General features: G+C 44.7%; 1 protein-coding gene and 2 pseudogenes across 1 annotated transcript; 1 reads left to right on the forward strand and 2 right to left on the reverse strand.

Annotated features, from left to right (window-relative positions):
• The first annotated feature begins 23,698 nt into the window (after positions 1-23,698).
• On the forward strand, positions 23,699-42,175 carry LOC125512997 (NHL domain-containing protein). Its single transcript, XM_048678044.2, has 7 exons — positions 23,699-23,877; positions 24,010-24,099; positions 24,996-25,172; positions 30,953-31,123; positions 31,200-31,409; positions 40,671-40,756; positions 40,957-42,175. Exons 1-7 carry the CDS (start codon positions 23,778-23,780, stop codon positions 41,602-41,604), a joined length of 1,482 nt encoding a protein of 493 aa, XP_048534001.2. The 5' UTR covers positions 23,699-23,777; the 3' UTR covers positions 41,605-42,175.
• Positions 42,176-48,462: 6,287 nt separating this feature from the next.
• LOC147964966 (uncharacterized) lies at positions 48,463-50,803 on the reverse strand (annotated as a pseudogene).
• Positions 50,804-68,922: 18,119 nt separating this feature from the next.
• Positions 68,923-70,240, reverse strand: LOC147964967 (uncharacterized; annotated as a pseudogene).
• Positions 70,241-72,089: the final 1,849 nt, after the last annotated feature.

Genomic DNA, 72,089 nt, shown 5'->3' on the forward strand with positions numbered 1-72,089 from the left:
AACTAGAACTAGATACTAAATAAAACACACCCTTCCAAGTGCTAGATACAACCCGGTGATCACCCTCTCACAGGGCGACGAGGGGAGGATTGTCGGGTAGGATTATGCTATACGATGATACTTGGTGAACTTACCAGCTACTCTCTTCTATATGCTTCAAGATGGAGGCTGCCAGAAGCGTAGTCTTCGATAGGACTAGCTATCCCCCTCTTATTCTGGCATTATGTAGTTCAGTCCACAGATACTACCCATTGATGTTGCTTGAAGCTACGTCGGTATTTTCCCAAAGAGGAAGGGATGATGCAGCATAGCAGTGATAGGTATTTACCTCAGATATGAAACCAAGGTTATCGAGCTAGTAGGAGAACCAAGCAACACAACGTAAACAAGCCATGCACACAGATAACAAATCCTCGCAACCCGACGTGTTAAAGGGGTTGTCAATCCCTTTCGGGTAACGGTGCCAGAAATTGGTGCGTGATGGGAGAAAGTTGTAATAGATTGAATAAATAGATCGCAAATAAAATAAAGTGCAGCAAAGTATTTTGGGGTTTTTGGTTTAGTAGATCTGAAAATAAACACAAAGGAAAATAGATCGCAAAGGCAAATAATATGAGAAAGAGAACCAGGGGCCGTAGGTTTCACTAGTGGCTTCTCTCGAGAAAAATAGCAAATGGTGGGTGAACAAATTACTATTGGGAAATTGATAGAACTTCAAATACTCATGACGATATCCAGGCAATGACCATTACATAGGCATCACGTCCAAGATTAGTAGACCGACTCCTACCTGCATCTACTACTATTACTCCACACATCGACCGCTATCCAGCATGCATCTAGTGTATTAAGTTCATGGAGAAACGGAGTAATGCAATAAGAACGATGGCATGATGTATACAAGCTCTATCTATGTAGAGATAGACCCCATCATTTTATCCTTAGTAGCAATGGTACATACATGTCGGTTCCCCTTCTGTCACTGGGATCAAGCACCGTAAGATCGAACCCACTACAAAGCACCTCTTCCCATTGCAAGATAAATAGATCAAGTTGGCCAAACAAAACCCAAATATCAGAGAAGAAATACGAGGCTATAAGCAATCATGCATAAAAGAGATCAAAGAAACTCAAACACTTTCATGGATATAAAAAGAGATAGATCTGATCATAAACTCAAAGTTCATCGGATCCCAACAAACACACTGCAAAAAGAGTTACATCATATGGATTTCCAAGAGACCATTGTATTGATAATCAAGAGAGAGAGAGAGAGAGAGAGGAAGCCATCTAGCTACTAAATACGGACCCGAAGGTCTACAAAGAACTACTCACGCATCATCGGAGAGGCGCCAATGGAGGTGATGAACCCCATCCGAGATGGTGTCTAGATTGGATCTGGTGGTTCTGGACTCTGCGGCTGCTGGATCAATATTTCGTCGGCTCCCCTAGGGTTTTGGGAATATTGGGGTATTTATAGAGCAAAGAGGCGGTCCGGGGGGGGCACCCGAGGTGGGCACAACCCACCAGGGCGCGCTTGGGCCCCCTGGCGCGCCCTGGTGGGTTGTGCTCCCGTCGGGGCACCCCCTAGGCACAACCAAGGCCCATTGTGTTCCTTCTAGCCCATAAAAAATCTTCGTAAAGTTTCGTGGCATTTGGACTCCGTTTGATATTAATTTTCGGCAATGTAAAAACATGGAAAAAACAACAACTAGCACTTGGCACTGTGTCAATAGGTTAGTACCAAAAAATGCTATAAAATGATTATAAAACATCCAAGATCTATAATATAACAACATGGAACAATAAAAAATTGTAGATACGTTGGAGACGTATCAGCATCCCCAAGCTTAACTCCTACTCGTCCTTGAGTAGGGAAGTGATAAAAACAGAATTTTTGATGTGGAATACCGCCTAACATGTCATATCATATTCTTTTCTTTATAGCATGGACATTTGGACTTTTATATTGTTCAAAGCAATAGTCTAGTTTGTACATGATAATTTAAATATTCAAGCATATCAACAAGCAACCATGTCTTTCAAAATATCAACGCTAAAATAAGTTATCCCTAACCCATCATGCTCAACCATTGATCCATTCATGAAACGCACTCGCATATTAGCTACACCTAATACTCAAGTACAATCATATTGCCTCCTAGTTAGTGCTTTTATTAGAGAAGATGGAGACTCAAATTCAAAAATAAAAATTGCATAAAGTAAAAGAAAGGCCTTTCGCAGAGGGAACTAGGGATTTGTAGAGGTGCCAGAACTCAAAGCGAAAAACTTAGAGATAAAAACATTTTGGTAGGTGTATCCATCCCACCAATGAAAATGACTTAGAGTTCCCAACACTTTCCATGCTTAGATATATCATAGGCGGTTCCCAAACAGAAAATAAAGTTTATTCCTTTTTACACCATACTTTCAATTTCCATGGCTAGCCGTATCCACGGTTGCCCTCCATACCAACACTTTCCAAGGAATTTATTATTTGATAATATAAAGTAAATTCTTTTTTTCATTTTAGGACTGGGCATCCCTAATACCTTTGCCTTACTCTCGTGGAATGACAAGTGAATAAACACTCATCGTGAGAATAACACATCTAGCATGGAAAATATTAGCCATCCCTCACCGCTCCGCGAGCGAAACGGACACACAAAAGAGAAGTTTATTTTTGAAAATTAGAGATGGCACATGCAAATTTGCTTAGAACGGCAGAAGAATACCACATATAGGTAGATATAGTGGACTCATGTGGCAAAACTGGTTTAAAGATTTTTGGATGAACAAGTAGAGATCATACTTAGTGTAAAATGAAGGCTAGAAAAAGATTGAGAAGCGACCAACCAAGAAACAGATAATCTCATAAGCAAGCATTAAGCAAAACTAACACCAAATAATGCACCATAAGTAGGATATAATTCCATTGCATGACTATTGACTTTCGTGCTTGCATAGGGAATCACAAACCTTAACACCAATATTCTTAATAAAGCATAATTACTCATCATGATGACTAACATATCAGATCATCATATCTCAAAACTATTACTAAGAATCAAGTTTTTTTGTCCAATGATCTTCATGAATTTTTTTATTATATCCTTCTTGGATATCTATCACTTTGGGACTAATTTTCATGTGTTGCTTTTCATAAGCTCAAACAAATATAAGTGAAGATCATGAGCATAATATTTCTTTCTCTCAAATTAATTTAAGTGAAGCAAGAGAAAATTTCTTGAAATTTTTACTAACTCTCAAATAAATCTAAGTGAAGCAAGAGAGCATTTCTTCAAAAATATTAAAGCACACCGTGCTCAAAAAGATATAAGTGAAGCACTAGAGCAAGTCCATAGCTCATAAAAGATTTAAATGAAGCAAAGAGAGCAATTCTAACAAGTCATGACATAATTTTGACTCTCCTAAAGAGGTGTGTCCAGCAAGGGATCAAGACTTAAAACACAAAATAAATAAAGAATAGACTCATATCATACAAGACACTCCAAGCAAAACACATAGTATGTGACGAATAAAAATATAGCTTCGTGTAAAATACCGATGGGCGTTTGAAGAAAGAGGGGATGCCACTCGGGGGCATCCCCAAGCTTAGTTGGTTGCTCATTTTTGGATAATAGCTTGGGATGTCGGGGCATCCCCAAGCTTAGGCTCTTCTACTCCTTATTCCTTCATCCATCATAAGATAACCCAAAACTTGAAAACTTCAATCACACAAAACTCAACAAAACCTTCATGAGATCCGTTAGTATAAAAATGATAATAAATCACTACAACAAGTGATGTATAAAACCAATTCATATTTTGTTCTTGCATTATATCTAATGTATTCCAAATTTTCTATTGCAAAAAACTCATCAAAGAAAACCATATAGCCATCAAAATAAGCACACAACACAAAGAAAACAGAATCTATCAAAACAGAACAGTCTGTAGCAATCTGACTATTTCGAATACTTATGTAACTCCAAAAATTCTGAAAAGTTAGGATGACCTGAGCAATTTGTATATTGATCTACTGCAAGTAGAATGGATATTTTATCGCTCTCTGGTAAAAAATGAGAATTATTTTCGTGAGCACAAAAGTTTCTGTTTTTTCGGCAAGATCAAACAACTATCACCCAAGAAGATCCTAAAGGCTTTACTTGGCACAAACACTAATTAAAACATAAAAAAACACAATCATAATAGTAGCATGATTGTGCTATCACTCAAAAATAGGAAGCAAAAAGCAAAAATAAATTTTATTCATTGGGTTGCCTCCAAACAAGCGCTATTCTTTTACGCCCTTAGCTAGGCATAAGATTTCAACGATGCTCACACGAAAGATAATAATCGAAACATAAAGAGAGCATCATAAAACATGTGAAAAAACACACTTAAGTCTAACATACTTCCTATGCATAGGAATTTTATAAGCAAACAAATTATCAAGACAAGCAAAAACTAGCATATGCAAGGAAGAGGAATAAAACATTGACAATCTCAACATAACGAGAGGAAATTTAATAACATGAAAATTTCTACAACTATATTTTCCTCTCTGATAATAGTTATATGTAGGATCATAATCAAATTCAATAATATAGCCATCATATAAAATTTTCTCTTCACGATCCACATGCATAAAAGTTTTATGATCTTCCAAGATAGTGGGATTAACATCAACTAAAGTCATGACCTCTCCAAACCCACTTTCATCGAAAATTTCATAAGATTGAACACTCTCCAAATATGTGGGATTATTTTTACCTAAAGTTGACACTCTTCCAAACCCACTTTCAAAATTATTGCAAATAACATAGTCATCATGAGGCTTAAATAAATTTTCAAGATCATAAGAAGAATCACCCCAATCATGATCATTGCAACAAATAGTGTTCATAAAAAAAATAGCATCCCCAAGCTTGAGGTTTTGAATATTATTAGCATAATTTACATTAATAGAATTTATAGTAAAATCATTGCAATCATACTTTTCATTCAAGGAGCTATCGTGAATCACTTCATAAATTTCTTCATCACAATTTTCAGATTCACGATTCTCAAGAAAAACTTCATAAAGATAATCTAGTGCACTCAACTCACTAGCAATTGGTTCATCATAATTGGATCCCTTAAAATATTAGCAAGTGGATGAGGATCCATACCAATTGATTTTTAGCAAGCGAAGATGCAAGCAAATAGAAGACACATGGCAACAGAAGCAAACATGAGATCTGACGAGAAAATGGCGAACAAAAAAAGGCGAATAAAACGGCAAATTTTTGTGAAGTGGGGGAGAGGAAAACGAGAGGAAAATGGCAATTAATGTAAATTACGAGGATATGAGATTTGTGATTAGGAACCTGGTATATGTTGAAGATCCTCCCCGGCAACGGCGCCAAAAATTCCTTTTGATGTCACTTGAAGCTACGTCGGTATTTCCCCAAAGAGGAAGGGATGATGCAGCACAACGGCGGTAGGTATTTCCCTCAGATATGAAACCAAGGTTATCGAACTAGTAGGAGAACGAAGCAACACAACGTAAACAGCCCCTGCACATAGATAACAAATCCTCGCAACCCAACGTGTTAAAGGGGTTGTCAATCCCTTTCTGGTAACGGTGCCAGAAATTGGTGCGTGATGGGAGAAAGTTGTAATAGATTGAATAAATAGATCACAAATAAAATAAAGTGCAGCAAAGTATTTTTGGGTTTGTTGTTTAGTAGATCTGAAAATAAATGCAAAGGAAAATAGATCGCAAAGGCAAATAATATGAGAAAGAGACCCGGGGGCCGTAGGTTTCACTAGTGGCTTCTCTCGAGAAAAATAGCAAACTGTGGGTAACAAATTACTGTTGGGCAATTGATAGAACTTCAAATACTCATGACGATATCCAGGCAATGATCATTACATAGGCATCACGTCCAAGATTAGTAGACCGACTCCTACCTGCATCTACTACTATTACTCCACACATCGACCGCTATCCAGCATGCATCTAGTGTATTAAGTTCATGGAGAAACGGAAAATTGCAATAAGAATATTGATATGATGTAGGGAAGATCTATCTATGTAGAGATAGACCCCATCGTTTTATCCTTAGTAGCAACGATACATACGTGTCGGTTCCCCTTCTGTCACTGGGATCAAACACCGTAAGATCGAACCCACTACAAAGCACCTCTTCCCATTGCAAGATAAATATATCAAGTTGGCCAAACAAAACCCAAATATCGGAGAAGAAATACGAGGCTATAAGCAATCATGCATAAAAGAGATCAAAGAAACTCAAATACTTTCATGGATATAAAAAGAGATAGATCTGATCATTAACTCATAGTTCATTGGATCCCAACAAACACACCGCAAAAAGAGTTAAATCATATGGATCTCCAAGAGACCATTGTATTGAGAATCGAGAGAGAGAGAGAGAGAGAGAGAGAGAGAGAGAGGAAGCCATCTAGCTACTAACTACGGACCCGAAGGTCTACAAAGAACTACTCACGCATCATCAGAGAGGCACCAATGGAGGTGATGAACCCCATCCGAGATGGTGTCTAGATTGGATCTGGTGGTTTTGTACTCTGCGGCGGCTGGATCAATATTTCGTCGACTCCCCTAGGGTTTTTGGGAATGTTGGTGTATTTATAGAGCAAAGAGGCGGTCCGGGGGCACCCGAGGTGGGCACAACCCACCAGGGCACGCCTGGGCCTCCTCGCATGCCTTGGTGGGTTGTGCTCCCCTTGGGGCACCCCCATGCGCAGCCAGGGCCCATTGTGTTCCTTCTGGCCCATAAAAAACCTCCATAAAGTTTCGTGGCATTTGGACTCCGTTTGATATTGATTTTCTGCGATGTAAAAAACATGGAAAAACAGCAAATGCCACTTGGCACTATGTCAATAGGTTAGTACCAAAAAATGATATAACAACATGGAATAATCAAAAATTATAGATATGTTGGAGACGTATCACCCATTTCATTGATACCAATGCATATGTTGTGTAGATCCTTGCTTGCGAGTACTTTGGATGAGTACTCACTGTGTCTTTGCTACTTCTTTTTCCCCTTTCCCGGTTATTGCGATCATTTGATGGGGTCCAGGAGCCAAAGGATCCCGAGAATGATTCTATGTGGAGTCCGGCTTCGAGGAGTAGTTAGGAGGTCCCAGGCAGGAGGCCTTGCCTTTTCGGTCATTGCTACTTTTATGCTAGCCTTCTTAAGGCAAACTTGTTTAACTTATGTCTGTACTCAGATAGTGTTGCTTCCACCGATTTGTCTATTATCGAGCACTTGTATTCGAGCCCTCAAGACCCCTAGCTTGTATTATGATGCTTGTATGACTTTTTTATTTTTAGAGTTGTGTTGTGATATCTTCCCGTGAGTCCTTGATCTTGATCATACACATTTGCATGTATGATTAGTTTACGATTGAATCGAGAGCGTCACACTGAATTTGAGAATAGTGTTAATGAATTTATAAGTTTGCAAAAGAATTTCAATGCTTTGATTGAAGAAAAATTGCTTAAGATTGATGATTTGGCTAGGAACGTGAATAGAATTTCTCTTGATGTTGATTCTTTGAAACTTAGATCTATTCCACCTAAGCATGATATCAATGAGTCTCTCAAAGCCATGAGAATTTCCATTGATGAGTGTAAAGAAAGAACCGCTAAGATGCGTGCTAAAAAAGATTGGTTTATAAAAGCGTGTTATTCTAGTTTCCGTGAAAATAATGATGAAGATCTTAAAGTGATTGATGTGACTCCTATTGAATCTTTGTTTTCCAATGTAAATCTTCATAAAGATGGGACTAGAGAAGAGTCAACTTTAGTTAGAAGGCGTCCCAATGATTCAGAGTTTTTAGATCTTGACGCAAAACTTGATAAAAGTGGGATTGGAGAGGTCAAAACTTTAAATAGCAATGAACCCACTCTTTTGGATTTCAAGGAAAATAATTATGATAATTATTCTTTAATATATTGCATTTCCTTATTACAATCCATGTTGAATTCTCCTCATGCTTATAATCAAAACAAAACTTTTACTAAACATATCGTTGATGCTATGATGCAATCTTTTGAAGAAAAGCTTGAATTAGAAGTTTCTATCCCTAGAAAACTTTATGATGAGTGGGAACCTACCATTAATATTAAGATTAAAGATTATGAATGCTATGCTTTGTGTGATTTTGGGTGCTAGTGTTTCCACGATTCCAAAAACTTTATGTGATGTGTTAGGTTTCCGTGAATTTGATGATTGTTCCTTAAATTTGCATCTTGCGGATTCCACTATTAAGAAACCTATAGGAAGGATTAATGATGTTCTTATTGTTGCAAATAGGAATTATGTGCCCATAGATTTCATTGTTCTTGATATAGATTGCAATCCTACATGTCCTATTATTCTTGGTATACCTTTCCTTAGAATGATTGGTGCAATTATTGATATGAAAGAAGGAAACATTATATTTCAATTTTTGTTAAGGAAAGGCATGGAACACTTCCCAAGAAAGAAAATTAAATTGCCTTATGAATCTATTATGAGAGCCACTTATGGATTGCATGCCAAAGATGATAACACTTAGATCTATTCGTGTTTTATGCCTAAGGGTGTTAAACAATAACGCTTGTTGGGAGGCAACCCAATTTTATTTTTGTTCTTGCTTTTTAGGTCCTGTTTTGCAATAAATATTTCATCTAGCCTCTGGTTAGATGTGGTTTTTTGTTTTAATTAGTGTTTGTGCCAAGCAAGACCTTTGGGATATCCTATGGTAATAGTTGATTTGATCTTGCTGAAAAACAGAAACTTTTGCGCTCACGAAAACAATTCTCATGTTTAGCTGGAGAGTGCTTTTTAGTTGATTCCTTTTGCAGAAGATTAATAGAAAAAAATTCTAGGACTTCCTAATTTCTCAGGATTTGTGGAGTTACAGATGTATTCGAAATATTCAGATTGCTACAGACTGTTTTGTTTTTGACATATTCTATTTTTCACGTGTTGTTTTGATGAGGACATCAATACCATTGTTGCACCCACAGCCCCTGCTGCTATACATACTGGACCAATTACTAGAGCTCGCGCACGCCAATTGAATTATCAGGTACTTTCGTTTCTTGGTAACGATTCTAATGTTCATGAGAATATGATGTTGCCTAAATTGGATACATTTGTTTTGCTTACAAATGAAGGGCCTAGCTTGGACAAGAAAGATGAACCTTGGAGCAAGTTCAAGCATGGAGATGATGGCATGCGCAAGGGGATCAAGAACGGAGTTACAAATGATGATTTCAGGACTTTGAAGCCACCATAAGGAGTGCATCGAGCCTTGGACGAAATATACGAGATGCCACTTCATAAATTTCGTCCAGAGGCTATTATAGGTGCCGCGTCACCTTATTATTGGGCGAGGCCCATGTATTTTCGAAATACTTAAGTATAGGCTGTTTTTAGAGTCCGTATGTGTGGGGAAACAAGAGTTAGGGTTGGTTTCGGACCCCTCCTCCAAGGGCCACGAAATCCCCCCCCTCTTCCTCCATATATACAGCCCTTAGGGCGCCGTTTAGACTTTGGGTTTTGTTTAGATTAAAAGTTCGCCATAGCTGCAACTTCGCGTACTTCGTTTGTGTCCAGAGACTAGACCAAGACGTCACAGAACCCCACCTTGATCAATAAAGCTTTCATCTTACATTCGCAATATCCAGATTGCAATCTCAGTTTCTTGCTTGTTCTTCATTTGCTCGCAGGAAACAGGCCCTCGTGGTTAGGTTGATCGTGCTCCGGCATGGTCAATAACCCCTCGGAGTTGGTTTAGCGATTGCTAAGGCGCGACGTCCTCGCACGTTCGTAGTCGGATCGTCAAAGTCGACTTCCTCTAAAATGATAGCCAGCATCTCATCGAAAGACGGGACACCTTTGCCTCTATCAAGTGGTATCAGATTTCCAGGTTGCTCGGTGAGATTTTATAGTTTTTCATAGTTTAGGTTGAGTCTGTTCTTCATACCTATAGTCCACGAAAAAGCCAAAAAAATTAGGGTTAGGTCATCATATCTGAACCAATCTGAGCCTTTGCATAGTCTTTTTAGAGTTTTGCTTTATTGAATTTGCGGTTGCATCGTCGTGTCGAGTTGCTGGTCTTAGCGTCTAGTCCCTTAGAGTTTCGAGTTCTGTTCACGGGTTGTCACGCCGCCGCCACACCATCGTCATCATCATTACCATATACCACCACCCCACCATATACATCATCGCTGCCATATACAACCACCAATCCGAGTCCACGTATACCACCGCCATATACCACCACAAATCCGAGTCCAGATATACCATCGCCATATACAACCACCAGTCCGAGTTCCTCCAGATTCATCTCCGCCACCAGTCCTAGTCCGAGTCCAGCATTTGTTGCTTTGTTTTGGAGTTCCAAATCACACGATACTTCGAGTCGTGACCAAGTCGGACTCCCCAACTTCCGTGCTATCCGCAGTAGAAAAATAGTTCCAAACTCAAAAAAAAACTAAGTCTGGAAAATTCTGGCTAGGCAGTTTTTAGACCATTTGTAGACTTTTTCGAAAAAAATTGTTGTGGAGCAAAAAAAAGAGGAAAAAAGTGCAAAAAAAAGTGAAAAGAGGAAAAAAACAGAGAGTGCTCCTCCCTTGTTTACGTGTCGCGCCGTGATTTTGTTCGTGTTCTAGGCTCGCGTCTCTAGTACGGTCTAGCCTAGGACCAGCACAGTACCGTCGTTGAGCGTTTATTCAACTTTGCATATCTGAATTGATTATTGCTGACATTTTTGCTACCATATCATAAGCCTTCCCAGATCCACATACATCTACATCGTGCGTTTGACACCACCTGGCAATCGCTCTATCCAATCCTTGAGAATTTTGACTACGACGGTTGCCGATCACCACCTGCTGTTGGGTAAGAACTGGTAAGAATTTGAGATTCGCTTGCCGGATTTGTGATACACCACAACCACTTCCTAGTGGTCTGTAGGATCATATTCTTGTGTGTTTCTATTGCTGCTAACCATGGCAGGATCACAAGCCGATGAGACAGATTGGGAGAACATGACGAACAAAGAGCTACATGATAAATTTCAGCAAATGATGAGTGGACAGGTGCAAGATGTGCTAAACAGATTTGAAGAGGCCATGGAGAAGATAGACGGCATGGAGAAGACGTTCGAAACAAAGCTCGATAACAAGTTTAATGAATTGCTCGCGCGTCTTCCACCACCACCACCGGCTGCACCTAACGAACCTCTACAATAACAACAACAACAACATCAACATCGCCTTCCAAATCAAGTGGGACGGGCACTGCACATTCCCCTTGAGCCTGGTCAAAATTCTGGTGCCGCTGTCGATGCTTCTGTAGCTCCTGCTGCTACTGCGGAGGTGGAGGACCATTACGAGGATGAGGTTGATCAAAATCAGAACTACGTGCAACCACCAGCACCACCGCCACCAGGTTGTCCTCATGCATATCATCGCAATGGTAGGGCTGCACAACCACCTCAGGTACGTGATCATGACCATCTCCCTAAACTGAAATTGAACATTCCACCATTTGAGGGTAGATATGTTCCTGATATATATCTTAGTTGGGAGTTAGAAACTGAACAACAATTTACATGTTTACAATATCCTGAGGAGAGACGTGTTCTTGCTGCTGTTTGTGCTTTCACTAGCTTTGCATGTGTTCGGTGGTCTGAACATTGTAGATTATATCCTATTCCAGCTACTTGGGCTGCTTTGAAAACTGCTATGCGTACTCATTGGGTTCCACCATATTATCAACATGAATTACTTCAAAAATTGCAGCGTTTAAGACAAGGAAAAAAATTCTATAGAAGAATATTATCAGGAATTACAAACTGGCATGATTAGATGTGGTATTGTTCAGGAAAATGAAGCTATGCTTGCACGTTTTATGGGTGGATTAAATAGAGAGATTCAGACCATTCTAGAGTATAAGGAGTATACTAATATCACTGGTTTATTCCATCTTGCTTGTAAAGCTGAACGTGAAGTGCACGATTGACATGCATTGGTGCGAACTAACTTTTCTACAGGTCGATCTTCATAATGGACACCATGTGCATCCTCTATTTCCACTGCACCAGCACCTCCATCAGGTGCCACCTCCACCGTGATACAAGAAAGCAAGCACAACCACCACTATCTGCCAAGAGCACACCTGCTGGGTCTGCACAGAGTTCTTCTTCTTCCATGGCATCAACAGGGCACACAAGTGATATTATTTGTCGTCATTGTAAGGGAAGAGGACATTTTGCGAGAGAATGCAAATCTCAGCGTGTGATGATTGTTACTGAGGATGGTGGGTATGAGTCCGCTAGTGACTATGATGCGGAGACTTTGGCTCTTATTACACATGAAGAACACGGTGGAGAGGATTCTGATCATGACACGCAATACATGGCTGCCGAAGATGATGACAGGTATGAATTTTTAGTTGCTCAACGTGTTTTGAGTGTGCAGGTTACACAAGCTGAGCAAAATCAGAGGCATAATTTGTTCCATACAAAGGGAGTTGTGAAGGAACGTTCTGTTCGCGTCATCATAGATGGAGGGAGCTGCAATAACTTGGCTAGCATGGAGATGGTGGAGAAGCTATCTCTCACCACAAGACCACATCCACATCCTTACTACATCCAATGGTTCAACAACAGTGGCAAGGTTAAGGTAACACGTACTATTCGTGTGCATTTTAGTATCTCTACATATGCAGATTATGTTGATTGTGATGTGGTACCTATGCAAGCATGTTCCTTATTACTTGGTAGACCATGGCAATTTGATAAAAATTTTGTACACCATGGTAGAAACAATCATTATACTCTTGTTCATAAGGATAAAAATATTACTTTGCTTCCTATGACTCCTAATTCCATTTTGAAAGATGATATTAATAGAGCTAATAAAGCAAAACAGGAGAAAAATAAGAGTGAAATCAGATTATGGCAAAAGAATTTGAGCAAAAAATTAAGCCTAATAATAAACCATCGAGTGTTGTTTCTGAAATTAAATTGAAAAGTGCATGTTTACTTGCCACCAAATCTGATATTGATGATCTAGATTTTAGCAAATCTGTTTGCTATGCTTTTGTGTGCAAAGAGGCATTATTTTCATTCGAGGACGTGCCTTCCTCTTTGCCTCCTTTTGTCACTAACATTTTGCAGGAGTTCGCTGACGTCTTTCCACAAGACGTGCCACCGGGATTACCACCTATTAGAGGGATTGAGCATCAAATTGACTTAATTCCCGGTGGATCATTACCCAACCGTGCACCATACCGTACCAATCCAAAGGAGACGAAGGAGATTATGCGTCAAGTACAAGAACTGCTCGACAAAGGTTATATACGCGAATCCCTTAGTCCTTGTGATGTTCCTATCATTTTAGTGCCGAAAAAGGATGGTACGTCGCGTATGTGCGTTGATTGTAGAGGCATTAATAATATTACTATTCGTTATCGTCATCCTATTCCTAGGCTAGATGATATGCTTGATGCATTGAGTGGCTCTACAATATTCTCCAAAGTTGATTTGTGTAGTGGATACCATCAAATTCGTATGAAATTGGGAGATGAATGGAAAACAGCATTTAAAACTAAGTTTGGATTATATGAGTGGTTAGTCATGCCTTTCGGTTTAACTAATGCACCTAGTACTTTCATGAGATTAATGAACGAAGTTTTACGTGCTTTCATTGGACGATTTATGGTAGTTTACTTTGATGACATATTGATTTATAGCAAATATTTGGAGGAACATTTGGAACATTTACGTGCTGTTTTATTGCTCTATGTGATGCACGTTTGTTTGGTAACCTTGGAAAGTGCACCTTTTGCACCGACCAAGTATCTTTTCTTGGCTATGTTGTTGCTCCACAGGGAATTGAAGTTGATAAAGCCAAGATTGAAGCTATTGAGAGTTGGCCGCAGCCCAAAACGGTCACACAAGTGAGGAGTTTCCTTGGACTCGCTGGATTCTATAGGCGTTTTGTGAGAGATTTCAGCACCATTGCTGCACCTCTCAACGAGCTTACAAAGAAGGATGTGCCTTTTGTTTGGGGTACCGCACAGGAAGAAGCCTTCACGGTATTGAAAGATAACTTGACACATGCTCCTTTACTCCAACTTCCTGATTTTAATAAGACTTTTGAGCTTGAATGTGATGCTAGTGGAATTGGATTAGGAGGTGTGTTATTACAAGATGGCAAACCTGTTGCATACTTTTCTGAAAAATTGAGTGGGCCTAGTCTGAACTATTCTACTTATGATAAAGAATTATATGCTCTTGTTCGGACCTTAGAAACATGGCAACATTATTTATGGCCCAAGGAATTTGTTATACATTCTGATCATGAATCTTTGAAACACATTAAAAGTCAAGCAAAACTGAACCGTAGACATGCTAAATGGGTTAAATTCATTGAGACTTTCCCTTATGTCATTAAACACAAGAAGGGTAAAGAAAATGTTATTGCTGATGCATTGTCTCGTCATTATACTATGCTTTCACAACTTCACTTTAAAATATTTGGTTTGGAGACCATCAAAGATCAATATGTGCATGATGCTGAATTTAAAGATGTATTGCAGAATTGTAAGGAAGGGAGAACTTGGAACAAGTTCGTTCTTAACGATGGATTTGTGTTTCGTGCTATCAAGCTATGCATTCCAACTAGCTCCGTTCGTCTTTTGTTGTTGCAGAAGGCGCATGGAGGAGGATTAATGGGACACTTTGGCGTCACGAAGACGAAGGATATACTTGCTACACATTTCTTTTGGCCAAAGATGAGACGGGATGTTGAGCGTTTTGTTGCTCGCTGCACTACATGTCAAAAAGCTAAGTCACGACTCAATCCTCATGGTTTATATATGCCTTTGCCTGTACCTAGTGTTCCTTGGGAGGATATATCTATGGACTTTGTTTTAGGTTTACCTCGAACAAAGAAGGGGAGGGATAGCATATTTGTTGTCGTGGATAGGTTCTCGAAAATGGCACACTTTATACCATGTCATAAAAGCAATGGTGCTGTTAATGTTGCTGATTTGTTCTTTCGTGAAATTATTCGCTTGCATGGTGTGCCAAATACTATTGTTTCATATCATGATACTAAATTTCTTAGCCACTTTTGGAGATGTTTATAGGCTAAGTTGGGGACTAAACTGCTTTTTAGTACTACTTGTCACCCCCAAACTCTGAAGTAGTCAATAGAACATTGTCTACTATGCTTAGGGTTGTTTTGAATAATAACAAGAAAATGTGGGAAGAATGCTTGCCTCATATTGAATTTGCTTATAATCGTTCATTGCATTCTACTACTAAGATGTGCCCTTTTAAAATTGTGTATGGTTTCCTACCTCGTGCACCTATTGATTTGTTGCCTCTTCCATCTTCGGAGAAGGTTAATTTTGATGCTAAAGAACGTGCTGAATTGATTTTAAAAATGCATGAGTTAACTAAGAAAACATAGAGCGTATGAGTGCTAATATAAACTTGCTAGAGATAAGGGTAGAAAACATGTTGTGTTTGCACCCGGAGATCTTGTTTGGTTACATTTGCGCAAGGACAGATTTCCTAATTTGCGCAAATCAAAACTAATGCCACGTGCTGATGGTCCTTTTAAGGTGTTAGAGAAAATAAATGATAATGCATATAAACTTGAGCTGCCTGCAGATTTTGGGGTTAGTCCCACTTTTAACATTGCAGATTTGAAGCCTTATTTGGGGTGAGGACGACGAACTTTCATCGAGGACGACTTCATTTCAAGAAGGGGAGGATGATGAGGACATCAATACCATTGTTGCACCCACAGCCCCTGCTGCTATACATACTGGACCAATTACTAGAGCTCGCGCACGCCAATTGAATTATCAGGTACTTTCGTTTCTTGGTAACGATTCTAATGTTCATGAGAATATGATGTTGCCTAAATTGGATACATTTGTTTTGCTTACAAATGAAGGGCCTAGCTTGGACAAGAAAGATGAACCTTGGAGCAAGTTCAAGCACGGAGATGATGGCACGCGCAAGGGGATCAAGAACGGAGTTACAAGCGATGATTTCAGGACTTTGAAGCCACCATAAGGAGTGCATGAAGCCTTGGACGAAATAACAAGATGCCACTTCATAAATTTCGTCCAGAGGCTATTATAGGTGCCGCGTCACCTTATTATTGGGCGAGGCCCATGTATTTTCGAAATACTTAAGTATAGGCTGTTTTTAGAGTCCGCATGTGTGGGGAAACAAGAGTTAGGGTTGGTTTCGGACCCCTCCTCCAAGGGCCACGAAATCCCCCCCCCCCTCTTCCTCCATATATACAGCCCTTAGGGCGTCGTTTAGACTTTGAGTTTTGTTTAGATTAAAAGTTCGCCATAGCTGCAACTTCGCGCACTTCGTTTGTGTCCAGCGACCAGACCAAGACGTCACAGAACCCCACCTTGATCAATAAAGCTTTCATCTTATATTCGCAATATCCAGATTGCAATCTCAGTTTCTTGCTTGTTCTTTGTTTGCTCGCAGGAAACAGGCCCTCGTGGTCAGGTTGATCATGCTCCGGCGTGGTCAATAACCCCTCGGAGTTGGTTTAGCGATTGCTAAGGCGTGAAGTCCTCACACATTCATAGTCGGATCGTCAAAGTCGACTTCCTCTAAAACAATAGCCACCATCTCATCGAAAGACGCGACACCTTTGCCTCTATCATGTTTGCTTATTTTAATGAATCTATGGCTAGTATCCGGGGGTATGAACCATGGAAAAGTTGGAATATAGTAGATATTACACCAATACAACTAAAGAATGAGTTCACAACAGTACCAAAAGTGTTGATTTATTTTCTTATACTAACGGATCTTATGAGATTTTCTGTTGGAGTTTTGTGTTGTGAAGTTTTCAAGTTTTGGGTAAGGATTTGATGGACTATGAAATAAGGAGTGGCAAGAGCCTAAGCTTGGGGATGCCCAAGGCACCCCAAGGTAATATTCAAGGACACCAAGAGCCTAAGCTTGGGGATGCCACGGGAAGGCATCCCCTCTTTCGTCTTCGTCTATCAGTAACTTTACTTGAGGCTATATTTTTATTCACCACATGATATGTATTTTGCTTGGAGTGTCTTGTATGATTTGAGTCTTGCCTTTTAGTTTGCCACAATCATCCTTGTTGTACACACCTTTTGAGAGAGACACGCATGAATCGTGATTTATTAGAATGCTCTATGTGCTTCTTATATCTTTTGAGCTAGGCAATTTTGCTCTTGTGCTTCACTTATATCTTTTTAGAGCATGGCGGTGGTTTTATTTTATAGAAATTGTTGAACTCTCGTACTTCACTTATATTATTTTTAGAGTCTTTAAAACAACATGGTAATTTGCTTTGGTTATAAAATTAGTCCTAATATGATAGGCATCCAAGAGGGATATAATAAAAACTTTCATATAAAGTGCATTGAATACTATGAGAAGTTTGATTCCTTATGATTGTTTTGAGATATGAAGATGGTGATATTAGAGTCATGGTAGTAAGTAGTTGTGAATTTGAGAAATACTTGTGTTAAAGTTTGTGAGTTCCATAGCATGCACGTATGGTGAACCGTTATGTGATGAAGTCGGAGCATGATTTATTTATTGATTGTCTTCCTTATGAGTGGCGGTCGGGAACGAGCGATGGTCTTTTCCTACCAATCTATCCCCCTAGGAGCATGCGCGTAGTACTTTGTTTCGATGACTAATAGATTTTTGCAATAAGTATGTGGTTCTTTATGACTAATGTTGAGTCTGTAGATTATACACACTCTCACCTTTCCGCCATTGCTAGCCTCTCTAGTACCGCACAACTTTCACCGGTACCATAAACCCACCATATACCTTCCTAAATACAGCTGCCATACCTACCTATTATGGCATTTCCATAGCCATTCCGAGATATATTGCCATGCAACTCTCCACCGTTCCGTTTATTATGACATGCATCATCATTATCATATTGCTTTGCATGATCATGTAGTTGACATCGTATTTGTGGCAAAACCACCATTGATCATTTTTTATACATGTCGCTCTTGATTCATTGCACATCCCGATACACCGCCGGAGGCATTCACATAGAGTCATATTTTGTTCTAAGTATCGAGTTGTAATTTTTGAGTTGTAAGTAAATAAAAGTGTGATGATCTTCATTATTAGAGCATTGTCCCATGTGAGAAAAGGATGATGGAGATTATGGTTCCCCCACAAGTCGGTATGAGACTCCGGACGAATAACAATAAAAATAAAAGAGGCCAAAAAATGAGAGAAGGCCCAACAAAAAAATGAGAGAAAAGAGAGAAGGGGCAATGCTGCTATCCTTTTACCACACTTGTGCTTCAAAGTAGCACCATGATCTTCATGATAGAGAGTCTCCTATGATATCACTTTCATATACTAGTGAGAATTTTCATTATAGAATTTGGCTTTGTATATTCCATTGATGAGCTTCCTCAAAATGCCCTAGGTCTTCGTGAGCAAGCGAGTTGGATGCACACCCACTCAGTTTTTTTTGAGCTTTCATAAACTTATAGCTCATTAATGGGCATCTCCATAGCCCGTTGATACACCTAGTTGATGTGAGACTATCTTCTTCTTTTTGTCTTCTCCACAACCACCTTCTATTCCACCTATAGTGCTATGTCCATGGCTCACGCTCATGTATTGCGTGAAAGTTGAAAAGGTTTGAGAACATCAAAAGTATGAAACAATTGCTTGGATTCTCATTGGCGTTGTGCATGATTTGAATATTTTGTGTGATGAAGATGAAGCATAGCCAGACTATATGATTTTGTAGGGATAAGCTTTCTTTGGCCATGTTATTTTGAGAAGACATAATTGTTTTGTTAGTATGCTTGAAGTATTATTGTTTTTATGTCAATATTAAACTTTTTTGAATGTTACGGGTCTGAACATTCATGCCACAATAAATATAATTACATGGGTAAATATGTTAGGTAGTATTCCACATCAAAAATTCTGTTTTTATCATTTACCTACTCGAGGACGAGCAGGAATTAATCTTGGGGATGCCTGATACGTCTCCAACGTATCTATAATTTTTTATTGTTCCATGCTATTATATTATCTATTTTGGATGTTTCATATGCATTAATATGATGTTTTATATGATTTTTGGGACTGACCTATTAACCTAGAGCCCAGTGCCAGTTCCTGTTTTTTCCTTGTTTTAGAGTCTCGCAGAAAAGGAATACCAAACAGAGTCCAAATGAAATAAACTTTCGCGATGATTTTTCTTGGACCAGAAGACACCCAGGAGACTTGGAGTGCAAGTCAGAAGAGCCACGAGGCGGCCATAAGGGTGGAGGGCGCGCCCAGGGGGTAGGACGCGCCCCCCGACCCTATGGGCCCCTCGGTGACCCCTTGACCTAGATCTTCCTCCTATATATTCTCAAATACCCCAAAAACTTCGAGGGGAGCCACGAAACCACTTTTCCACCACCGCAACCTTCTGTACCCGTGAGATCCCAATTAGGGGCCTTTTCCGGCATCCTGCCGGAGGGGGATTCGATCACAGAGGGCTTCTACATCAACACCATTGCCTCTCCGATGAAGCGTGAGTAGTTTACCACAGACCTACGGGTCCATAGCTAGTAGCTAGATGGCTTCTTCTCTCTCTCTCTCTCTTTGATTCTCAATACAAAGTTCTCATCGATGTTCTTGGAGATCTATTTGATGTAATACTCTTTTGCGGTGTGTTTGCCGAGATCCGATGAATTGTGGATTTATGATCAGCTTATCTATGCATATTATTTGAATCTTCTCTGAATTCTTATATGCATGATTTTATATCTTTGCAAGTCTCTTCGAACTATCGATTTGGTTTGGCCAACTAGATTGGTTTGTCTTGCAATGGGAGAAGTGCTTAGCTTTGGGTTCAATCTTGCGGTGCTCGATCCTAGTGACAGAAGGGGAACCGACACATATTGTATTGTTGCCATCAAGGATAAAAAGATGGGGTTTTCATCATATTGTTTGAGTTAATTCCTATACATCATGTCATCTTGCTTAAGGCATTACTCCGTTCTTTATGAACTTAATACTCTAGATGCATGCTGGATAGTGGTCGATGTGTGGAGTAATAGCAGTAGATGCAGAATCGTTTTGGTCTACTTGACACGGACGCGATGCCTATATTCATGATCGTTGCCTTAGATATCGTCATAACTTTGCGCTTTTCTATAATTGCTCGGCAGTAATTTGTTCACCCACCATAATAATTTCTATCTTGAGAGAAGTCTCTAGTGAAACCTATGGCCCCGGGTCTATTTTCCATCATATAAGTTTTTGATCTACAATTCTAGTTTCCTATTTATTTTCTTTGCAATATTTACTTTCCGTTCCATAAACCAAAAATACCAACAATATTACTTTACCATTTATCCATCTATATTAGATCTCACTTTGCAAAAAACCTGAAGGGATTGACAACCCCTTTATCGCGTTGGCTGCAAGTTGGTGTTTGTTTGTGCAGGCGTTCGGTGGCTTGTTGCATTGTCTCCTACTAGACTGATACCTTGGTTCTCAAAAGCTGAGGGAAATACTTACTCTACTTTGCTGCATCACCCTTTCCTCCTCAAGGGAAAAACCAACGCAAGCTCAAGAGGTAGCAAGACCTCATATGCGTATCTATTTTATTACAAGTGTTTTATCACAATTAGCTTGACTGATCTGGTCAAAAGATGGAATTATTTCTTTGACAAAAGTTTGCTAGAGACTATCGCTTCAAGGGAGCTTTCCTCTTGCAGGTTCGAAAACCCAAGGTCATCCCTTTGGGGAAATAGGTGTGGGGGTACTTTCCGCTTTGTTATCGTGTCACTGAAAAGGATGTATCACTTTCAAGTATCTTGATGAATGCTTATGGAGTAAAGTTCAGGGTTGGATTGAGAAAACCATGTTCACCGCGCAAGGCGGTTCTGGTTAAATTCGTTTCTCACGCGGTTCCGATGTATCCGATGTCTTGTTTTAAGATATCATGGGGGCTATGTGAGCACCTTAATATGTTGATCACGAAATTTTGGTGGGGCAGTAAAGATGGACAAGGCAAGCCAAGTTGGGTATCATGGGAGGGGATGACACGGCCGAAAGGGTGGGGGCCTTGGTTTTAATGATTTTGAGCTCTTTAATTTGGCTTTGCTGGCGAGGCAGGCTTTGCGCATCCTGCAAAACCCTGAAACCCTGACTGCGAGAATTCTGAAGTCTGTTTATTTTCACTCATCGTCTATATTGCAGGCAATAGTAGGAAACCACCCATCTCAGGTTTGGAGAGCTATACTAGAAGGGAGGGACATCCTAGTCCAGGGATTGATTCGACGGATAGGCGATGGGGAAATGACAGAGATCTAGAGCCATAATTGGTTACCTAGAGCTAGGATGATGATGCCCTATGGATGTGTTCTTGCCGACTTGCCTCATTGTGTATCAGAGTTGATTGATCCCACAACTGCCACGTGGAACAGAGCACGGGTCGAGGAGGTATTTATTCCAATAGATGTCCTGGTTATATTGAATATTTCTTTGTGTACAAGAAATATTAGCGACTTTTGGGCATGGAATCATGACAAGAATGGGGCATTTTCAGTTTGGTCGGCATATAGAGTGATGATTGCCACTAAATACCGTATAGAAGCTTGGCTTGAGGAGAGAGTTGGGTCGTCTAACTTGGGATAGGAGGAGGCGTCATGGAAATCATTGTGGAAAACACAAGTCCTAGGAAAGATAAGGATATTTTTATGGAGATTGGCCAAGAATTCTTTACCCACGGAGGATGTATGGTGTCATTATAATATGTCTACAACACCCGCGTGTGGCCTGTGTGGGATGGAGGACTCATGCCGTCACTCTTTGTTAGAGTGTTCGATGTTGAGGTACATTTGGGAATTAGTGGACGATGATTTGGCAGAACATATGATGGCAACCAATGAACCAAGTGTGAAACAATAGTTTTTTGGAATGATGGATTCACTGTCCCATGAAGTGTTCGTTAAACTAGCTGTAACTCTATGGGCTACATGGTGGGCAAGAAGGAAGGCCCTGCATGGAGCATTTCAAAGCCCACCATCTACGAACCTGTTCGTCTTCAATTTCATTTCGGAGTTTGGAGTTATTTATCTAAAAGCCTCGAAACAACGACATCACGGGACAGAGGTGCGGCAGGGTCCAACTCGTATGGCGGCGCCACCGTCAGGTTTTGCCAAAATCCACATAGATGCGGGTCTTGCTAGATCAGGTATACGAGTTTTTGCGGCAACTGTTCGCAGGGATTCAAATGAAACTTATTTAGGCTCATCCGCATTGGTGATCCATGGTGTTCAAGATGTGATTACTCTCGAAACAATTGCTTGCAGGGTAGAACTATCTTTGACCAAGAATCTTCTTCTCCATGGCTGTATGATTGCCACAGATTCAAAGCAAGTAGCAAGGGACATCTAGAAGGGAAGTAGAGGGTCATATGGTCAAATTATTGCTGAAATCAAATTGAGAGCTTTGAATTTTATTTGTAGGGGCGAGCATCGAATAGCGAAGCCCATTCGCTGGCCAAATTTTCTCATTCGTTAGGTCGCAAGCGTCACATTTGGTTAGGTCAATCCCATGATTTTTTATCCCAAACATTGTGAACTTTGAGGAGTAAAGCTTTGGGATATTTTTAAAGTCAAAGTCCGTAACATGGTTTTAGAAAAAAAACTCTACAAATACTGGGGTGCCAAACTTATCCTAAGGCTATATTTGATAATAAAGTTTCGTACAACCCCAAGTATTGTAAACTAAAGTATATTAACCTATTGGTGCAAGATACTGCAGTTTTTATATATCAAAGTATTTTAAAGTGTCAACAATACAGAAGATCTGTTTGGCTAGCGCCGTGAGTAACAACGTAAAAAATGTTGGCTAGCCGTTGAAAACATGAGTGTTCTTAAAGCTAGCTAGCCGGGCGCATGCAAACTGTTAGCTAGCCAGTTGGGCGCATGCAAACACTAGTATTAGCTCATATGCATAAACTGAACCGACATGCACAAGGCTTGTAGATTTCCTATTAGAACGCTCAGCAACACGATGTAGGCGTCTTGATCATCATGGGTGGAGCTGCGCATGAACGGCTTGGCCTTCTTTCACGACATGGCCACTTTCTTCCAATAATCCATAATGTGCTTCTTCTTAGAATAGCTTCCGCCGCCACCGTGGCCAGGCAAGAGTACAGATCGGTGCGGCCGCAGAAGTCAAGGTCGATGACCGATGCAAGAGGTGGGAGAAGAAGAAGAAGAAGAAGAAGGAGACCCCTTTGTTTTCGCTGTTGTCATCCACCGACGGAGACATCTTCGAAGGCAATATGGTGGCTCAACGTGAGTTGTTGCAAACAGTCATCGAAGAATAAAATGATCGAAGTGTGATGGGCTCGTTTTTTCACTTGCTATGTTTTAAAAAAAGAGGTTCAGGGTTCTTTTTTAAACAGAGAAAATACTTTGGTTTTGGAAATACTCTAATTTTAATACCTCAGTTTTTATTTGTGACCAAATAGGTCACAGTAATTAAAACTACAGTAACTAGAAAATTGTCTGATATTATCAGAATACTTTGAAAATACTTTGCTATCGAGGCCTAAAGCAGTAAAGCTCCTTTTCGCTTTCCCCTTTCTTTCTCCCTGCTTTATAACCCGAGGTTCACCAGAAGCGGCAGCGCCACCAAAAATTCTCGCCATGAGGTTGGGATCCATGCCGGTGTTCTCCCTCTTCGTCAACGCGCTCCTCCTCTTCGTCGTCCTCCAGTCCGACGCGAATGCGTTCGCCACCCCCACAGGTCAATCCATCCAGCATTTATTGCTCATTTCTTCAAAATGCAGGATTCGATCTTGCTTTCTCCGCTCCGCTTTACTTACTTCATTTTTCTTTGCGGGGGGCTTTACTCACTTCGTAGCGGCATTGATTGCAGATAACATCGTGAGGCAGCTATCGTCGGTGGTGAGGTGGCCACGCGGTTCTCCCCCCCACTCGCCCAAGCAGTCCTCACACCCCCAGTATGGTGAGTGGGCGCCAGCTAGTTGCTGATCCTGCCCCGTTTCGAGGGTTTGCTTAGTTTGTTTGTTGAAGATTAGCGAGCATTGCGAATTCGGGAGAGCGGGAGAGAGATGCGATTCCATTTGGCTTCGAAGTTTGTTGTGCTTCTTATCTTGGTGTAAGATGCGCAGCTGCAATTTAGTGACCGATTTCCATCTAACCTTCTACGAGTAATTACTAATAGTACACTGAATGGAAGTACGAAATACCTGTGGTAGAAGAAGTGGGGGGAGGCTCGACAGAAGCTAATTATTTCTCTAGATCTCATCTCCTTTTTCTATATTATACAGGCCTTTGCATAAATATTGTCAGGTTGTTCTTGTAAAGTTCATAGCTCTTTAGCAAATAGCATGTTTTAGTCTTGTCATTTTACTCTCATCTCTGGCATGGCTCGGTTTTTTCAACAAACCAGTACGGCGACCTAATATTTCCTCTTTGATTGTAGGGTCACTCAGTTTGAAAGCTGTGCAAAATGAATTTGTTTGTATCTTTGTGATGTACGTAGTAAACATCTTTTCATTCTTGGCACACATATATTGATTTTTTCTCATCAATAAATGAAAGATAGGAATAAAACAGGAGCAGCTGTACTAACCATAATATTCTCATATGGGTCAAACATTTTGAACATTTCCTAATATTTGTTTGTCTCGATGACATGTGAAACTCTTAAGCCCAGATTTATGCTCATGTTTAGTCCTCATTCTAGGCCTGACCTGAATTATCTGGCAAGAGTTAAACTGATTCAGGTTTAACTCGTTTGCAGTCACAGCTGGTGAATGTGGGTTATAGTGGCTGATGATATTTTTTGTTCTTGCTTGAGCTTAATCTCATGGTTATGGTATTTATCTGATTTGGCAGATGGGAATGTAGCAGTGCAATATGAGAGTGGCTACTTTGTTGAGACGCTTGTTGAAGGAGACAAGCTCGGTGTCACGCCCCACACCATTAGGGTGTCCTCAGTTGAGGGTGGAGAGCTTCTTGCAGTAGACTCAGCACATAGCAACATTGTGCGAATAACCCCACCATTATCTGAATGTATGTTTTTCTCTTGCTGCCCACAGTTCAATGCTTATATGGTTCTCTTCAAGTACTTCTGTGCACATTTTGTGGGGCTTCTGTATGGTATGAAATCAGTTGGGCTTTCTGAAGAATGGCCATGATTATCCTCATAGTGGACCATGTCATCTTTTTAAAGAAAAACACAAACTACCAGATGCAACTTTTGGACCAATTTCTTGAACATATCAGTGGATTATCCAAAGTAACCAAGAAGTATGCAAATTGTGATGATGTCAAGGATCTGTGGAAACGTATCTAACCGCGCGGGGCCACATTTTATTTATATTGCTTACAAACGTTAGTTACAAGGAAATATGTTTAAACTCCTGACCTTTATAGATTTGTCCGGTAGCTAACAAAGGTGAGATCCTATTGTTAGAGTTATATTATAAGTCATGTACCCCTTTGTATTTATCCCGTTGTATAAGGGGTTTCCTGCATATGTTTCACATCTGTACATGTATATATATCGGCCTATGGCCTCATGGGAATACAAGTTGCTTTCCTAACATGGTATTAGAGCTTTAGGGTTTTTTTTCGCACGCGCAACTCGTGCTCCTATCGATCCATGCCCTCGTCGATCTCCCTCCTGCTCCAGCGCGCTCGAACTTCTCCAGCCGCCAGGGGCGCCCGGTTCCTCCCATCGCTAGGTCCTCCAGCACGCCAGGGGCGCCTGATCCCCAGGGCTCCCGATTCCTCTAGTCGCCAGGGGCGCTCGCCTCCTCCCAATTCCTCCAGTCGCCAGGGCTGCCTGATCCAGTAGCTAGAGCCCGATCCAGTCGCCAGAGTCCAAGCCGCGCCTAGCCTTTCTCTGGATCCAGCCGCGCCTGCCTTTCCTGCGATCCAGCACTCCCGGCGGCAGCCTGGGTGCCAGCGCCGATTTTCCTGCAGCCGTCCCCTGCTGCTAGCGACAACTGTCTGCGGTTCTCGTCGGGATCGTCTCGTACTTGTTTCCTAAATAAAACGTCTGCTGCATCTGGCTATGTTGCTGTCCCTCGCTGTCCGGTGATTTTCGATGGTACTAACTACACCGAGTTCACTGGCTTTATGCGCATTCACATGCGTGGCATCCGTCTCTGGGGTGTTCTTTCTGGTGAGGTCTGCTATCCGCCACGTCCGGTTCCTCCGGTGGCCCCTACTCCGCCGACTCCACTGGTTCTTGCTCCTGATGCTAATCAGGCCGCCAAGGATGCGGCTAAGCTTGCTGATGAGGCTGCTGATCGTGCTTATGATGAGAAGGTTTTGGCTTATGAGGAGGCTCTTCAGATTTATCATGGTGCTCTGTCTGCTTACACCCAGTGGCTTGATGATGATGCTCGTGCTGCAGCTGTTCTCACTGCTAGTGTTCTGCCTCAGTTTGCTTCTGAGTTTCTGGGTCTTCCTATTGTCTTGAGACGTGGACCTGTCTTCGTCAGCGCTATCAGCCCTCTGGTGATGCCTTATACCTTTCTGTGGTCCGTCAGGAGCATGCTTTTCAGCAGGGTGACTCTACTGTTGATGACTTCTATGCACAGAATTCTGCTATCTGGCGCCAGCTTGATTCTCTCCGCAGTGCTGGTTGTCGTACCTGCCCCTGTTGCCAGGCTGTCCAGGCCAATTTGGAGTTTCATCGTGTCTATGAGTTCCTGTCTCGGCTCCGTAAGGAGTTTGAGCCCCGGCGTGCTCAGTTGTTTGCTCGTGGCCGTATTTCTCTCATGGAGGCGCTTTCTGAGATTCGTGCTGAGGAGACTCGCTTACGTGGTGCTGGTTTGCTGGAGGTTCCCTCTGTGCTCGCTACTCGGGCTCCTACGCCACCTGCTGCACCGACCCCTTCTCGCTCGAGTGCACCGCCGCTCTTGCCCACTCCTTCTGGAGGCTCAGGTCGCCCCCGTCCACATTGCGACTACTGCAACAATGATGGTCATCTTGAGTCTCAGTGCTACACGAAGAAGAAACACCTGCGCAAGGCGCGATCATCATCTTCAGGGACTTCGTCATCCACCTCGACAGCTTCAGCCATTGCTTTGACTGAGCATGATATTCTGAGACTTAAGCGTCTGCTTGCGGCTTCAGGTTCTTCCTTGACGGGTACTGCTGGTTCTGTGACTGATGCTTCTCGCACTGAGCAATCACCCTCTACACAGTCAGGTACATCCCCATGGGTTCTGGACTCTGGAGCTTCTTTTCATATGTCTTCTCATTCTTCCATTTTGTCCTCTCTTCGCTCGCTGGATTCTCCTGTTCATGTCCTCACTGCTGATGGTACTCCACTTTCTGTCGTTAGTAGAGGCACTCTTACCACTCCTTCTTACTCTGTTCCTGATGTTGCTCATGTTGCTTGACTTACCATGAATCTATTTTCTGCTGGTCAACTTACTGATTCTGGTTGTCGCGTCATCCTTGACGTTGACTCTTGTTCTGTCCAGGACCGTCGCACGCACACTCTGGTTGGGGCTGGCCCTTGCTGCCGTGATTCTCAGGGTCTTTGGGAGTTGGACTGGCTTCATGTTCCTTCTGCTGCCACCACTATCGCCAGTTCCTCCGCTTCAGTCGCCTCTGTTACTGGTTCCTTCAAGCAGTGGCATCATCGACTTGGTCATCTGTGTGGCTCTCGGTTGTCGTCTTTAGTTCGTCGAGGCCTTCTGGGGTCTGTCTCAGGAGATGTCTCTTTAGAGTGTCAGGGTTGTCGTCTTGGCAAGCAGGTTCAATTACCATATTCACATAGTGAGTCAGTGTCTAAGCGTCTTTTTGATTTAGTCCATTCTGATGTATGGGGTCCGACTCCTTTCGCTTCTAAAGGTGGTCATAAATACTACATTATTTTCATAGATGACTTCTCTCGTTACACATGGCTTTATTTCATGACTTCTCGTAGTGAGGTGTTGTCTATTTATAAGCGTTTTGCTGCCATGGTTCATACTCAGTTCTCTTCACCCATTCGTGTTTTTCGTGCTGACTCTGCTGGCGAGTATATCTCTAAGATGTTGCGTGGTGTTCTTGCTGAGGAAGGCACTCTCTCTCAATTCTCTTGTCCTGGTGCTCATGCTCAGAATGGTGTGGCTGAGCGAAAGCATCGCCATCTTCTTGAGACGGCTCGTGCATTGCTGATTGCTGCCTCTCTCCCGCCTCATTTTTGGGCTGAGGCCATCTCCACCTTCACCTATCTTATCAATCTCCAGCCTTCCGCTGCTCTACAGGGTGGTGTTCCTTTCGAGCGTCTTTTTGATCGTTCTCCCGATTATTCGATGCTTCGCTTGTTTGGTTGTGTTTGCTATGTTCTTCTTGTTCCTCGCGAACGCACCAAACTGACCGCTCAGTCTGTTGAGTGTGTCTTCTTAGGCTACAGTGATGAGCATAAGGGCTATCGTTGCTGGGATCCTATCGGTCGTCGGATGCGTATCTCTCGAGACGTGACTTTTGATGAGTCTCGTCCCTTCTACCCACGCCCATCTTCCTCGACCTTTTCAGTGGAGGATATCTCTTTCCTCACTTTTCCTGACTCACCTATCACCCCCGTCGAGCCTGTGCCTATTTGTTCCGCTCCCTCTGCTTCCCCACCTCTAGTCGATTTGCTGCCACCATCTTCCACGGTCTCCTCGTCTAGCATGTCACTGGATTCTACACCTTCATCTCCGGTGACTTCTTCGTCGCCACCCCTCGATTCTACCTTGGCGATTCCTCCTTCTATTGTTCCATCTTTTCCTCAGTATTACACTCGTCGTTCACGTCCTGTGGATGCCTCCGTGGATGTGTCGTCATCTTCCTCTCAGCCTACTTATGGCTTGCGTTCTCGTCCTCGTCCGCCTGTTGATCGCTTTGGATTTCCCACCGCTGGTGCTGCTGTTCTTGAGCCGACTTCTTATCGTCAGGCTGTTGTTCATCCTGAATGGCAGTTTGCGATGGCAGAGGAGATTGCTGCTCTTGAACGCACTGGTACCTGGGATCTTGTTTCCCTTCCTCCCGGAGTCCGTCCCATCACTTGTAAGTGGGTCTACAAGGTTAAGACTCGCTTCGATGGTTCTCTTGAGCGTCACAAAGCTCGTCTTGTGGCTCGTGGTTTTCAGCAGGAGCATGGTCGTGATTATGATGAGACTTTTGCTCCTGTGGCCCATATGACCACTGTTCGTACACTTCTTGCCGTTGCCTCTGCACGCCACTGGTCTATATCTCAGTTTGATGTTAAGAATGCTTTTCTTAATGGTGAGCTGCGTGAGGAGGTGTACATGCAGCTACCACCTGGGTATTCTGTTCCTGATGGCATGGTCTGTCGTCTTCGTCGCTCTCTCTATGGCCTTAAGCAAGCCCCCCGTGCCTGGTTTGAGCGTTTTGCCTCTGTGGTCACTGCTGCTGGTTTTTCAGCAAGTGCTCATGATCCAGCATTGTTTATTCACCTTTCTCCTCGTGGTCGGACTCTTCTCTATGTTGATGACATGGTCATCACTGGGGATGACCCCGAGTATATTGCCTTTGTAAAGGCCCGTCTTAGTGAGCAGTTTCTTATGTCTGATCTTGGCCCTCTTCGCTACTTTCTTGGGATTGAAGTCCCTTCTACCTTTGATGGCTTTTTTATATCCCAGGAAAAGTATATCCAGGATCTTCTTGCTCGTGCTGCTCTTACTGACGAACGCATTGTTGAGACTCCTATGGAGCTCAATGTTCACCTCCGTGCTACTGATGGTGATCCCCTCCCTGACCCGACGCGTTATCGTCATCTTGTTGGCAGTCTTGGCTATCTAGCTGTCACTCGTCCGGATATCTCTTATCCGGTTCATATTCTGAGTCAGTTCGTCTCCGCTCCCACATCGGTCCACTATAGTCATCTCCTTCGTGTTCTCCGATATCTTCGGGGCACAATCTCTCACCGTCTATTCTTTCCTCGCTCCAGTTCTTTACAGCTTCAGGTTTATTCGGATGCTACGTGGGCTACTGATCCTTCTGATCGCCGTTCACTTTCTGCTTACTGTGTTTTTCTTGGTGGTTCTCTCATTGCCTGGAAGACGAAGAAACAGATTGCAGTTTCCCGTTCGAGTGCCGAGGCTGAGTTGCGAGCAATGGCTCTTTCGACGGCAGAGGTGACTTGGTTACGGTGGTTACTTCAGGATTTTGGTGTTTCTGTCACTACACCGACTCCGCTCTTATCTGACAGTACAGGTGCTATTAGCATTGCGCGCGATCCTGTGAAGCATGAGCTCACCAAGCATATTGGTGTTGATGCTTTCTATGTACGCGCTGGTGTGCAGGATCAGGTTATTGCTCTTCAGTATGTGCCTTCCGAGTTACAATTGGCGGATTTCCTGACGAAGGCCCAGACTAGAGCACAACATGGCTTTTATCTCTCCAAACTCAGTGTTGTTCATCCACCATGAGTTTGAGGGGGGGTGTTAGAGTTATATTATAAGTCATGTACCCCTTTGTATTTATCCCGTTGTATAAGGGGTTTCCTGCATATGTTTCACATCTGTACATGTATATATATCGGCCTATGCCCTCATGGGAATACAAGTTGCTTTCCTAACACCTATAACTAGTACAATTTTTTTCTAATATTTCCTCTTAAGTGGCGATGCTTGACTTACTGTCACCAAAGAGTACCTTATTGCAACTGGATTTAGGGCATCCTTGAAGAAATTGGTCTCGTCTGTTCAAGTAGTATGAAATGCACTTTGATGTACAAATTAACTAAGAGCATGCACATGTGCCTAAATGAATATAATTTATATGTTGTAAGCATAGTTCCAATAGTTTGGCTAATGGGAATGATATTACAATCTCTGCAGATAGCAGGGGAAGGCTAGTTGCTGGTTCTTTCCAGGGGCATGCAGGTCATATCGATGGTAAACCTATTGATGCAAGATTCAAACGCCCCACTGGTGTTGCTGTGGATGATACAGGAAATGTTTACATTGCTGATACAGCAAATCTGGCAATTCGAAAGATTGGCGAGTCAGGTAAGCTAATAGTTTAATAGTACAAGGTCATCCATTTGTTTTGCTTTAACAGTTGGTGGTTGAAATTTCTGTGTAGGGGTGACCACTATTGCTGGTGGAAAATCCAATATCCCAGGGTATAGGGATGGTCCCAGTGAAGATGCAAAGTTCTCTACTGATTTTGATGTTGTATATGTGAAGAAAATGTGCTCTCTGTTGGTCATTGACCGTGGGAATGCTGCCCTTCGGAAAATCGTCCTTCCGCAAGAGGACTGTACTTACCAGGATGCCGCATTCCTATCTTCAGGTTCATTATCTTGTTTACTCGTTTCTGTTTGTTATTCTAGTGTACACAGATGTTTTTCCTAGGAGAAGTTTTAATCCCATTTATTATTGAGATTCTTCAAACCCTTTGTTGGAAAGATGGTTTCCTGGACTGGGACTGGACATGTGAAAATAACTGAAACATTTTTAATAGGAAAGGGATGCACCTTGTTTTAAGGACATGATTTGATCATGTGAGTCTTTTGTTATGTTGAGTGTTGCACTGATACTGTTTGGAAGGCCTGTGCTAGAATTTGGTTTGATCTTGTAGTCCGGAAGTATCAATACAGGAGAACAACAGAGATTGACGCTGGAATGGAGAATTGAGTTAGGGGGATTAGAAGAACAGAGAGGGTATTGTGTACATAGTGAGCTTGGGGAGGAGAAAGCCAAGGCCATTCTGTGCTGCTTGCCGCCTTCCTGTGCTGCTACTTCCCCCTTTTGCAATCATCGGTTTAGGCCACAAGCCTATGATTGTCTAGCCCACAGTTCAAGTCTACCAAGCCCGATTCTTCTCTAGGATGCATATTTGACGTTCCCTCCCTTGAAATGTGGCACTAATGCTGCATTGGGAGATGAAACCAGCCGACCTGGAAAAAGCCGGATCACCCCCGCATCGTCCCATGGCAACGCTAGCGGTGCTCTCGTGCCCCCACCTCCCGAGCCGCTAGCAGTGACTCAGTACTGTCTTGCAGTTGGATCTCCCCTTTTTACAATGGTGGTTTCACCGGTGGCGCGCCACAAGGAAAGGGCAAGTGCTTGCGAGTCAACAGGGCTTTGCACGGGGGGGGGGGGGGGGGAGGGGTGTGGTAGCGTGGGAAGTCGTCCGGCAAGGGCCGGTTCTCTTGGCCGTCAGGCCACCTTTAAGGGGTAGTTCTGCGATGGCCGGATTCAGGGGCTGAGTGTCTTTGTTGGGCCTGGCACACCACCTACCGCAACACTTGGGCGGAGGAGTGGCGCCATGGGGTGGGACCAAGAGCTATGCTAACAGCGACTACTACGGGGGACAGTGGCGTTGTAACCTGCAGGATTGCTGCGACCGCTATGTTTGTGATGCCGGAACCGGTGCGTAAGGAGTAGCAAGGCGGGCTAATCTCAGGGCATGGCACCGCCTTTGCGAGCTTGCCGGAGGCACGCATGGAGCCACCGCCCAACATCGTCCTCAAGGGCTTGATGGTGCTCCAGGCATGCGGATGGATTCAATAACAACAATGTGTGTACTCCGGATGAAAGCCCACAATCTGACGAAAAAGGGTTACCCCCGCTTTATATTATAAAGCAACGACCACAACACAAAGTAACAGTAGCAAGGATCCGGAGACCGGCCCGAACACACACACACACACAAGTACGAGATACATAAGTCTTGCTGGGGGAGCAACACAACAATCCCCAAAATCGAGCATCAAGCATCATAAGCTAATTCGGCTCCGAAGGAGGGGGGGCGGCGGGGGGAGTGGGTGACATGATCTTGAAGAGATTTGCTATAAACAAGGATATCATCAAAGTAGACCACAACAAATATACCAATGTAAGGGCGAAAGACATGATTCATAAGACGCATAAAAGTACCCGGTGCTTCCGATAGACCCATAGGCATGACTAGCCACTCATACAACCCAAACTTGGTTTTGAAAGCGGTTTTCCATTCATCACCCTCTTGTATGCGGATTTGATAGTAACCACTCTTAAGATCAATTTTGGAAAATATAGTGGCACCACTAAGTTCATCAAGCATATCGTCAAGGCGTGGAATGGGATACCTATAACGAACGGTGATAGCATTGATAGGTCTACAATCGGAGCACATGCGAAAGCTTCCGTCTCGTTTTGGCACAAGAATGACCGGGACGGCACAAGGGCTCAAACTTTCACGCACATGTCCATGGTCTATGAGATGCTTTACTTGCCTTTGTATTTCTTTGGTTTCTTCGGGGTTGACGCGGTAGGGAGCTTTGTTCGGAAGCGGTGCTCCAGGGATGAGGTCGATGTGGTGTTCAATGCCTCGTAGTGGAGGTAGTCCCGGAGGTAGCTCGTCGGGGAAAACATCATGAAATTCCTGCAAAAAAGAAGACAACACTAGAGGAAGGGTGTGAGAAGTGTTAGTTTGTGGTGCATTGTCCTTGCACACGAGGACGTAGTGTAGGACACTAGATGGGTGCTCACACACTCCTCTTATCTCACTTTTGGTGGCAAATAGGACTAAGTTCTTCTTTTCTCTCATCGTGGAGGTGTTCGATTTGGGCTTGTGGCGCTCACTCTCTTTTTGGTGGCTCGCTCCCTCACTATGATCTCCACGATGGGCGATCACTTGGCTTGGTGACATTGGACGGAGGACGTACTCCTTGCCCTTCATCTTGAAGATGTAGTGGTTCGTTCGGCCGTTGTGGATGACTCCTCTATCAAATTGCCATGGGCGTCCAAGAAGAAGATGGCAAACGGTCATTGGAACAACGTCGCACTCCAAGGTGTCTTCGTAGGCGCCAATTTTGAAGGAGACTTGTACTCGGTGCTCGACTTGGATGGTGCCGGAGTCGCTAAGCCATTGCACTTTGTATGGATGTGGATGCTTCGTCTTGGGCAATTGGAGTTTGGAGCAAAGTTCTTCACTTGCGAGATTATGACAACTCCCTCCATCGATGATGACCTTGACGGATCGTCCACTGATGCCGGCCTTGGTGTGGAATATGTGGCATCGTTGGTCTTCTTCTTGGTGATGTTGGAGAGTCAAGACTTTGGAGACAACAAGGGCGGGACTTGAATCTTCATCGCAAAAGACTTGTTCCTCTTCATCGTTCACTTGCCGGTGCATGGCGACTTGCTCGATGGCGTCCATTTCTTCTTCACTCATTGAGTCATAAGTGCCGTCGTCGTTGAGGATCATGGTCCGCTTGTTGGTGCACTCATAGGACTTGTGGCCTCGGCCTCCGCATGTGAAGCATTTGAAGGAACTTGTCTTGACGGTCTCATCGGTTGGAGTGGATGATGATGAAGCTCTTGGCTTGAAGTTGCTCGTCGTAGGAGGATGACTTGGAGTTGACGAAGCTTTCTTGGAACTCGACTTGTCGATGTTGCTAGTAGAAGGCTTGGTAGACGGCGTTGGAGTCGTTGAAGCTTGGTTGTTGGAGAAACCGTATGTCTTGGAAGAGAACTTGGCATACTTGAAATCATCTTGCACTTGGCGTTCCGCTTTGGTAGCTTAATGCACTAGCTCGATGAGGTTCGAGTATGGTTGGAAGTCGGCGATCTTCTTGATAGGATGGTTGAGTCCATTCAAGAAACGTGCCATAGTTTGCTCATCATCTTCCGTGACTTTGGCTCTTATCATTGCAATCTCCATTTCCTTGTAGTACTCTTCAACGCTTTTGGTTCCTTGCTTGAGTAGTTGGAGTTTCTTGAAGAGGTCGCGGTTGTAGTAGGTAGGCACGAAGCGTGCTCTCATGACATCCTTCATTTGCGCCCAAGTAGTGATGGGTGGTTCACCTCTTGCCTCTCGGCGCTCGATAACTTGTTCCCACCAAATGAGGACATAGTCTTGGAACTCAAGGGATGCCATCGCGATCTTCTTCTCTTCTTCATAGTTGTGCAAACGGAAGATTTTGTTGACCTTCAATGCCCATGAAAGGTACTCTTCGGGATCGTTGCTTCCGTTGAACTTGGGCATGGTGAACTTGAGCTTGCCATAGCGTTGCTCTTCATTGTGTTGGGGTCGGGGATGATGACGCCCATGTTGTAGATGGTTGTCAAGCTCGTGTCGCTCTTGGTGAGGAGGGTTGTCAACCTCATGTTGCTCTTGTCGTGGAGGATTTCCATTGTCTTCATGCTCTTGATGAACTTGGTGTTCTTGGCGAGCTTGTGGAGGAGCTTGAGGAACTTGACGATGCACGCGAGCTTGAAATCCCCGTTCTTGAATTTCTTCGCGAAATGCTTCTTCTTGTTCTCGAGCTTGTCGGCCTCGGTTGGCTACGGCTCTACTTGAATCTTGGAGGGCTTGTTGCGCCGCAAGTGCTTGAGCTTCACGGAGTTGTTCTTCTTGGCGTTGTGCCTTGGCATCTTGTGCAACTTGGTATTAACGCGCTCGCTCTTCCTCTTCATGTTGGCGTTGTCGTTGCCGTTCTCGTGCTAGCGCAAAGGCCTCTTGAGTTTGACATTGTCGGGCTCTTGAGAGTCGGTGTCGCGTAGGGGATTGAGGCTTGCTTGACGATCGTTGCGCGCGGCACGGCGTAGAGTGTTCGATGTCGGTGTACTTGAGCCAGAGAGGGTGAAGTCGGAATGTCGACTTGAGCGGGTCCTTCTTGATGAAGACGAAGTGGAAGAAGAGCGGTTGAGCAAGAAAGCGCGAATTTCGTCCATCCTTGCGTCATTCTCTTGCTTGTGATCGTCTAGCTTGTGGTCGAAGTAGTCCCTTGTACGTTGCTCGGAGAGTCGTAAGTCGGCGGCGAGGTTGTCGATGAGTTCACTCATGGCTTGTTGCTCTTGATGCAAAGCACGTTGTGCACCAAAGAGGTGACTCTTGGTGACGTAGGAGTTCATGTCATCGTCGTGCTCAATGAAGAGTGGGTTGGTAGAAGTACTTGGCCCATCCATCATTCCAAGATACACAATGTGAGTGGTAGAAAGAGAAGAACGAATACCAAATGTATCTTGACCGAAGTTGAAAGTGGATCGATGATCACTCCAATGTAGGACAAGGAAATAACACAATTGGTACTATCTCTTGTCGGTTTCTCACACCTACACAAGTAAAAGCTTATGGTGGAGCTTGGTTAGGATGGTGGCACAAAATTTGATGCAATTGTAAGTGAGCTTCAATAATGTTGGAAAAGATTCGCAAGATGCAATGTAACAAGTAGACCAAGCATATAAGGTAGACGGAAACACACACGCAAAAAGATAAGTGGGGTTGGGCAACCAAGGATGAGCCAAAATGTGGAATCCACGAAAATGCTCTTGTTGCACAACACTAGAGAGACGCTAGCACGATTGCACAATAGGCGGATACAAGAACTTGTGCACAACCTACTTAGCAAAAATGCAACGACTTCTATCCCAAGTATGCTCTATGCAAGGTGTTTCTATGATATGATCCAAGATGATCGAGTATGACAATCTTAATGTTGTATGATGCGATGGTTCTTGCTTAAAAGCTCTTTTCTTATCTTTCCTCTTTGCTTAAAAGCTTGTTTGGCTCTTTGATGTTGGAGCTTTTTTCTCATGCAATGCTTGACGAACCAAGATAGCAATTGTGTATGCAATGACAACTTTGTGACACCAGAGATGATACCAATATATGCAACAATGATGTATGTATGCTATGGGAAGTATGATCACTAATGTGCACAAGTCTTCTTGCCGGCAATACTCAATGGCTAGTCTCGATGGGTAAGCAACGCAAAGGAATAAGGCTATGATGGCTATCAATGTAATGGCAAAAATAATGTATCACGATACCAAGACAAGGTTACTGGGCTTGCTTCCGGTATGGTGTCAAAATGGTGGCACGAATACCAAGGTGTAGTCGAGGTGGCCGTTGTTGATGACGCGTCCATGGCGAAGATGAGCGGCGGTGATGTCGATGTTGAACCGTACCTAGGTAGCCGAAACACAAAAGGATACTGAACCGCAACTCAAATTCTCAAAGCTCGAAGTGGCAACACGTGTCGGAGTGCGAAACGGGCCAAATGGTGGTGGTATGCGGAAGTGGTGATGGTGTATTGGTGGTGGGAGTGCGTATGCGGAAATGTGGGGCGGTGGTGGTGACTAAACTGAAAAAATTCAGTTTCATCAGGGAACTCCGGACGTCCGGTGGGGAGCGGTCGTCCGGTCGTCGGACGTCCGGTGGCTAGCGGACGTCCGGTGCCTGGGCACTGCTCGGGCACGGGAAGAACTTCACGTGGACAGGGTGGATGAGGTGAAATTCGTCGATTGAGGGCGATTTCGTGGATGGAAAGTGGTGGAGACAAAGGGGAAAAGCTAGATCCACTCAAAACAAAGCAAATCCATGGATCCAAACCAACAAAATCTCAACACACTAACAAATCACAAAAAAAAATTGGGGCTATTTTTGTGGGGAATTTTTGAATTAGGACGAAAAACAACAAAACAAGGCTAGCAGCACAACGGGGAGGCTCTGAAATTGTGATCAACATGGCTCATGATACCAAGATGATGTGGGGTAGAACCCTAATCGCCCGATCTTTCACGAAAGGAGCGGAATCCCGCGAAGAACGCGAGGGGGAAACGAGGGAAAACACAAGGGAAACACAAGAGAATCACTAAACCAACACAAGAAAGTCACACATGTGCTAGATCCTCGAATACATAGGGTTCACACGGTACACGATCAACCAAGGACGATACAAAGGTAACGGTCTTCTCCGTGAGGAGGTCTTGATGTTCTTCCCTAAAGAGGGGTCTTGAATCCGCTTGGGGGATCTTCCCTAAAGAGGGGTCTTGATGTTCACAAAGTATCCGTATGAGGTAGTAGCCATGTCTCATGTGCATCAAAGTGGAAATGTGAGAGGAGAGATGTCACCTCGGTTTCAAGAGCTCTTGCACGTGCTCGTGTCATTGGTCCAAGAGGTGTCGTAGGAGATGTAGTTGGGTCCATGGGGATGGCCTTGGGATGCTCCGCATCAACACCCTTGTTGGGGTTGCGGCCGCCCATTCCCGAAGGGAGGTACTGGGGTTGACGCTGGGGGGGGGGGAATGTGAAGGTTGTTTAAAGCCAGCCGATAGGCGAAAGAGAATTCAAAAGTTTTGTTCTGATCTGAGTATCGGCGAGGAGACGAGCCGAGCAGCTGGCTAGTGCCCGCCGATGAGCGGGACCAGCGGTCACGCGGTTAGGAGCGGCGCTCCCGGCCACGCCAATGGTCCGGGGAGTGGGAGCGGTCCCGGGCACGAGGGTCGCGTCTGTTGGAAGCCCCCTCCATGGCGGCTGCCTTGCCCTTGAGAGCAGCCGCGCGCAGCTCGGCCTCCCGCTGGCTAGCCGCAGGAGAGGGGTGGCGGCCTTTAGAGCCGCAAGGGTCATCCCTTTCTGCTGCCCGCCGCTTGGGCCGCGGCCCTCCATCATCGGCCTCATGAGCCATGAGACCGGGCGGGGGCGGGGAGGAGTAGGGAAGGAGAGAGGGATCTGCAGGTGGAGGCGGCGCACGGGAGATGAATGAAGCAGAGGAGGGATGCGCGTCGGGTTGGAACCCTAGTAGAGGGGCGGCCTCCATAGGCCCCAGCCTGGCCAGTGGACGCGCCGGCCCAACTGGCAAGGCCACCGACGGTCCAACCTGTCCCGCCAGGGAGCCCACTGAGTTCCCCCTAGTCGGGCCTGCAGCCAGGCCCACTGAGTTCCCCCTAGTCGGGCCCGCAGCCAGGCCCACCATGCATGACAGCCCCCCCCCCCCCCCCCGACGCCTGCGGCCCAAGCGGCAAGCAACGGCCCAGCCCATCTCGCACCACCGCGAGAGGGGAGGGTAGGGTTTCCCCTGTACGAATGGGATAAGGTGGCGCGGCGGCGCCGGCCGGTCAACCTCGAGCACGGCGATCAAGACGGCGTCCGAACCGGCATGGAATGCCTGGAACCGACCCCGCGAGGCACCGGAAACGTCCCCAACCGCAGCGCTGCTGGAGAGGGGATCGCCGGAGCTGCACCGCGGACATTCGACGCGATGGCAGCGAGGGCATCGGGCGCTACCGCCCCGATGTCCGCCCGGCGCGCCACACCCCACGCGCTTGCACGGGTTCGCCGCCCACGATGCCCAGCATCGGGCCCCCGAACCAGAATCGAGGAAGGCAGGGTGGGGAAGAACGTACCTGAGCCACCGCCGCCGTTGCAGGGAGGTCAAGCTCCGGCCGTAGCCGCGAGCTGGACCCCGAATCGCCGCGCAACAGGGCGAAGATCAGCCGCCGTCGCACCGGCATCCTTGCGGTTCTCCTTCGCCCAATCAGCCCACCGATGGCCCGTCCGCGAGAGGGAACAGGGGAGGGCAAGGACGAGCGGCGGAGTAGGGGGGACGACGCCATGGCGGTGGACGCGTGCAGGAAGGGAACACCGGGAGGCACCGGCGAGGGGGGACGCGATGAGGCGACCGGCCGAGGTGCGACTCCTCACCAGAGCACGCCATGGGGGGTCGAGTCTTGAAACTATTCAAAACCCACAATCTTCCCTTTCAAGCTGGATCAGACAATGTCGGTATGCGGGCGTTGTGTCCTTGACTCCTTGTTGAAGATGTTGGCTTGAAGCTTGTCTTAGGTGCACATCCTTGGCAATGAGGGCATGTACGATGGTGCTGTCTTAGGAGTGCCATGTAGGATAAATAATGAGGTGGAAGAGAGAGAACTCGTAGGAAAAGGCTTGTCTTCTCATGATCTCTTAGCACAATATGTCTCACCACGTTTTTAGGAATAGCTAGTTATTGAAGATAAGGCTAAGATATGACCCATTGTAGACGTCTTTTTTTGTCATCTCTAAATTACATGCATGACTTAAAATGAGACTATCTTATCAACCGTTGTACATGCCTTGAGACCGAAAACCAGATTATTATGCCTACCCAGTGTACTTCCCAAAAATAGCTTAGCCCGAGCCCTGAAGTGCTCCAGGTCTGAACTGAATTAGGACTGCCTCCAGTCCTCAGTTGAATTCATTCTAGCAAGAGCATGTACGATATCAAACTTTCTGTGTGCTTGCTGCTCAGGGTAGGAAATTCGTTCAATCTTAAACAACTTTCATGCTGCCACTGCACATATTGTGCTAACACCATGCCTTGGCATCAAAATTCCAAGGATGACCTAACAGTCTAGCACGTGTTTGACTGATCAGCAGCAAGACCCGACCCCAAATAGGCACCCTTCAGGGAGCAGTGTTCTTGGAGGCTCTGGCTGTACATGTCCTCAAAGGGCCTTATGCTGAAAAGTGATGCATAATAATGACACCCCATCTCAGCAATAGTCTGTAAATATTTTTCAGCGCAATATATGGTCATATCAATTTGAAGTCTTATAACAGTAGCATAACAGCAATTTATCTGATGGGTCATATGGTCGATGGAATCGTTGACCTTTTATCCTACCTTAACTATGATAAATTGATAATAAGAATGGTTGGATTTATGGTTAGTTTCATGCTGATTGTCCCTGATAAAACTGCCGATGCTGATCATTATTTCAGGTCATGTGGTACTTAATGCAACTGTGTCGAAATTAGCACTTGAATAGATTTGATCATTGATATCACATTTTTTCCCCACAGATATCATACTGGTTATTGGTGCCGTTGTGGCTGGATATCTCTTTTCTGTGGTACAGCACGGATTTGGTTCATCAACTTCTGAAAAGGTATCTTATCTAGTATATTGGGTTTCAGTTGTCCATGAAGTAGAATTTTTCACAGGGAATATGTAGTTTGGTGTTCTTGGATTTTTCTTTGATGTACTTTTAATTGTTAAATAGCAGAGCAGACTGAAACAGCAAATCTCTTAATTCGTTTTCTCAAATGAAACCGCTGCTTACTAAAGTAAAATTCGATGACAATTCAGATAGAAGCATCTGAAGATGGTAAACAAGAGAGCAGCACTGCAGGAAAGCCACCTTTGGTTGTGGAGAGCCTTAAAGAGGAACCAAGTGCGGGATGGCCGTCTTTGGGGACACTTGTTGCTGATCTACTGAAGCTTGCTGTTGAAGGTGTGGGGAATCTTGTCCTCAACATTGCCCCGCTACGCATGCAACCTGTGAAGAGAAAAACAGGCCTCACTCCTCGCAAAGATAGGCCTGTGATGACCGAGGACAGGGAGGAGAACCCAGTAGCCCAGAAGCTCAGTAGCACCCCAATGATAACCGAGACGCGCCATGCTCCTAGTGCTGCTAACGAGACTCTGGCAAAGGCTCAGAAGAGCATCAAATCATCGAAATTCAGGGATTCTACTCTCTCAAGCAAGCACAGGTCCACCAAGAGACAGGAGTACGCTGAGTTCTACGGTTCAACCGAGACACCTCAAGCAAGCGCAAAGGTCCCAAAAGACCGGCTCCGCCACCGTCATCGGGAGAAGAGTGGGGAGGTTACCTATGGGACTGGGCATCCAGAGCCTAAGCCCTCAGAGATGAAAGCGGCAGACTACAGCGATCCGAAGTATGATCACTACAACATGAGAAGCAAATATGGTGCTGACAGCGGCTTCAGGTACTGACTGATGGAAGGGCTCTCGTCATTGTGCCTACAGCCTTCTTACCGTCATGCCTAGGGTGTCTTTCGACGTCCCCAGTGTACTAAAAGCACAAGGATGCTGCTTATGGGTCACTGTCTCGCCCTACTCTCCGCCCGCAAGATGTGGCAGGTAAAGTCAGTCTAGCAATTTAGGTGGGGGTAGACGTACGTCGTAAGTAGGTAGTATGTATCGATTTCGGCAAGCCGGATGTAATTTTCGCAGATAGCAACTTGTAGTTGTAGCCAGTAAGAGCAACTCCAACCGGGCCACGCCCGACTATGCCCGTTTGTGTCTGCGCTGACAAAAACGATGGCCCAACAGGGAGACCCATTTTCACTATGAGATTTCGGCAAGCCGGATGTAATTTTCGCAGATAGCAACTTGTAGTTGTAGCCAGTAAGAGCAACTCCAACTGGGCCACGCCCGACTATGTCCGTTTGTGTCCGTGCAGGGAGACTCATTTTCATTTTGTGTCCGGACTCATTCTCGTCTCAAATTTGAGACATATTTGGATCCGAAGCAAACACAAAGCAGACGTTTTCTATGTTCCTTTCGTCCACCTCTGTCCGTTGCCGGTCCTGTGTGGCCCACCTGCCATCCATTCACACAATTTTTTTTCTCTCTTCCTTCTCTCTCGCACCCTGCCATGACGCAGGAGTCGCCGCGCTCGGCCTGCTCGGACGCCGCCCTGCTGCCGCGCTTGCCCTGCCGTGAGCAATACGTGCATCCACGCGAGCGAGCTAGCTAGCTTCGCTGCATGGGTGTAGGCCCGTGCATGGCGCCCCACGCGAGCTAGCCAGCTAGCTTTGATGCACGGTGGGCGCCGGCTCGTGGCCGCGCTCGAGCCACTCGCATCGCCCTGCTCGGACGCCGCCGTGCTGCCGCGCTTGCCCTGCCGTAAGCAATACGAGCATCCACACGAGCGAGCTAGCTAACTTCGCTGCATGGGTGTCGGTCCGTGCATGGCGCCCCACGCGAGCTAGCCAGCTAGCTTTGATGCATGGTGAGCTAGCCAGCTAGCTTTGATGCATGGTGGGTGCCGGCTCGTGGCCGCGCTCGAGCCACTCGCATCGCATGCCTTTCCGCACTTCCGCCATGGCTCGGGAGCTCGCGTGCATACCTCGGCCACGTCGCCGCTCGCGTCCGACCCGGCCTCGCCCTGTCACGCAGCCGCAGGAGCTCGCCATGGCCTCGTCCCGCCATGCAGAGCGGCCGGCCCGTATGCAGCAGCAGGAGCTCACGCGCCCGTTTCAGCCTCGCCCCGCACGCAGCAGCAGGAGCTCGCGTGCCCGGCCATGCCCCGCCCCGCAGCAGGAACTCGCCATGGCTCGGGAGCTCGCGCGCCCGGCACGGCCTCGCCCTGCCTGGCAGCATGAGAAGCTCGCGCTGCCGGCCCGGCCTCGCCCCGCATGCAGTAGCCGCTGGCCTCGCCCCGCGCCCGCCCGGTGCTGCTGCAGGCGGCCATGCTCGTCGTGCCTCGCCTCGCGCCACGCCCGGGTGGTGCTGATACAGCCGTCGGCCTCGCCTCGCACCCGCGCCGGTGCCCGGCCTCAAGAAATGCTTGTGCGGACATTCATAAAATGCGTCTGTCTTCTGTTGGGCACACCAACCGACCCAAACAAAAAAGCAAACAGGAACAGACGGACGAGCGACCCAAACGGATAAAAAGTGGACAAAATCGATGTCCGTTTGGGTCGACCCGTCGGAGTTGCTCTAAGTTTGACCTGTTATTTCCTAGCATACATGTCGGTTGGTTGCTCGAGTCAACCATTTCTATTTCACAACAGGTGAGGATATGATGAGATATGAATCCTCTGCTGGGGAACACAAACTTCTCCTTTTTTCTGTTCCTGTTGGATATCAGAAACCGTTCATCCGGCGTGATTGGGAGAAATCATCTATCCTCCATTACCATTGGGGTTTAAGCACATGATTAAATCGAATGCAGCTGCTCTTGGTTCTCACCGAGCTGCCATGGTCGGTCCTGGTCCAGCATTGCATAAGCAGTGGTCCATTCTCGAATTTTTTTGTCATTTTGTGTTGGGTCTATCCCGGACCCTTCCCCCCATTGCCTAACTGGTTTTGAAAGGGGCATGGGTCTAATTAACCCCCAAACTACCAAGCATGCCAAACATAATGAAAGCTACATCATGGTCCCTTCCCAAACATAATAAAAGTTGCATCAATGTTCATGAACCACTGAATGATCACTACCCATCAGAGCCACTAACGTGGTGTTGTCGCTGTTCTTTTACCGGAGATGTGCTTGTGCTGAACCCTTGAATTGATATGAAGCACCTAAAACCAAACTTGGCTATCGTGCATTGACAACGAGAAAACCTTACCTCGTCGCCTCCAAGAAGACGCGATGAATCTACACTGGTGCTCTGTCGACTTTGTCATAAACTCAAGAAGAATCAGAGCCCGAAAGACCAACTCAAAGAACAAATGACACCATCTATCAGTGCTAAAATCAGCGGATCTCGGGTAGGGGGTCCCGAGCTAGTTCTAGGAACAATGGTAAGAGGGGACGAAGGGAGATAGTGTTAACCCAGGTTCAGGCCCTCTTGAAGAGGTGAAACCCTACGTCCTGCTTTGATTATATTGATGTGATGAGTACAGAGTACAAGATGATCTACCTCGAGATCGTATGATTGTGTTCTAAACCCTAAGGCTGGGAATCGTGCCTCTAAAGACTAAACCCATTGGCTTGTATATGCACCTGGGGTACCTAGGTTACACACATGGTCGGTTGCCAATGCGCCGGCTATAGAGCAATCCTTGAAGTACACGCCAAGTCTTCGGAGGTTTCCATCTTGATTACGTCGAGGTTCATAGCTTCGGAGGTCCTTCCTTTTAGTGATTGGCGGGCCATGAGCCCGGCCCATGGACTGCAGGTAGTATAGGTTAGCACCCTTTAGTCCAGGACATCGTCAGTAGCCCCTGAACTGGTCTTCGAAGCCGAAGACAGCAGCTTCCTCCTCGGAATGGTTCCTTTAGTTGATGTCTTTGGCTTGGCAGACAAGTTCCCCCTTTGTCAATGTGTGTTCGGATCCGAGGTCATTCAAATCATCCTTGGCTCCCAAGAGTCCAAGCATCCGCGTTGCTCAGACCAAGAAACCTTCTCCCTGAGCAATCCGAAGACTTGCATCTCGGATCTGTTTACGGGACCCATCGAACATGGTCCCAATTATTGCTTATACTTTTCTTGACTCTCGTGCAACTGGGGAACAAGCGTATTGATGGCTGGATATCGAAACGTCCCCCATCGCCTGATCTACCAGGGTATTTCACCATCTAGGGTTACAACAAATGTTTTACACCAACATTTCCTCATCTTGCTTCAATACGAAATCCTTCCCTCAGGCTAGCTGAAGAGCTTCCGCAATGGTAGGCGCCCCAGGTTCGTCGATGCATCCCCACGGTCCTCTCCTGGGTGAATGGGGAAGTAGCTCTATCACTCGTCTTCAATTAAATCGACTCGCGACTTAGGGCTATTTGCCTGATTCCGATCTTGCGCTTACGCGCCCTGGTTTGACGTCCATAGATGGCCCGGTGCTCACAGATAATCACCCCACACCACACGGGGGGGGGGGGGGCAAGTTTGTTTCGTCCCCTTCCTCCAGCTTCATCCGTTCCTTAGGGGTTTGTTAGAGTTCTATGGGATCCAACCCCACCATCTTACTCACAACTCAGTCTTGCATATCGCGGGATTCGTCACCCTCTGCAAAATGTACCTTGGATGCGAGGCTCACTTTGGGTTATGGAGGAAATATTCCTGCTTAATGCCCTATTCCTGAGATGGGAAAATTCATGAGGTCGGAGGGGCCGAGGTATGCCGAATTGCTGGGGTCGGCTATCTCCTAGGCACCCCCATGGAGGATGTCAAGATGTGGACTACCGAATGGTTCTACATGACTGACGTCCCACTTTATAACCCCGTCCTACGCTTCATGTCTTCTCCCACACACCTCCCAAGAAGCATTTCAATTAGCTGCCAAGGAATCCCTCTCAAGAAGACGACATTGCTACTTGTGAGCTGCGTTGGGATTTTCTCCTAAGAGGAAGGGTTAATAAATACAGTAGCAGATAAGTATCTTCCTCAATGAGAACCAAGGTTATCAAACCAGTAGGAGAATCACACAAAGCCTAGTGAACAACACCTGCACACACAAGAGCAAATACTTGCACCCAACGCGAGTAAGAGGGTTGTCAATCCCCTTTGAACTCGTTACTTGCTAGGATAAATCTGGTAGTTATAGATATATAAATTGAAAACTCTGTTAAAAATATATAAATTAAAAAGTAAAATAACAAGAGTAAAATTGCAGCAAGGTATTTTTGGCTTTAGTAATATGATAAAAGTAGACCCGAGGGCCATAGTTTTCACTAGAGGCTTCTCTCTTGAAAAATAGCATACGGTGGATAGACAAATTACTGTTGGGCAATTGATAGAAAGCACATAATTATGATGATATTCATGGCTATGATCATGTATATAGGCATTGCGTCCGTGATAAGTAGACCAGAACGATTCTGCATCTACTACTATTGCTCCACCAATCGACCGCTATCCAACATGCATCTATGGCATTAAGTTCATGACGAATAGAGTAACGCTTTAAGAAAGATGACATAATGTATACAAATAAACTCAAGCAATGTGGTTAGACCCCGTCATTTTTCCCTTAATGGCAACAATACAATACGTCCCTTGTTACCCCTACTAACATTGGGCGAGGACACCGCAAGATTGAGCCCATCACAAAGCACCTCTCCCACTAAAGATAAATCAATATAGTTGGCCAAATCAAATGGATAGATCGAAGAGAAATACTGTAACACCCACGATGCGGCTATATCTCCCACGTGTCGGAGCACGACTTAGAGGCATAACCGCACAGTAGGCATGTCGCAAGAGGGGTAGTCTTCACACATCCCATGTACTGAATATGAAAGGGATAGATAGTTGGCTTACAATCGCCACTTCACACAATACATAAATATAGCATTACATCATCCAGAATACAATCAAGGTCCGACTACGAAACCAACATAAATAAAGACAACCCCAAATGCATAGATCCCCGATCGCCCCAACTGGGCTCCTCTACTGATCATCTGGAAAGGAAACATAGTAACGTCCCGAATCCTCGTCGAACTCCCACTTGAGTTCGGTCGCGTCCCCTGCACTGGCATCATCGGCACCTGCATCTGGTTTTGGAAGTAATCTGTGAGTCACGGGGACTCAACAATCTCACACCCTCGCGAACAAGACTATTTAAGCTTATGGGTAGGAAAAGGTAGTGAGATGGATATGTAGCAAGCACTAGCATATATGGTGGCTAACTTACGCAAATGAGAGCGAGAAGAGAAGCAAAGCTCTGTCGAGAGGCTATAATGATCAAGAAGTGATCCTGAAACTACTTATGTTCAATCATAACACGAGACCATGTTCTCTTCCCGGACTCCGCCGAAAAGAGACCATCATGGCTACACACGCGGTTGATTCATTTTAATTAAGTTAAGTGTCAAGTTTCTACAACCGGACATTAACAAATTCCCATCTGCCCATAACCGCGGGCACGGCTTTCGAAAGTTCAAAACCCTGCAGGGGTGTCCCAACTTAGCCCATCACAAGCTCTCACGGTCAACGAAGGATATTCCTTCTAGCGGGAAGACCCGATCAGTCTCGGAATCCCGGTTACAAGACATTTCGACAATGGTAAAACAAGACCAGCAAAGCCACCCGATGTGCCGACAAATCCCGATAGGAGTCGCACGTATCTCGTTCTCAGGGCAACACCGGATGAGACTAGCTACGAGTAAAACCAAACCTCAAGTTTCCCCGAGGTGGCCCCTCAGACAGCTCGGTTCGGACCAACACTCAGAGGAGCACTGGCCCGGGGGGGGGGGCAATTTGAGGAAATGCCACATCTTCCGTGGAACTTTGCCCCTATACCACACCTTTCTTTTTATTAGATTATATACCACACCTTTGAGTAGTAGCTGGACAAAATACCACAAATAGTTTTTTCCTTCTTTTGCACCATCAGGCACTCACGTCATATATATTAGGATGAATTTGCCCTCAGCTCATTTCCTGGTCATACGAGGTGATCACAGAATGAAGCACGGCGCCGCCTCGTCGTGCCTACTCCCGGCGCCGCCGCCTCGCTGTACCAGCTCGCCAGTGAGCCGCCGTCTCGCCGTGCCTCCTTTCCCGCACCACCACCTTGCCGTTCCTCCTTCCCACTTATCGCCCGTACCTATGCAGCGCATGCCCCGTCCAGACTTAGCTGCTCGTTGCAGTACTGGCTGGCTGGAGAAGTTCTCGTTGTACATGCTGGCTGCTCCATCAGTTGCAAGCTACTCGTTGCTCTGATTGCTAGCTTTATTAGCATATGGCTCAAATACTAGTAACACACACTAATAAATTTCTTACCTGATGGCTGTACCAACTATTGCAAACAGATATGGATGCTTGTCCATATGGATGTAATCAAAATTCAGATTGGGATGTAACATGTGGTGATATATAGTTCTGTTGATAGGGATATAATCAAAATTTCTACAACATTTTCACCTAAAATTTTGACATGACCTCTCTCTATATATGTACCACACATATCAAAAGAAAATATATATATGTGACAATCCAGAATTAATATATCTGAAAAGTTGCATCAAGCTTTTAAGTGAATAATCATCTGAGTACACACATTGACAAAATCACAAACATTGAAATACAGGAATTTAATCGAAAAGCATCGACTTGTTAAAGAAGTGGCATTAACTTCGTGCAGATCACTAAACATAACAAGATTACAAAGTGGCATGCTACACTCTTTTTCTCTTCCTCGACGTGAGCTTTTTTGTGGCCTTCACAACTACTTTTGGTGGAGAAGTGGGAGTCCCAGTTTCCATAGAAAGTTGCCTACACAATACATCAATTTCATGCATTAAAAAAATAAGACCAATGTTATACACAATTCAAGAAATAAATCAGATTTGTTTTCACCTCCTTGTGATTGGAAGAGGGCTGCCTTGTAGGACAGCCACTGAAGATGTACCTCCAAGAGGGCTGCGAAGAGATGATTGACTACACAAAAAAGTATTGTGTAAGATAAAAACATGCCACAATTGTAGAGATATTGAAGATAGGCTGGAAAAAAGTTACCTACGCGTCATAGGTCGAGGGCTAGCTTGTGGGACACCCAATGGAGACATCCCTCCAAGAGGGCTACGAGGAGATGATTGACTACACAAAAAACATTGTTTAAGATAAAAACATGCCACATTTGTAGAGATACTGAATATAAGGCCAAAAAAATACCTCCTAGTCATAGGGCGAGGGCTCGCTTGTGAGACAGGCAATGGAGACATCCCTCCAAGAGGGCTACAAAGAGATGATTGGCTGCACAATATGTAGTTTGAGAAAAAAATATGCCATGCCCACTTGAGAAATTGGAGGGAAGCTTTATTTATTACCTCCTTGTAACAGGACGTGGGCTGGCTTGTTGGAGAGCATCTCCTGGGATTGTACATTCAACATCAATTTCGGTGTTTGGTTTTATCTTTCTAGGTTTCGATTTCCTGTCAAGAAATCCAAATATTGTTACAAACTCGAGCATTACAAGAGAAAATATGAGTTAAGAAAATCTGAATCAATATAAATGACCTTTTCTTCACTCCATTAGTTGGGCATCCAGCTTGCCTGTGTCCAAGTTGCTTACACTTCTTGCACCTGTTTTGGCTTCCTAATTGACCTTTTGGTGGTGGTTTCTTTTTATAATGTCCTCCTCCATTTTCAAGGCAACTTTTAAATCTCAACTTTCTTTTTCTTCCCTTGGAACTTTTGGGGAGTGGTGCATGCAATACAAAATCTAATTTAACATTAGGCCATTGTGATCGATCTGTGAGGGGCTCTACAACCTCCTTATATGCTGCCCTAAACCTTTCTAGAGAGTAGTACTCATGAAGATAATCTTCCATCTTCACGTTCCTTTTCCCAATCAAGAAAACAAGTGCATGTTCACATGGTTTACCTGTGTGCTGCCACTCAAGGCACGTGCACTCACTTTTCTCTATGTTAACCACATGCCTCAAATTGTCTTTGTTGATGTCCCTCACCTCACCTTTCCAATTACTTGATCTGGTAACTTTCAAGTGCCCAAGCCCTCACTTGTTGTACAACTACTGGTAACATTCATCCTTGTAGCTTCTCCCCAATCTTTCTCCTTGTTGCAACCAATTTCATTATCTTTCCATTAAGTGTGTCAGCTAACACATCTACGGGAAGATCTTTGGTTCCTTTTATCCAATTGTTGAAGGTCTCTGCAAGGTTGTTATGAATGTAATCACACTTGATCTCAGTGTCAAAACTAGACCTCATCCACTTCAGATTATGGTAATCTTGCAAGTACTTGCCCACAATTTGGCTAGATTCTAGAACATTGGAAAAGTGGTAGTCAAACACTGATGGTCTATGTGTCTTTCTTGTAGCCCACATGCGTCCAATTATGTCACCATTATATCTTTTTGAAAAATTCTGCATTAAATGCCTAAAACACTCCCTCTGTTCCGCTTGAGGAAAAACTTTCTTAACTGCATTTTCTAGGCCTTTACATGCATCCGTACATATAGCAAGCTTTGAAATTGGTCCTAGTGCTCTATGCAACTGTGTCATGAACCATTTCCAATTATCTTCATCTTCAACCTCAGTGAAACCAAATGCAAGAGGGAACATCCAATTATGTCCATCTAAAGCAGTGCATGCAGCTAAATGACCATTCCACTTTCCATTCAATGCAGTCGAGTCTATGCTAAGATAAGGCCTACATCCAGGATGAAATCCATCTACATAAGGCTTAAGTGCCATAAAGAATCTGTGAAAGTAAACTTTACCGTCCGTTAGTTTAGTATCGACCTCAACAATGCTTCCAGGGGATCTAAGTACCATCTCTGCTTTGAAGTTGAATAGGTAACGGAAGCTACTACCCCAAGAACCATATATCTCATCCTTTGCTCTCTCTCTTCCCTTCCATACAGTGTGATAGCCATTGGTTACGTTCCAATCTTCCTCCAGCGTTTCCTGTAAATCCTTGCAGCCTATGTTCGGAGTTTTCCTCAAGATCTTCTTAGACCTTTCTTGAACCCAATCTTGCGAGGCCATTGCTGAATTTAGCCTGCTACTTGAAACACATGTGTGTGCTGGTCCGATCTGGTTAACCTGCATACATAACAAAGTTGTTAGTGTTCCTCAAATAATATGATGCTACCATAATAGAAATAATAGAAAAGGTGAAATATTAAGCTATGTTAGTACCCTGGTCTTTGTCTTGTCAGCCATAATATGACATGTTATTTTCCATGGACAATCCTCAGCCATACAATGTGCCATCCACCTACTCTTGTCAGCTCTGTGAGTCCCAAGGTTGAATTCTTCATTAATTGCCCATTGCCTCATAGCTCTCCTACAATCGATCATCGTTGGAAAGATTGAACCTTTCTCAACTTTAGGATGATCTTTGTCATATGACATTTCTACATCTTCAGGAACTTGGTCATCAACTGGTATAGCTCCCTCAGCCATTAACTCCTCATTATCATGGCACACAACAACTGGAGCTGGATCCTTTACTGGTTGAGCATCCTCAACCTCATCCTCAATTCCAAGTACCTCACACATGTTTTCCTATGACATAGGAGCTATTATATCATCACCAATAGGAGTTATCTCAAGAGTTGACCAATCAATGACAACACCACCATCAGATTGCACATATCTCTCATTATTACGAAGCACATTACAATTTGTAGAATCATCAACACATGACGCACTACTAGCATTTGACTGGTAAATGTCAGAACTTGAGCAAATGATGTTGTCTACTATCTCACTAGATGGGATATTTTCTGAACAAGATGATGCTGTAACCCCCTTTGCAATGTCCACAACTTGAGCTAGCACAAGCAATTCTTTCTCTTCCCATCTCTCAAGAAATGATGTGAGCAATTTCCAGTAGTTATCAATCCTCTCAACTGATTCAAAATGCTTGTCCTTGCACAAAATATGGACCTCCTGCCCACTCCCCCAAACAACTTTGGACCCAATGAGTTCTATCAGTTTTTCAACAGTAAAACATTTCATGTTAACCTCAAATTCCACATCATGCTGGGAAACTTGATGCTCGCTGCCATCGTCAAGCTTTGCGACAAATCGAAGAACTCTAACAATTAGTTTATAAATGACAACGCGCAACTCCACACCTTCTTCCCTACAAAATTACACGTTTTTTCAAATAGAAACAATGAGTAGGCCTAAGTATATATATTCCTCAATATGCAGTAAACAATTCACGAAATCCTTCAATTCAAAAACTTAGGTTGATCGACTAACCGTTCCAGAGCTGCGCCCTCTATCTCTAACCGTTCTGGAGTTGCACCCCCTAGCTCCATCTATGTGAACAATACGATCTACTCGTACTTGTGAAGCTGCCCACTAGTTCTCCTCTTCCACCATAATCTCCATGCCCTAGGGTTTTTTGATACACAGGTCAGAATTCAGAATTCAGATCAACTGAGAGAGGGAGAAAGGGATGGAGGGAGCGAGGGAGGGGGAGAGAGCGATAGGGAGGGAGAGAGGCAACCTGTCGGGGCGGCGGCAGAACGTATGTGTGGACCGTCCGGGAGTACAGGAAGCAGGACGAGGTGACGGCAGGATGAAGCACGTCGAGGTGGCGGCGCGCCTGCAAAGAAGGAAGGGCGAGGCGTCAGTTCGGGGAAGGAGCACGGCGAGGCGGCAGCTCGCCATGGCGGAGGCACATGGAGGCGGTGGCGCTGGGAGGAGCACCGAGGCGGCAGCGGCGGCGCTGGGAGGAGCACCGAGGTGGCGGGGCGGCTGCGTCGATCGTTTCGTATGACCAGAAACGAGCTAAGGGCAAATTCGTCCTAGCAAAAATGAGGTGCGGGCCTGGACGTGGAAAAGAAGAAAAAACATCAATTTGTGGTATTTTATCTAGCTATTGGTCAAAGGTGTGGTATATAATCCACTAAAAAGAAAGATGTGGTATAGAGGCAAAATCCCAGGAAACATGTGACATTTTCTCAATTTGCTCCCAGGGGGGGGGGGTTAAAATAAGATGACCCTTGAGTCTGCAGAACCCAAGGGAAGGTATATGGTGGTAGGTAGGCAAATGGTAAAACCAAGGTTGGGCCTTGCCAGAGGAGTTTTATTCAAAGCAAACTGTCAAGGGGTTCCCATAACACCCAATCGCGTAAGGAACGCAAAATCAAGGAACATAACACCGGTATGACGGAAACAAGGGCGGCAAGAGTGGAACAAAACACCAGGCATAAGGCCGAGCCTTCCACCCTTTACCAAGTATATAGATGCATTAAAGTAAACAAGATATAATAATGATATCCCAACAATAATCATGTTCCAACAAGGAACAAACTCCATCTTCACCTGCAACTAGCGATGCTATAAGAGGGGCTGAGCAAAGCGGTAACATAGCCAAACAATGGTTTGCTAGGAAAGGTGGGTTAGAGGCTTGACATGGCAATATGGGAGGCATGATATAGCAAGTGATATGTATCGTGGCATAGCAAAAGAGCGAGCAACTAGCAAGCAAAGATAGAAGTGATTTCGAGGGTATGGTCATCTTGCCTGCAAAGTTCTCCGAGTTGACAAAAGCTTGATCCTCGTAAGCATACTCAATGGGTTCCTTGATCACGTAATCGTCTCCCGGCTCTACCCAAAGCAAGAACACAAGCAAAGGAAACAACAATCAACCATGGTGCAATGCGCAAACAACATGATGCAAAACATGACATGATATGCGGGATGTGATATGCAATGCATATGCGTGCTTCGGAAAGAAAAGATTGAACCAGGCATCAACTTGGCCAACCAAGTGTGCCGCTGGAAAGATGAGTTGATTTCGGTCGAAATTGATATAAAGATCACCGGAATCGGATGCACAGTTTGCAAATGGCAAGCAAAACAATAATGACACAATTCCGCGATTAACAACACGATGCCATCTAGAATGCAACAAGAAACTAAGCTACTGCATACCAACATAGCAAAAAAGCACATGGCAGTGATCTACTCAATATGCTTGCCAAAAGATGAACACTGAGCTACGGCTAATTCACACAATAGTAGGTTCAAACAAGCATGGCAAAAGTGCAAAAGATATCAGAATCACAGACTTAGTGAAAATAACAACATGTCAGGAATTAACATCAGGAAGCAAAATTTAGAGCAATATAACAACATGCTACAGGAACAGAACATAGAAAACAAAGGCATGGCATGAATCTACTCAAAGCATAGATCAAAAGACCCTTACTGACCATAAGCCAAAAGGGCACAGAAAATATGATGGCACCCATGTAAACATAGCAAGTTTCGTTAACAGATTCAGACTTAGCAGAAAAACTGAGCATGGCAAAACAGCGATATGAAGGCATCTTTGCGAGCTCGATTCACTCATCACAAGGCATTGCATGGCAAGATAAGCATAGAAATAGCAAGAAGACATGTTCATTAAGCTAACCATGGCAAGAACAAGTCTATAGCATGCATGGATCAACTACAACAACCTTGGCAAAATTGATTAACACGTAAACAATCTGCCAGGAACATTTCATAACAAAAGTAGAGCAAGATTAAGTCATGCTAGGGCACTCCATAAATGCAAACAGGGGCATGGATGGATAGAGCATAACCATATGTCAAAATCATCCTTACTGAACATACTCAAAAGAAGCATGGAACTCACTGTAGCAACATGAACACATGGCATAAAAATAACAGCAGGGAAAAGCCAGTGAAATTCTAAGTCCCTGAAATCAGCAATATCATGAGAGCTAGTTTGCATGCATGTGCTAGTCACCACATTGATCATAAAAATACATGGCATACACCCCTATAGAGATGGCATGGAATAGCCCAAAACACATGTAGAGCTCATGCCCATTTGCAGCACACAACAAATGTGGCAAAAATGACAAATACTCATAATCTGCTAAGTAACAGGAACTAACATTTTATAGCACTCTTGCATCAACGATTTGGGCATCAAGATGGACTCAAGCAAGCATGTCACAATGGAACAAAATGAAAAGCACATCATGATGAACATTTTGATATATTGCACGCACATAACGGAGCTGCGGATGAGAAGTTATATCATGATGAATGGTGCTTGAAAATATAGTAGATGAAAATGACTTAGGGAAAAAGAGGGGGGAGTGGACCTCCAGATCTAGGGTTGACCCGGCACGGACATGCTGGTAGGCCCGGATCTCGCCGGAGATGCATTGGGACGGCGGTCGGAGCAGGTAAGATGGCCGGAGGGGAGGAGAGGCGCCAGATCCGGGTCACCGAAGGAGGATGGGGCGGCGCCGGAGTTGGGCGGCACCGACGGTGGTCGGGCGCGGCGAGGCGCGCGGTTGGCGACGGTCGGCGCGAGGCAGAGGTGACGCCGGGGCGAGACGGCGGCGGCGCGCCGGCGGCAGGGCAGCGAAGGCGCGGGACGGCGGGCGGCTCAGGGAGGAGCCGGGCGTGTGGGGCGGCGGCGGCCGAACCGGCCCCGCGGGGGCCGGCTGCGGGTCGGGCGGGCCGGACGGCGGAGGCGGTGGCACTGGCGATAGGTGGCGGACAGCGATTGGTCGGGCGGCGGCGGCGGGTTTCGTCCGGCGCGGACGGACACGTCCGGTGGCAGCGGGGGGGGGGGGGGGGGATTTTTAGGGTTTCGCCCGAATTTGGAGGAGGGGGCACCTATTTATTCATGGAAGGAGGTGGGAGTGTCCAAATGGAGAGCGGTTTTAGGCCACGCGATCGTGATCGAACGGCCGAGAGGATGGAGGGGTTTTGGATGGGTTATTGGGCCACTTTGGAGGGGTGTTGGGCTGCAACACACACGAGGCCTTTACGGTTCCCCGGTTAACCGTTGGAGTATCAAACGAACTCCAAATGGCACGAAACTTGACAGGCGGTCTACTGGTGGTGTACCAAGGCCGCTTGGAAAATCTCGGTCCATTCCAAGAATGTTTAACACCTGCTCACGAAAAGAGACAAAAGGGGGCGCCGGAGGACGTAGGAGTGTCGGATTGCAAAGCGGACAACGTGGAAAATGCTCGGATGCATGAGAAGAACACGTATGCAAATGCGATGCACATGATGACATGATATGAAATGCATGACATGGACAAAATGCAAAACAAAGACAAAACCCAACCACGAGGGAATCTCATAACTTAACACCGAAAATGGCAAGAGTCGGAGTACAAATATGGCGAGTTACATCCAGGGCGTTACAAATACAAACCTATAAAATCACGCATAATAAAGTTCAGGAAATACTCAATTACTTTAAATGAATATTCCAATCATAAACCTACAATTCATCGGATCCCAACAAAGACAACGCAGAAGAAGATTACATTGAATCGATCTCCATGAAGATCATGGAGAACTTTGTATTGAAGATCAAAGAGAGAGAAGAAGCCACCTAGATACTGAGAAAATGTCAAAGTGTCACTATGGAGGTCGGAACAAGCGTCTACCTACCAAGTGAATTGTGATTGAAATGACGATGGCAACAGGTTGAGCTCTATCCACTGAAATTGAATCCATCAATGCGGTAAAGGACAGAGCAGAAACAAATCCTCCATTTCCTTGCCTTGCGACCGAACAAAGAAGAAATGCTAGAGTGAGGAGACCTATTGGTTGACCAACTGAAGGAAACAACGCCTCTCCTGCTTTGCTTACTTTTGGCCAGCATTCGTCTTCGGCTGACAATAGCGTTTGCAGCTCTATTGGAAATCGAATTTCTATGCCCGTCCATAAAAAGCATCAACTTCTAGTGCCGCCATCCACCACAAGAGTAGGTAACCTGCTCGCTCTTTTCTCTATCGGGGGATCTAGGTATATCTTCCAACTCTCCTTCCTGCACACTGGCATAGAAAGCAGCCTCATAAACTGCATTTTGTAACTGAACCTCCATAGTTTTCAAACCTAAGGGTGGATCAAAAGGCACCGGTATTCTCTAATCTAACTTGAATTCAGATCAATAATCAAGGGGCACAAGAAGAAGGCAAGAGCGCGGTTCCGGCTAAAACCAACTCTGCGAGGAAAGCAGAACTCAGCGGTGACTGATCCGCTCGAACCACACTACTTACTTAGGCTCACTTACGAGAGCTCCCCTGACTCTGATCTCTGATCTAGTAGATGCGAGAAATCAATCCAACTCCATCTGATCTTATGATCTTTGTAGAGGACAAAGGTACTAGGGATATTTCCTCCATTTATATTCATAAGAAAGAACTCCCACTATTCGTTTGTATCAGCCTTTAGCGGGTCTTGGTGAATCAAAAAAGGCATAGATAATGCGCATTGCTTTTGAGTTCGATTTGAACTAACTAGTTTCCACGGTTCTCCAGGAACCTACCGTTTGTTTGGAGTATAGCCAAGTGGTAAGGCATCGGTTTTTGGTATCGGCATGCAAAGGTTCGAATCCTTTTACTCTAGATTATGAAGACCCGATCGGATTTGTCAAGAACGAGCTAACAACTACATGGGAAGCGACTCAGTATCAACATACCACCTGCCCGTCTTATCAATGACAATCATCCGTTTGGATGAGGCCATTCTAAGGGTTGTTTAGGATTGGTATGTGCTCTCTTCCCACAGAGTTCTTGTCCCCATGACCAGTATCACCAGAGGCAAGACCTGTAAGCATCAAGCCAGCCAAGAAGTAGAAGCTGGTAAAGATGGCACAAACAAAAGAAGAAAGGAACTTGGTTGGTGATCTTACATACGGGAGGCCTTCTATAGAGTCAGGCAAATAGTGATTTCGCTATAGATACTGGGATCAGAAAATGGTAGTGGATGTGGATGCCGAACAGGTGGCACGAAATGCTCATTCAACGGACGGAGTCATACCACCGCCTCCTCCTACAAACAAGCAAGTTCTAAGCTTTATCGATCTTCTCCGGCTCATGAAACTCTGGTCTAATGCCCGCCTTTAGAAATGACCCATTTCTTCCTATTATCCATATCCACTAGGGGTACGAAGGAGAAGGAGACCAGATGCGTTAAGCTAGTTGGTAAGAGTTCTTGTCATTATTGATAGTGGCCCTAGAGAAAGAGCTTACGCTGATTGTTCTAACTTCATTCATATTTGATTCCGCAACTGAGACCTTTTCCCACATCTGTGCCAGGAGGGCAAGCGGTCAAAGCAGAAAGGCTTCTCGCTTCTCCGTCTGGAAGGACACCAAATGGACCAAATCCCATCGATCTTTCCTTACGACTCGACTTCAAAAAAAGGCCGCAGAGGGCTAAAGGCAGTATCTTTAGTCTACCCAACTCCCTTGCTGCCTATTTCCTTTTATATGGTCATTCTGTGGGGCCACAAGCACCATCAATTGCATTATCCCCGGCACCACACATCATTCCAATCAGAATAAGTGGGAATGCTGGTTGGAAAGACAGAGAAATAGAATAATGAGAATCATATGGTCTGCTTGGGAAGATAAGCGAAGAAAGCTCTAAGGTTTCCCTTCCTGCATTCAGAGCTTATCAATTCGTCCCATGCTATATAGTGAAGCAAAGCTATCTATAAATCGAGCATATCTTTTATCCGGAAGGTAGTGGGCTTTCACTCGTACTCTCCCTTCCACTTCACACTTGCTAAATTAGGCTGAGTGTATGCACACATGAAAACAAACAGAAAACAAGTGAGCACTTTCTTTCTATAGACAACGGTCAAGTCTGCGATCCAAACAGTGGTGAAAAGAATTCTCAAATCATTCGCGGATGGACGTGAAAGAAGGAAGAACCAAATGGCACTACTTCCTCAAAGCGAGCTTCGGGTACCCGATCAAGGGACTAATGAAACACAAGTACATGTCATACAGAAGCTCCACTCATCCCTCCGCCAGCCCAACCTAAGTTTCTATCGGACTGAGCTATTCTTCAATCCAGTGCCCTAATCCTTTCGAACTTGGGTCCAAAAAATAGTGCTATTGTACAACCTGTGGAAGTCAAAGCACATTCTAAGTGGGCCGCATGGGTCGGCCCTTTCACCTCATTCTTTCCTGTTTCCACGCTCTGAAACCGGGTTCTTTCACTTCAATCTCTCTCATAATCAAGCTGAGATATGATGCTGTTTCATCCTATAATTATGAGAAATCCCTTGTTGGCTGGGACGGACCCTTAGTATAAGATAAGTCAACACAACATGTTGTGTCAGTTTCTCAAAAGACATGGGCTCGCCTTTCGGGGTGACTAGCTGCATTCATTGGTTTGTTTTCTTCCACCAACTTCACAACCATCCTTCATTGTTGACAGGCAAGCTCAACCACAGTTTCCGTAGTTTGGTTCAATTCATTCGGCATTTCCATTTCCAATTGGTAAGTTCTATTTTCTCCGACCCAAGGAAGAAGATCACAAGCGGGAGTCCCCTCTAGGAAGAGATGCTTTCCAAAAGCCGTACGCTACCGTTGAATGGCCAAATAGGGATTGTAATAGAGTAAATAACTAGAGTATCCCGTCGTAGTGGTAGCTGCACTTACGTGACCGGGTCCGAGCCACAGGACAAGACCAAATTGGACTGGATTTTTCACATCCGCGGATGGAAGACCGTAGATTTCTCACTTTCCCTACTCGGAGAGCACATGTATGTAGTCCGCCTGTATCTACTTATTTATTCAGAGAGCGCTATTAATAGGATTCAGAAGTCATACAAGCTATGGCGGAGCCGTTTACCAATGCACCCAGTTCTCCCCATATTTGATTCTTTTTTTGGTATCATTGGTTCCACGTACGTCTTTTGGGCGAGCTTTCTTCACTGTCATCAAAACCAATGCTCAAACCGAAGCTTTCCGAGCAGTTGTTTATTTATCACTTTAGCTGCTGTCGTTTTCCTCTTCCGAATTAAGCGAGTGAAAAACAAGGGGATCAGAAGAAGAAACAATAAGAATGAGGGATTGAAGTCCGTTTCCTTCGTATCGTATTTCAACGGATCGGATAGTTCTAGTATTTTTTGATTACTCCTTCCTTTTTCCCATCATTTGACATAACATAATTAAGAAACTGTTGATGGTCAATAGAACGAGTAGAGAAGAAAAATGCCCTTATTCCAAAGGAAGTGAGTGCCAAAGCAAAAATAGAGTAAAGAACAAAAGAACGAAATGCAAGGGTTGCATTCGCTATTTCAAGTCCGGATGGTTCCTCCTCTAGGTTATTGAGTTGGCTCCCCCGTTATTCTTCATCAGACAACGCACACTTAATGGAAAAATGAGGTATATTTTTGGAAAACTTCTCTACTTACGACTTTGTTAGCGCTTTGAGGGCTTGAGATATTTTATAAATAAGAAAGAAGTCTTTCTCGGGAGATGTCTCTGCTGATACCGAGTTTCAATGCAAAATGGCTCCCGCTTCTTCTGAAAGAAAACAGGGGAAAAATCAATATGGAGCCGTCAGAGGCTTATCTGGCCGATATGACTTCCTAAAATTCTTTCCAGATAAAAACCTAAAATGGAGGGGTTGGGGCTTTGGCTCCAGGCTCAAACTCTATCTTGTGGTAGACTGCCCTCCTAGGGAGCGCTTGGGCAACTAACTTGTGGGGCATGACATCCCAAATTCATCATTTACATTAGGAATTTCCTGAAAAAAGTCTTATGTGTATTGGATCTGCTCTTCTGTTAGCATGAACACATGAATGAGATTCTTCTTATTCTTCCAAAATAGAACCCCCACGCTCACCTTTCTTAGGACTATCAAGCCTTCTCGAATTAGGTCTATGGTAGAAGCTTTGAACGTAGACCCGGATACAAATCTTTCACTCATTGAAAAGTGAACACCTGTGACTATATCGTCCTGAAGACAGATGCGGCGGGAAGAAGTGGCATTTAGAAGTGTTGCTGACTTTACATTTAGGTTTCGGCATAACAAAGCTTGCACTGTCTTTACGCACTTAGGCGCACAGCGTGCCGTTGGTAATGATTCTACTACGGTGCTGCAAATTCGCAAGCTAATCCTAAGTAATCATTGTTGTTCATTGGATTCCTCTGGAATTACTTTGTTAGGATTGAAGAATTGCAGCAATTCTTCCTGAATAGACTCGATTCTCCCGTCGAGAGTTTCTTTGAAAGTCTTACCTTAACTCTTCCGACTGAATATGAGAAAGCCTATAAAACAACGAGCTACTATCATTTCTTCATTATAGATTGAGATCTTCTTCGGACTTGATGCACAAATAGATGGAATAGCAGCAAATAACATATTTCTATCCTTCATATCCGTAGAAAGAAATCTCATCTCTAGGTAACTCCATCTTTTTCAGCTCTGCTCGCTCACTTTTGAAAGGAAAGGAGACTGATCTTGACATCGGCGTTGGTTTTCCCAACGAAACGAATCCGTTTTGGATTGAGATTTCACATAAGCATTGCACAATGATCCGCATTAGGTGGGGAGCAGCAATGATACTGCCGGCCAGGAATAAGTACTTATCCCTCTTATACTTAAGAAAAGAGAATAGAAGTGGTTCCTTTTCTTTCTATACGAAATTCGACGATTTCGTTTGTGTTCATGTTGGCATAGGAGAACTACTAACTTCCGCCATCTGCATTAGTTACATTAGCGTAGGTAGGTGGTTCTCATGCCAAAGGGGAAGATCTCACTCAGCCAAGTGCACAACCTGAGTAAGTACACTTATCGAGGAGTGATAGGGCAGTAGAGTTTGAGGCAAAAAAAAGATTTGGGTGGCTATGGGTGATATGGGGAATCTAACAATTAATTGACAATGATTTCACCGTGATGTGCATTGGTAGCTTCAAGACGAAGGCATTTTCCATATGTAAGCCACAATTTCAGTATCTTATTCTTCTGAACCAGGAAAAGCATTCTGTAAGGAGGATGAAAGAAGAGTATGAAAAAGGAAGTCAAAAGTAGTAGTCTTTAACAAGGCTTTCCTTCATTAGCGTAAATATCTAAAGTAGAGGCTTTGGTATAAACATAAATCCCATAATAGAGGGATCGATCATCACATTCTGCTTTGTTAAGAAAGAAGGATAACCTAGATAGATAAAGGTGGAATGGACTTTGTGCAATCCCATCCATGGAAATATTTTATTTACTATAGAAATATGTATGATGTGCTTCTTGGAAATCCGCCATCGCTTGCCCTCTAATGGCCTTCTATGGCGCATACACAATGTCGAACTCAGTAAGGATGATGGCCCCATCTTGGCAATCTTCCTGTAAGCATTGGTCTTGTCATGAGATATTTAAATGGGTGAACTTTGGAGATGAGGGTGAACCAATGTGCTATCATGTAGTGCTGTAGCTTCTTGACAGCGAACACCAGTGCAAGGCAATGTTTTTCGATAGGAGAGTACGCATGTTCAGCTCCTACGAGCACATGACTGAGGTAATAGAGGGCATTCTCTTTCCCATTTTCATTTTCTTGTGCCAATAGAGCCCCAAGAGATTCATCCAAGGCCGTGGTGTAGAGTATAAGCTCCTTCCCTGGTATCGGCGCAGCCAGGACTGGCAGATTGATGAGATAGCTTTTGATGCCATCTAGGGCTTGTTGGCAGTTTTCATCCCAAAAGAATGGAATGTCTTTTCTGGTTTTTCTTGTAAAAGGTTGGATTCTTCCTGCAAAATTGGCTATGAATCGCCTGATGTATGCCAGGTGCCCTTGAAGCGAACGCAGCTCCTTAAGGTTTTGAGGAGGAGGAATTTCGAGTATGGCCTTGATTTTACTCGGGTCGATTTCTATTCCCCGATGTCGAATGACAAACCCTAGGAATTTGCCTGACGAGACCATGAAGGCGCACTTCAACGGGTTTAACTTCAGTGCATGTTGCCTTAGGCGGTCGAATACGATTCCGAGATGTTGAAGATGTTCTTCATAGGATACCGCCTTTACAACGAGATCATCTACATAGCACTCGACAATCTTATGTATTATCTCATCGAAGATCTTAGTCATGGCGCGTTGATATGTAGAACCGGCATTTTTGAGACCTTTGGGCATAACCTTGTAACAGTATATGCCTATTGGAGTGCGTAAGGCTGTGCTTTATCAAGGCAAGCTTCTCTTTCTTTCGCCAATGAAGTTCATATAAGTGTATAGAAAGCCTTCTTTTCACAACCATGCACAAACCAAAGTGCTGCTGAAATGTGAAATCCATGCACCAACAAGTTCCAGTTCATAAGCAATGAAAAAGCAGAGTATATGGCAGGATAGTGGCTAAACTGTTCACTTGAGGAGAGTGGGAAGTGACTAGTCCGATGGGAGAAGAGCGGAAGTGTGATCTTTCGATCCAATCTACGTCGACTAAAATCCATGTCTCATGGCACGAGGGCCATTGCGAGTTGATGTTGTTGCTTTACTGTCACAGTCTGTCCTCAAGAAAGGCATCCATTCCTGGCCAGACAAAGTTCCTATTAGTTCTCTTATAGGAAGCTAGTATACCTGAATGGCCTCCGGTAGCTGTCGCATGCAGTTCTTGTGCTATCCCGGCTCTTGCATTTCCAGCGGTCCCCACATAAAGCCTCCCTTTTTTCCTTAATACCCCTTCCTCCTCTTCCCAACCATCTTGTCATCCTCTCGCTTCACTAATGCTCTTCTTAACTTCTTCAGCTAATTTTTATCCTTCGTAGCTTTGATTCACTTCTCCTATCCAATCCGGCAACAACTTGCTCACAAAGGTGCAACCACTGAATTTGTAACGACACAATGATTTGAAAAACAATCAAAAGCTATGTAAAGAACACAGACAGCAAAGGTAGAAGACCATTTCCGGGTAGATAGGAGAGCTATTAAAATCCACAAACATGAATCAGAGTTTCGACTGGGTTCTTTAACCAAAAGAAGACTTTTCTACAAATAAGAGAATTTCTCATTTTTTGGTTTATACCGAGCCAAAACATAGAATTTCCATTGAAGAAGGAAGTAAGGATGCTTGCCGGAGAATCAAGAAATAAATACTTCCCATTCTGATTCTTTTTTAGTTCCCAAGATATAATTTCTTTGTTTTTGGCAAGAGCGGTGGGTGACAACGTGCAAGACTAGATAGATTTGGCTTTGATCTGATCAATAGGAATAGGAGGAAGCGTTGGAGAGGTACCAAATGACTGAAGAGGGGAACCCATCTGACCACATGTAGAGCCAGCCCATAAGTAAATCCAAGAGAATTTCTTCAACTTCCAAAGTATGCGAGTGAGGTAAAAATTCCATGGATCGACCTCATCACTCACATCCAACAACTAGTGAAAGATGTAATGATGAAGCTATAGGAGAAGAAAAAGCGTTGGTTTTGATTGGTAATCTTGAGTTGTCATCTTTTGAAAGAGAGTAACTTGCTGGATGGAGAGCAGCTAGGAGAATAAAGTTCATCTTTACCCCATCTTTCATTCCAACTCTATTTTCTTGTGTGCGATCCTTCTTTCTGGTTTGGAATCCAGGAAGCTCAACGGGCTAGTTTCAAGTTCGATCAGACACGAAATCTGGTATAGCCACCAGCCTAGATAGAATGGGCGGGGGAAGAAAAACTAGGAGAGAGCCAAATTCAAGAGGGTTGTCAAAGGCCCTCTCAATAGAGCTATTTTGTCATTGAATCGATGGAGGGAAGACTCCTCCGGTAGGTGCCCCCGACTCTTCCAGTTTCTGGGTGGGATCTTATGGCTTAATCTCTGATTGCGCAGGATTCATCTTTGTTTGGTAACCTCAGACTCCGAACCAGGAGTTGGAAGTGCCTTTGCCAGACTTTCCAATTGAACATGATGCGGGTGATGCAACTCGGCAAGAAGGTTGAACCCTGGTGCTACACTACAGCAGAAGCTTTGGCAGTTTACCATGGCTTGATGTTCTAGTTGTCATGCTAAAGCTGTTGATAGCTACTTCGCTTGATGAGGTAAGTAGAAAGACTTTGTGGATTCATCCACAACTGATGGTGCTTTAGGTTGATCTGATCCCTAGAAGGATGAGTTTTGGGCTTAAGGCATAATTGCTCTATTGCGGCTACCCTGGCTATGTCATCCGATGCTGTTCACAAAGCGGCTCTTACTATAGACCCGGCTATCTCCGATGAAATCGAACCTAGCCCCAGGTTTCCGTCCATCAATCCAGAGCTCAAGACAACCACGATACTTAAATCTCTCAAATAGCCACCTTAGACGGACACAACCATTAGAAGAAGAAACTGAAACTCGATGGAGTACCCTAAACCAGAGATCCTCGACAAAGAAAGTCTCGATTCGAGGAACGAAATATCAATAGAGGAACGAGAACTGCAGGGTATGAAATTTGGGTAGGGTTGGCAGGGAAAGTCCAACTGAAACTTTCTTTGATTACCTTTTTTCTCCAACTGGCTCAGAGATTGCATTTGCCCTTAACCGGTAACCTCCTTTGAATCCTTCGTTCGGACCCTCTCTATTGGTATTGGCATTGGCTCGAGAGCAAGGACCTTATTTGATCGCTTAGAACTTGATGGAGGGAAACTCACTCGCTCGAGATACGCTTAAGCTAGCTCAGGAAGAGTACTAATTTTATGTGCCTTAAAGAGGGGATTCAAAGAGTAGCCTTTTACTAGGGCTTAAGTGACCCGTTTCATATTGCTTACTATGGTTTGGACAGTGAGGAAGGTGAGTTGGAAGACATACCTAATGTCAAATGAGACTTTCTCCTCACCAAATTGAAGCGTGAGCTTAGCATCTTTCACATCGATGACAGCCCCTGTAGTAGCTAGAAAAGGTCTCCCAAAAAATAGGAAAGCTCTTATCCTACATCTCAAAGACAACAAAATCAACTGGAAATGCGAAGTTACCAACTATCGCAGGGATATCACCCAAGCTATGGACCTGTAGGTCTGTGGTAAACTACCCACACATCATCGAAAGGCAGCAAGGTTGATGTAGAAGCCCTCCATGATTGATCCTCCCTCCGGCAGAGTACCGGAAAAGGCCTCCAGATGGGATCACCGAAGAACAGAAGCTTGCGACGACAGAGAAGTTGTTTCAGGTGGCTCTCTGTTGGTTTCATGATTTATGAGAACTTATAGAGTTGGAATTACGTCAAATGGAGCTGCGTGGGTCCCACAAGCTCAGGTGGTGCGCCCCTTGGGGGCCCGCCGTGTGAGCTTGTGGTGCTCTCGTATCTCTTCTTGCCTCCTCCCAAAGCTCCTAGTGTCCCTTTTGGTCCAGAAAAAATCACCGTAAAGTTTTATCGTGTTTGGACTTTGTTTGGTAATGATTTCCTGAAAAACAAAAAAATGCAAAAAAACAGCAACTAGCACTGGGAACTGGGTTAATAGGTTAGTTTCCAAAAATGATATAAAATTACACATAAGGCATCTAAGATTGATAATATAATAGCATGAAACAATCAAAAATTATAGATACGTTGGAGACGCATCAACATCCCCAAGCTTAATACCTGGTAGTCTTCGAGTAGGTAAATGATAAAAATATAATTTTTGATGTTGAATGCAAGCAAATGGATTGATCCTCAGTGGCATTAAGCCAAGGTTGGTGCGCTCCCTGAAAGAGGTTGTAAGTGGGTAGAGGAACTCAATTCCACCCTGTGAGGATTGCGCACCAACACACCTTTCTTCATGGTGTACGACACCGAGGCTATACTCCCTTGTGATATCATTCATTTCGCACATCGGGTGCGCATGTATGAGGAACGGGAGGCTGATCTTGATCAACGGGCACTTTGGAGACTTGGAAGAAGAGCGCAATGTAGCCCGAGCACAATCCACGATCTATGAGATGCAGGCACGACGCTATCAAAGAAGGGAAGTCCGTTTGAAGGAGTTCAATGTAGGAGACCTGGTCATGAGGCTCCACCTGAAAAAATAGAAGCATAAATGATGTAGGGTGGAAACCCTGGGGCCTATATTTCACGATTGGAGTGGATCCTACAAAGAAAATGAGGGGAAACACGAAGGGGAAACGAGAGGAAACACTCAAATCAACGAGAAACGATCACACATGTGCTAGATCCATGAACATAAAGAGTGATACAAGATCCAAATGCAACAATGGATGATACACGAGGCGGTAGTTCTTCTCGTGAGGAGGTCTTGAGGGGTCTTACCGTTAGGGGTCTTGAATCCACTTGGGGGATCTTCTCTATAGAGGCCGTGAACTCCGATGGAGAAGGTATCAAGTGGATGAGCAAAGCTCTATCTCTCAAATGAGCTAATCCTTTGCTAACCCTAGAAAGAGGGTGGAGGAGGAGGAGTATATATATATATACTCTAAGGGGGTGAAAGGGTACATGGGCCTCGGCCCAACACGCTGTCAACACACAGGAGCACCGGTTGGTGAAACATGAGACGTCACGGAACATCTTGAGCCAAAATTAGTTCTTGGAGAGCATGGCAAATGTCTTGTCACGGCCAAAGTGTCCCATAAGCTCCTCCATGAGATTCTTGCAAAAGTAACAAATGAAGAGAAGACTCGGGGACACATGGTTTGTTAGCTCTCATAAGATAATCATCTTTGATGTAATAGCGTTCCCAAGCTGTATGCGTTAAACATTTGGCATAAGGAATAGCAAAAGTAGGATCATGTGCATACAAGTCTTTTATGTGCTCAAAGCATTCAAGTTGGGTAAAAAGCATGCACCTACGGGAAAGCGCATCCACCACAACGCTTTCCTTACCTTTTATGTACTTGATGACGTAAGGAAATGACTGAATAAGTTCACTCCACTTAGCATGACGCTTGTACAACTTAGTTTGACCCTTAAGATAATTAAGTGTTTCATGATCAGTGGGGAGAATGAACTCATGAGGGCAGAGATAATGCTCCCAAACACGCAAGACTCTCACTAAAGCATATAACTCTTTGTCATATATGGGGTAATTGAGTTGCGCTCTGGAAAGTTTTTCACTAAAGTAAGCTATGGGGCGCTTCTCTTGCATTAACACACCTCCTATGCCATAAACGCTAGCATCGCAATGTATCTCAAATAGTTTATCAAAGTTGGTTAATGCAGGCAAAGGGGCATGTGTAAGCAAATTCTTAAGCTCATTAAATGTGGTATCTTGGGATGGTCGCCAAATAAATGGTGCATTTTTCTTACTCAAAGCATGTAAAGGGGATGCAATAGTGCTAAAGTCCTTAACGAATCTATGGTAGAAGTCGGCTATACCAAGGAAACTTCATAGTTGTTGCAAGTTTGTTGGTTGAGGCCAAGTTTTAATAGCTTTGATCTTAGATTCATCTACATGAGCACCCTTAGGAAACACAACGAAACCTAAAAAACGAGCTTATCAACACCAAAAAGGCATTTTTCCATATTAGCATAAAGGCGTTCTTTTCTAAGAGTTTGCAAAATGGTTCTAAGATGGGTGACATGATATTTGAGAGATTTGCTGAAGACAAGAATATCATCGAAATAGACCACAACAAATATGCCAATGTATGGGCGAAGAACAAAATGCATCACACGCATAAAGGTGTCGGGTGCTTCGGATAAACCCATTGGCATAACCAACCATTCATACAAGCCAAGCTTGGTTTTGAAAGCGGTTTTCCATTCATCACCTCCATGGATGCGTATTTGATAGTAGCCACTCTTAAGATCAATTTTTGAGAAAATTGTGGCTCTGCTAAGCTCATCTAGCATGTCGTCTAAGCGTGGAATGGGGTAGCGATATCTAATCGTGATAGCATTGATAGGACGTCAATCGGAACACATGCGATATGTACCATATTTCTTGGGAACAAGGATTACCGGGATGACACATGGGCTCAAACTTTCTCGTACATGGCCATTGTCGATGAGTTGTTGTACTTGCTGTTGGTTCTCCTTGGTTTCCTCGGGGTTGACGCGGTAGGGAGCCTTGTTAGGAAGAGGTGCTCCGGGGATGAGGTCGATTCGGTGTTCGATGCCTCGTAGTGGAGGTAGACCTAGAGGTAGCTCGTCGGGGAATACATCTTGGAGTTCCTATAATAGAGAAGATAGCACTAAAGGTAGATTGTGAGAGGTGTTAGTTTTAGGTGCCTCGTCCTTGCATAATAGGACACAGTGCATAACACTTGATGGGTTCTCACACACTTCTCTCATCTCACTTTTGGTAGTGAATAGCACTAGGTTTTTCTTGTTGCTCATCGTGGAGGCACTCAATTTTGGCTTGTGACGCTCACTCTCTTTTGGTGGTTCGGTCTCTCACTATTCTCTCCATGATGGTTCGTAGCTTGCTTGTTGGCGATCACTTGGCTTGGAGACATAGGTCGTAGCACGTACTCCTTCCCTTTCATCTTGAAGCTATAGCGATTTGTTCACCCGTTGTGGATGAATCCGCGGTCAAATTGCCAAGGTCGTCCAAGTAGGAGGTGGCAAACGGACATAGGAACGACATCGCACTCCAAAGTGTCTTCATATGCTCTGATTTTGAAGGAGACTTGGACCATGTGTTCCAGTTGAACTGTGCTAGAGTCGCTAAGCCATTGGACCTTATAGGGATGAGGGTGCTTCATCTTGACCAATTGGAGCTTGGAGCATAGTTCTTCACTTGCCAAGTTATGGCAACTTCCTCCGTCGATGATGACCTTCACGGACCTTCCATTGATGCCTACCTTGGTGTGGAAGATATGGCATCTTTGATCTTCGTCTTGTTGATGTTGAAGAGTCAAGACCTTGGGTACAACTAGAGCGGGGCTTGAATCTTCATCACAAAAGACTTGGTCATCTTCATCTTCATCCACTTGCTGGTGCATAGCCACATTCTCAAGGTCTTCCGTTTCTCCTTCACTCATGGAGTCGTATGTACCATCGTCATTGAGGATCATGGTGCACTTGTTGGTACACTCAAAGGACTTGTGGCCTCGGCCGCCACATGTGAAGCATTTTATGGAACTTGTCTTGATTGTCTCATCCGATGGAGTTGTAGATGATGAAACTCTCGGCTTGAAGTTGCTTGTAGTAGGAGGATGACTTGAGGTTGTCGAAGTTTTCTTGTAACTTGACTTGTCATCGGTGCTTGGAGAAGGTTTGGTTGAGGTAGAAGATGTTGGAGTCATTGAAGCTTGATTGTATGAGCCATATGTCTTCGAAGAGTACTTGGCATACTTGAAGTCATCTTGCACTTGTCACTCCACCTTAGTAGCTTGATGCACTAGCTTGATGAGGCTGGAGTATAGTTGGAAGTCAGCGATTTTCTTGATAGGGTGATTGAGTCCATTCAAGAAGTGTGCCGTAGTTTGCTCATCATCTTCCGTGACATTAGCTCGTATCATGGCAATTTGCATTTCTTTGTAGTACTCTTCAACGGTTTTTGTTCCTTGCTTGAGGAGTTGTAGTCGCTTGAAGAGGTCGCGGTTATAGTATGTTGGCACGAAGCGCGCTCTCATGACATCCTTCATTTGATCCCAAGTTGTTATTGGTGGTTCACCTCTAGCTTCTCGATGCTCAATGACTTGTTCCCACCAAATGAGGACATAGTCTTGGAACTCAAGGGATGCCATGGCGATCTTGTTCTCTTCCTCATACTTGTGCAAATGAAAGATCTTGTCAACCTTCAATGCCCATGAAAGATACTCTTCGGGATCATTGCTTCCGGAAAACTTGGGCATGGTGAACTTGAGTTGCCGTAGCGTTGCTCTTCATTGTGTTGGGGTCGAGGGTGATGACATCCTTGATGAGGAGGATTGTCTCCCTCAACTTGCTCTTGGCGTGGAGAATTCCCATTGTCTTGTTGCTCTTCGCGAACTTGTGGTTCTTGTCTAGCTTGTGGAAGAGCTTGTGGAACTTGCCAGTGCAATCATGCTTGATAGTTCCTTTCTTGAACTTCATCTCGAAGTGCTTCTTCTTGCTCACGCGTATGTCGGGTGCGTGCAGCAACGACACGGCCGTGTCTCAGACGGTACGTTGTTGACAGAGAGCTTCACCGTCTTGCTCGTCTTGGTGTTGGCATGCTCGCTCTTCCTCTTGTAGGCGTAGGTGTTGCCGTTCTTGTGCTTGCGCAAAGGTAGTTTGATTTTGGCGATGTCGATGCTCTTGCTCTTGAAGTTGCTCTTGAGGATCGGTGCCATGTAGTGCGGTTTGCTTGACGGTCTTGGCGCGTGGCTCGACGAAGAGTGTTCGACGTCGGTGTACTTGAGCCGGAGATGGTGTCATCGGAGTGTCGACTCGAGCGGCTCCGTCTTGAATATGACAAAGTGGTAGAAGAGCGGTTGACCAACAAGGCATGGATCTCGTCCAGTCTTGCATTGTTCTCTTGTTTTTGTTCGTCAAGCTTGTTGTCGAAGTAGTCTCTTGTATGTTTCTCGGAATGTCGCAAGTCGGTGGCGAGATTGTCGATGCGGTCTCTCAATGCTTGTTGTTCTTGATGCAGTGCTCTTTGTGCGCCGAATAGGTGGTTCTTGGTGACGAAAGTGTTCGGGTCCTCGTCTTGCTCGATGAGTAGTGGGTTGGTAGAAGTAGTTGGCCTATCCATCATTACAATTAAATGTGTGGGTGGAAGAAAGGAGGAACAATACCTAATGTACCTTGACCGATGTTGAGAATGGACCAAAGATCACTCAATGATGTAACAAGGAAATAGTACAATTGGTACCGTATCTCGTCAATCTCTCACACCTACACAAAGAAAGCTTATGGTGGAGCTCGGTTACGATGGTGGCACAAAATTTATGCAATTGTTAGTGAGACTCAATGATGTTGAAAAAGATTTACAAATTTGCAAATGCAACAAGTAGACCAATAGCAATATATGGTACACGGAAACACACACACGGATAGATAGATGGGGTCGTGCAACCAAGGAATGAGACAAAATGTGGAATCCACGAAAATGCTCTTGTTGCACAGCGCTAGAGAGACGCTAGCTCGATTGCACAATAGGCGGACACGATACTTGTGCACAACCTACTAAGAAAAATGCAACGACTTCTATCCCAAGTATGCTATATGTATGTGTTGGGGAACGTAGTATTTCAAAAATTTCCTACGATCACGCAAGATCTATCTAGGAGAAGCATAGCAACAAGCAGGAAGAGTGTGTCCACGTACCCTCGTAGACCGAAAGCGGAAGCATTTAGTAACGCGGTTAATGTAGTCGAACGTCTTCACGATCCAACCGATCCAAGTACCGAACGCACGGCACCTCCGCGATCTACACACGTTCATCTTGGTGACATCCCTCGAACTCTTGATACAGTTGAGGCCGAGGGAGAGTTTCATCAGCACGATGGCGTGGTGACAGTGATGATGAAGTTACCGACGCAGGGCTTCGCCTAAGCACTACGACAATATGACTGAGGTGGAAAACTATGGAGGGGGGTACCGCACACGGCTAAAGATCAACTTGTATGTCTTTGGGGTGCCCTCTTGCCCACGTATATAAAGGAGGGGGGAAGAGGAGGCCGACCTAGGAGGGGTGCGCCTATAGGGGGAGTCCAACTAGGATTCCCAATCCTAGTT

This window comes from Triticum urartu, chromosome 6A (assembly GCF_056163025.1).
Source record: "Triticum urartu cultivar PI428250 chromosome 6A, HENAU_Tu73, whole genome shotgun sequence".
Taxonomy (NCBI): Eukaryota; Viridiplantae; Streptophyta; class Magnoliopsida; order Poales; family Poaceae; genus Triticum; species Triticum urartu.

Coding starts and splice junctions, on each gene's coding strand:
- LOC125512997 (XM_048678044.2), top strand. CDS start 23,778: ATGAGGTTGGGATCCATGCCGGTGTTCTCCCTCTTCGTCAACGCGCTC. Junction 24,100..24,995: donor GTCCTCACACCCCCAGTATG/GTGAGTGGGCGC, acceptor CTGATTTGGCAG/ATGGGAATGTAGCAGTGCAA. Junction 25,173..30,952: donor AACCCCACCATTATCTGAAT/GTATGTTTTTCT, acceptor CAATCTCTGCAG/ATAGCAGGGGAAGGCTAGTT.